Source organism: Mixophyes fleayi, chromosome 6, assembly GCF_038048845.1.
Source record: "Mixophyes fleayi isolate aMixFle1 chromosome 6, aMixFle1.hap1, whole genome shotgun sequence".
In the NCBI taxonomy this organism is placed as follows: Eukaryota; Metazoa; Chordata; class Amphibia; order Anura; family Limnodynastidae; genus Mixophyes; species Mixophyes fleayi.
Window position 1 is genome coordinate 117,507,367 of NC_134407.1, and position 72,089 is coordinate 117,579,455.

The 72,089-nt window shown below is 42.4% G+C and overlaps 1 protein-coding gene across 1 annotated transcript; it reads left to right on the plus strand.

Moving 5' to 3' along the window:
* Positions 1–2,599: 2,599 nt before the first annotated feature.
* On the plus strand, positions 2,600–58,936 carry MTG1 (mitochondrial ribosome associated GTPase 1). Its single transcript, XM_075217181.1, has 11 exons — positions 2,600–2,793; positions 5,893–5,957; positions 6,769–6,873; positions 8,034–8,114; positions 8,954–9,010; positions 9,415–9,505; positions 9,858–9,919; positions 18,473–18,569; positions 25,442–25,523; positions 28,386–28,498; positions 57,814–58,936. Exons 1-11 carry the CDS (start codon positions 2,709–2,711, stop codon positions 57,909–57,911), a joined length of 936 nt encoding a protein of 311 aa, XP_075073282.1. The 5' UTR covers positions 2,600–2,708; the 3' UTR covers positions 57,912–58,936.
* Positions 58,937–72,089: the final 13,153 nt, after the last annotated feature.

A 72,089-nucleotide genomic window follows, 5' to 3' on the forward strand; every position in this document is an offset into this window, starting at 1 on the left:
AAACTGGTATGAGCCAAGGGACTTGAAAATATTTGCCATCAAGATAACCTGGCTACCAGCTCACTGAACAATTTCATATGTTAAGCAAATGGTGACACTTTCCTCAATATCTTCAACAAGTCTTCAGCAACCAGGGCCAGTGCTGACATTTCCAGCTCCCCCTTGATGGCAATTTGTGCACAAGTCTCTTTGGGGGTTTACTGTGCATGTGCCACTTCCCAGCACTGAGTCGCCTCGGAAGTTCAAGAAGGCAAACATGGTGGAAAAAAAATGATGGGCTGGCGGGGTGCCCAGGTAAACACAGCATCCTCCTGCCACTGGCCCTTGCTGCAACATCCAATGTACTAAAAATGGAGCAGCGAATGGAAAATGGGCATCTGCTATCTCTGTCCAGTGAGCCTTGGGTACTAGCCTACTGAGCTATACTTCAAATATGGGGTGATAGTTTTCTCAATGCTATGAAACAGCTTGGTGCAATATTTAAAGTGCTAAAAAAAGGAGATTTAAAATAAGTTCTTTGCTGCTCATGAGTTAGCTCAGTGGGCTAGTGTTCTGGTTTTCTGTGGGAAGTGATAGTGGAGACCGTAGTTCAAATCCCTTTTTAGTTACAGCAACCTAGCTGAAGACATTGAGTAAAGACTTTCCACTTACGCATTGTAGGCCTGATTCATCTTCACATGCAACCTCTACGTATGTAGAATTTTTTTTAAAACGAACAAGGAACTTGAGCATATGTGCGCCCATATTTAAACCCAAGTGGATTATCAAGATACTCTTCCAGTGTTCTCCCCAGCATCATACTATAATCGTTAAAAAAACATTTTAAAGAATATTTTTTTTCTTTTTACATTAAATACATGAATCAGAATGCTCTTAATGCATACTGTACACACAATTCATTTTTTTTATAGGTTTTCTTACTTGCATACAAATGTTCTGTGCTATATAGTGGCACGCATTTTAAAGGAAAAAATGCAGGTGGCCCAGTGACCCAGCCCAAGGTAGCGCACTATGGAACCAGCACAGGGGGCAGATACCCCCATTTCCCCCAGCCCAGCCTGTCCCTGACCTTACTTATGATCAACCACCCCTTTCCAACACCCGTTCGGCTATTTAAGTAGTAGGAAGTAGCAGTGTCATTCACATATGATTTGCATGCAAATCATCTGCGTTCATTGGCGTAATGTACATTTTTGAGCAAGCACCAAGGGCGGATCAAGCACCAGCGGCGATTTAGTCCCCGCCCCCTTTTTGACACTATGTGCAGGTCCGTTTGGCAGAGACAGGCAGGGAGAGTGTGCTGCCCGGCCTCTCTGATTGTGTTTTAAACACATTCACCACTGGCCAGTGCCGTAACTAGACATTTTAGTGCCCTGGGCGAGACAGGGCAGCGGCGCCTCCCATCTAAGTGGGAGTGGCATTTGACAAGTGGGTGTGGCTAGCACTTTACTGAAAAAATTATTTTATATATATATATATATATATATATATATATGCATGCACTTAAGTACATAAACTGTAGTGGGCATGAATTTAAGGGGGGGTTGAAATCCTTTTAATAGTATGAATTTACTTCATATAATGAGAGAGAGAGAGACCGAGACGCCAATACATGGCACACACTAAAAACATTCATTCATATACAGTTCTCCCAACACTTTCTGAAAGAACACAACTTTAAGCATCCAAAATCATATTAACCGCTCAGTCAAAATAGCCAGAGCAAAGCATCTGTTCAGAAATGAGAGAGAGAGAGAGAGAGAGAGACTTACAAAAGTCTGATGCTTCTGCCCATAAGTTCCGCAGTTCCACTGACAGGAAGTTCGGCAGTGGAACGCATCGGAACTTATGGGCAGAAGCATCAGACTTTTGTAAGTTACTATATCTCTCTCTCTCTTCAGCCCTTAAGCGGAACTTAAGGGCTGAAGGTATGGAGGCAGGTAGCGGGCGGCTGCTGCGCCCACTTAGCCTTGCGCCCTGGGCGACGGCACCGCCCACATCACCCTCGTTACGGCCCTGCCACTGGCATGCACAGAGTAATTTCATGCAACATACAGCTCGCAAATGGACTTAAGTGAAGACTCTCTTCAGCTGCTGCAAAAGCCAAAGTACTGAAACAAACAATAAGGGGATTGTAATCAAGAACTCTACTAACACTGCTCATAGGGCACCTGGTTACTTACCCACTGAGGAAACTCGTGCTTTAAGCAAGTGCAGAGACTGTACCCGATGTCAACTATATACAGCACCATCTACAGTATTAAAAAATAATGGAGCCAAGCAGAGGATTTAAATTGGGTCAACCATTACTAGCCCACAGAGGCAGCTTTACGTTAGTGGGGAGACTTTTCTCAATTTCACCTCTGCTGCAACATCCATTCCTCTGCATTCTTGGTTGTGTGTCCATCACCTACAACTTACACACTTGTAATAGAAGGACTAACTATTGGGGTTTTGACTGATTGGCAATGCACCGGGGGCTCGACTGTGAGAATGAGCGGGATCGCGCAGTGTTAGTAAGTGACAAGCAGTGACGCGAACGAGCACGGAGGCAAGTTATTTAACGTAGGAACTGATAGTTTGAGTGTAATGTTTCTAGGGGATGCTATTGTGCATGCATGCAGGTGCCGTCTTGATTTGAGTCCCCCAGTAAAAATAAGTTTGCTGTAACTGAGGTTTATCTTATTTATTACCAGGCACCGCTCAGGATGAGGCTTACGCTTCTCCTTCGCCGGCCATATGATTTTGGAGAGCAGGTGGTGGCGCACTGGTTCCCGGGGCATATGGCTAAGGGTGAGAGATCAGCTTATCTTGTGTTACTGACATGCAAGCCGAAATCCAGCCAAAGACCTTGTCTTTCATGACACATTGATACTATGTTTAGTATCAGGACCGTATTTGCCATTTGTTAAACTTTAGGAAATACTAAAACTAGTGCCCTATAAGAGACGTTTCTAGTGTTGTGGATCCATAGGGGGGCGATCACCTCCCCAACAATCTAAGGGGCCTATTTATGGAACCTTACACCCTGCAGAAACTGCCTTTTCCACGTAGTTTAATCAGTTTTAAGTGAAATCTTTATTCCCAAAAAATTGTAATGCAGGAGATCTATCTCTACTGCATTAAACTGCAGTCTCCATAGTATTAATTTTATCAAGCTTTGAAAAGCTTAGCTTTTCTGTGCTTGTCCTCTATGGTGAATGCTGCGTGAAGATGACATTAGCCATTCAATCCTATGGGAAGAGCATTGCAGAAGAGGGCTCTTTGGATCCCTCTCCAGCAGAGTTGCCGCTCTTCCCTGCACTGTTTACTGCAAATGGAAACCATGCTTGCCCAGTAAAGACTTCTGGGGATATATTTACTAAACTGTGTTTGAAAAAGTGGAGATGTTGCCTATAGCAACCAATCAGATTTTAGCTGTCATTTTGTAGAATGTACAAAATAAATGATAACTAGAATCTGATTGATTTCTATAGGCAATGTCTCCACTTTTTCAAACCTGCAGTTTAGTAAATATACCCTCTGGTCAGAACATGAAGTCTTCATTAGAAATAAAGTCATCGCCGGAACAGCCTCCTATCGGATGTGCTTTCACAGCATGGCTTGTTTATTAAATTGTCCTGAAAATTCATCTATCGTTGTTGCGATAACAGATGATAATTAACAGGGCAAAAACCCAGTTAATATTAAATAGGCTCCTAATTCATTTGTAGGCAACTGGTAGCTTGCAGCTTTGTTATTGTAGCTTCAGAAACATAACTGTATTCAGAATAGTGCTTTTGCGCTGTTTATTGTCGAGCCGGGACTATAGATGTGCTAAGTACACTAAAAGAGACCAGGTGTACAACTATTGGGGAAATCAAATTGTGCACCCATAGAGTTGTGGTCCCAGCAGGAAACACTACAACTGGAGGGCTATAGACATACCTTCCATTTAATATTCTATGGCCAAATTAATCGAGCAGGTCCCTATTGACTAGTACATATACTGTGCTGGTGAGGTAACAATAGGTATGTTTCAGCTACAGAATGCTTGTGAAACTTGATAATATATACACACATCAGCCATATCAGATATGCAGCTCATGTGATACTAGGGGTATTTAAGATAAGCAGTGCTGGTTAAACAATGTATTGGTACCATGCAGTGGCAAATATTCTGTGCGGGGATTCTCTTTAGGATTGTCTGGTAAATGTTATCAAAAGAGTAAGTTCCCTGAAAAATGAAAACAAAAATATAGGTTAAAGGTAATAAATTATATGTTTGGGCAAAAACAAATAATGTAACAAGTGACTGAAATAAGATTGGTACTTGTATGTCCATACACATTTTGACAGTGTTTCTGGCTTCCTTAGTGGGAATAATCAATACCCAAATATATAATGCATATTTTTTTACCCACTTTTCTTTTATCCTTAACTTATGCATACTTTTTCATTGGAATTCCCTTCTTTGAGAACACTCACCAGATAACCCTAAAGAGGATCAGTGCCCCAAGATTAAGTTCAGTAAGCTCAAAGATAATGCTTGTCAGAAACTGGGTGTGTGTACATGTCCATTGCTTACCTCATTTGTTTGAGCCCCATCACAGTTTACCAGACTTTGATGATATATCTTAAATGTGCTTAAGCCATTCAGTTTAATGCCAGTGTGTATGAGACCTTAGTCAGCAGATTCTCCCATGTATATGGATATCGAAAAAACATTCAGGATGAAAGTGTATATTTCATTTTAAAAACTTTTTTTATTGGCAGAATGCCACAACTGCATGTGGAAATGTTTTTTGCTTGGGACCACTTTCATTTTTTATGCCTTTGCGCATATTCTGTACATGAATGCATGGCACTTATGGATAATGCATGATGCAGTGTTTTGCTGGCAAGAAGTCTGGGAAAGGAAAAGACAAAGCATACCTGCAGCTATAAAATCCAGGTTGGATCTATGCTCGAATGTAATCTAGACTTACTCTCTACTCCTATGACTATGTCAGTGTTCAAATCGAAAGCTATGTGTTAAAAAGACAAGGGATAAATGTGTCATAACTTCTAAAAAGGAAAAGTGCAGGTCTTGCCTATAGCAACCAGTCCGATTCTAGCTATCATCTGTAGGTGTGAGGGTTGTTAATATATTTATAGACGCACAGTATGTTTATATGTTTATAGGCTTAAACTATGCTCAAAAAAAATGCAGACTTTGGGATTAGTATGTGTATATGTATATATATATATATATATATATATATATATATATATACACACACAGTTGATAAAGAAAAACACACTTTTAGTTTGTAGCAGGGGTACAAATCATTTTATTTTAGTAATATCTAAATTAATACACACAGAAAGATGAGTGAGGGACAGTGAAATACCTCTGCATTACAATGTTTTTCTGTTTTTTATCTTTTACAAGTGCTCACATTCTGCTTCAGGTTCTTTCCATAGCAGTGGCGTACGCAGGGGGAGTTTCTGAGTCTCCAGAAACCCCCCCCATGGCTAACTAAATGGCCACTATAGCGGCACTGTCCTATACAGCAGCCGCGGCGGTGCTGTAGTGTACACAGCACCACCGCGGACGCTTCTTTGACAGCGCCGCTGCTGCTGTATAGGCCAGCGCTGCCTAAATGGAGCTTATGCGCAGTAGCTCTCGCGCTGGTTGGGATTTTTTGGGTTTTTTTTGGGGTCGGGGGACAATCCTCCGTGCGCCCCTGCATAGTAATTCTTTATTGCATTCTGTAAAAGATATTGTTTTAAGGAGGAACTTTATAATCTTTGGACCATGTTTGAAAACTGGAAATGTATCAAATGATTCAGAAATACATAAAATAAAATAAGTGTAACTTCATTACCATAGGATATATCATCTGACTAATTTTACTGTTTCTCCTACAGGGATCAAACAGATGAGGGCTAATCTTACCAAAGTTGACTGTATTGTGGAAGTACATGATGCCAGAATATCCTTTTTATCTGCAAAATTTAAGCCAATGCACTTGCACATTCAGAGTGTAACGTCTGGGTGTATGCCTATATATGTATCCCTGATGAATGCTGTATATCTCAGAAATTTATTTGGGATCGATTGTTCTTGCATCAAGGATGGCACATACTCATTTAAATCTGTTCAGGTGGATTCTTAATATCCTGTAAATGGAGATGAGTGAAATCTTACAAAATTTCACATGAATCGAGTTTCATGGTGGTACAGGCCATCTCACAGTTGTGTAAAATATCAGTTATACAGTCCTTGAGTTCAGCTATTACATTGCCAGTCCTCATGTACTGTGCCATCAGGCAATGCAATAAAAATAAATATATAAAAGAAGTGGACAGCATGTCACCCCCCCTCCCCCCCAAAAAAAAATAATAATAAAAAAAATGCTGCAGTGCTAGACAGCCTGGGTTGGTTTCATGGTGAAGTGCCAGTTCCAAATGTTTTACTAATCTCTACCTTTTAGCACTGCTGTTTACCTACCAGCCAAATATATCAACATTCATTGAATTGTATAATGTTGTATTGGAATATAGTCTTTTCTTAGCTTGCAAATGGAAACTGCTTTTCTATGAACCATAGAAAAGTGTCATAGTAGAGGTTTAGAACTGAAACAACCAAAAAACAAGTCTCCTGAACATTGTGATTGCATGCAGGTTTATGAGTGTTTAATATTCAAACATAGCTATTTACAGAGTGGTGGCTGCTTTCTCTGGTATTTATGTGTGATAAATATAAACATTTCTAGGTATCTTGACTTTCCTTGACTAGAAAACATCCCTTTATGTGGTCGAAACCCTCTCTTTAAAGAATACCTTGGTATTAAACCTCACCTGCTTATACTCAACAAGATGGACCTGGCAGACCCGTCTCATCAAAATGTAAAAAAATAAATAAAAGTTAACCACAACCTAAGTGGCATATTTACTAATTATCAGGGTTATGCTCAGATAATTTTCAATCTTGATTTCAATTTTTCGGAGCCATTTATTATTATTCTTCAGTCGGGACAGCTTTTACGAAAACAGCAGTCCCAGTTGAAGTGCTCCGCCCCCAACCCTCCAAGGGATGTCTTTAGCCGCAGCAGCAAAAGATATCACTTCGATGTTTGACCGGCTGGCATATACTGCCAAAAGGCAGCGCATGCACAGATGCAAATTACGGAGAGATTACAGTCTCCGGTAAGTTAGAAATGGTTAATTCCAACTGAAGATGGTGGTAGCATTTTGCGCTTTTTCACAGTATTGTAAAAAGTCCCTATAGAGATCTATGATTGCATTCTTGTTTTGATAAATTACACAGATACTTAAAGTTGCCATAATCATGGGAAAACAGCCGTTTCCCCATGATTTTGGGTAAAAATGTTTCATAAATAGGCAGGAAATGAATAAGAAAAGTGTAAACGTATAACACAAGAAAGATGCGTATATAATATAATACACAGCAATCATAATTAACATAGCATTTGTACGTAAAGGCATGTGGGATGAGGTGTGCATTTTGAGACAATTGGATGCCCCTCCTTTGCTCCCCCTGCCTTGGATTCAGGTGTGAATGCTAAAGTATCCCCATGGCTTCCCATGCAATATAACATCTCACTAAAGGAGTGTATAATGCCTTCAGAAAACATAAGTTTTCTTATTGGAAATCCACAGGGTCTTAAAATCCCCATTTACCACTTCCAATAGACTTTTGTCACCAGTGATGCAAAGTAAACAAGTTAATGTTTTTCTATATTCTATTGATTTCAATGTTTTGCAAGTACACTGTATGTAAGATAGTACTCATTAAAGTCATACCTTGCTTCATTCACTTAATTAGCCTTGTGTAAGACCAGAAGTGTGCATCTCCAACTGAGGCCCCACAAAATCTTTTTGTAAGATATGCGGTACAGTCTATTGTGAACTACTTGTTTTGTGGTTTCATTACAACCGCACAATGTCAACAGATTTCATGTATTTGATGCATTGTTGCACAAACTTGCAGGCTGTGCACTTAGTTACATGTACCAAGTTTTACTATTTTGTTTGGTTTCTTCCAGAGGATCATTTCACAGCTAAAGAAACAGGGAGTTGGAAATGTAATTTTTACTGATTGCATTAGGGAAGAAAACATCAGACAGGTTAGTAGAATCCCAACCTCCCTTCATGTTCCGTTGTTCTTTATAATAATGTATACATATCTACAGAGACAAATATTCAGTTTACATAATTCAGGGAACAGTACATTTGTAAATAAACAATATTAAGATTGGTAAAACACCTGGCCCATACCGTATGCATCCAGGTTTGCTGACAGATTTATTTAGTTATAGATAAACCATTTTTGGCAGAAGGCAGATGTGGCCCCACAGTGTAAAAAGTGAGCACAACCAAACCCAGACCGTTGAGCGGTGGGTAAAATATACATGTCACAAATTGAAGCACTGGGTTATGTTGACCAAGAGTGCGTATAAAATCACATTTCCTCTGCTTCATTGCTATTATACATACATGTATTTTAAAAAATGTACCATTTTTGGAATGGATCTTACTCGTATATGGCAAAAAATCCCTTTAATGCCAATAGCTCCAGCATGAGACTCATGAGCTCAAATGTACAGATGAAAGCTGTTTTTGATTCTCATAATCTTTTTTTTTTTTTTTTTTTTACAAACATGTTTTATATCAAATACAAAATTATGTTACTAACGTTAGGCAAAATTTTTCTTTAATGATAGTTTAAAACATGACTTATTAGTCCTGGATGTCTGTACTTGGCTATATTATATCACTCTTTTCTACTTAACCATCATTTAACACATTTGTTGTCCATTTTATGATATGCGTTTTTTGTCTCCACATCTTCAGATGCACTTTGAAAATTGATATTTAGGCTTTAATGTGAATTTCTATTATAAATGAAGCCAAAATTCTCCTAATTTGTGTTTTTGTTTTGTTTTCTTGTTTGTTTTTATTTTAGATTGTTCCAGCCATAACAGAGCGCATTGTATGCAATCCTCGATTTCACAGAGCAGAGGTCAGGCAAAGAAAAAAACTGGATTGCATGTGTTACTTTTCTTTTCATTGTAATATGATGCTCCATGTTTTAAGCATTGGGATTTGTGCAAAAATAAAAAATGCAGTAGTATCTGGTATCCTTACACCCCCTTGCCTTCGTTTTGTATTAAAAATACCCCACTAACACATTCCACTTCTGCGGTACTGTTGGAGGAGAGTGGTGCACCCATCGTCTTAATAAATTTTTGATTGTGTTGCAGTTAATATAGGTGCGTACATGAAAAAAAAAATCTTACAGGGGTTTTTTTTGTCAGCTCCCTTCTTTTTGTAGGGCTGTGGTGTGATCCTCTAAGCTAATCATCTGCAATGTATAAAAAATGTTTTTCTGTGTGATTTATTTTTTATCTTTTAATATACCCGCAGACCCCAGAAACCTGCATTATGGTAACTGGGATTCCCAATGTGGGAAAATCATCTCTGATAAACTCGCTCCGCCGAATACATCTAAAAAAAGGTACATACACTCTATTCTACCCTATTTATTTAACTGTAAAGTGGTTTATTGCTCATTGCAAAACTGGTTGATTTTGAAATTAACCCTAACAAACTCAATGGGGTATTCAATTGTTCCTCCGGCCGCCGGAAAAACGAGCGCGAGATGAAATTCAGCGAGTAATTGCCGTATAAACGGTAATAGTTTTAGAGCGCTCGTTTTTCCGGCAGCCGGAGGAACAATTGAATACGCCCCATGTGCGTGTTTTTTTGTTTTGGTTTTTTTTTGTTTTTTTTGTTTTTTTTGCTAGGCAACAGAAATAGAAGTAGCAAACTTGTGCTTCCCATTTCAATGTGTCTTTTATTCTCTCTAGGGAAAGCCTCTAGAGTTGGGGGAGAACCTGGAATCACCCGCTCAGTGCTTTGTAGAATACAGGTTTGTCTCATTGTGTGCAAGTTATTTCATTGAAGCTCAAACACTACAAAAAAATAAGCCACATGCAACCATTTTCCGGTTTTATATTTACCGAAGATAAAAGTAACGCGGCCTGCACGTTATTACGGTAATGCGCTTAATTATCGTTATTACGGTAGTTTCAACGCTGGCTCAGGGAGCTGCGAACAGAAAGCTGGGTTAAAATTACCGTAATAATTTAGTAGCTTGAACGCCGCGCTAATTCGGGGGGAATTGAATTCCCCCCCCCTAGTTGGTTATTTTTGTTAATGTCCCCAACTTGTTGCTTTCAATTATTAATTGCACTCTCACGGCTTATTTACTAACATTGCATTGAGGTGACAAATTTGCACTGAACCTCAGCAAGTACTCAAAAATTAGCTTTTTATTTTCCTAGTGCAATATTGATGGCCAGCTAGGTTTTTTTTCTTCTAAAAAAAAAATGAATTCACCACTAATCTCAGGCTGTATGGGCTTAAAGAGACGGCATTCAGGAATGGGTCAAGGCTGATGGTAAATGCAATTGGACATTAAACATCTCAATGTTTACATGGTCATCTTATTGTAAGGAGAGGGGTACTGTCAGACGCCGTCCCTGCGCCTCCTCCTCGAGTAGGGACGGACGTCTGTCTTTGGAGCGCCCCGTTGCCAGGCAACGGGGACGCGTCTTCCGGCGACGTGGTGCGCAGGCGCGCCCGTCGCCATAGCAACGGGACGCGTTTCCAAGTTCCTGTCGGCGGTCAGAACAGCTGACCGCCGATCCTCTGCCCACCAATGAGGAGTCATCACTTCCTATTTAAAGTCTGCTCTGACACCATTAGGGTGCCAGAGCAACTGGTTTATCTAGTCTCCAGCGTTCCAGTATAGTGTTATCTTGTCTCCTGTGTTTGACCCGGCTTCCTGACCTCTCTTTCGGATTCTCCCTTTGTTCCATCCTGATATTCTGGTTTGACCTCGGCCTGCTGACCCTTCTCTGTCTCCTGATTTGGTACCTCATCTGCCCGGTTGGTTCCTGACTCTGCCTGTTTGACTACGTGTCTCTCTATTTCTCGCAAGTAGCTACCTGGGAGGGCCGCGACCTGCACGTCATTGCCGCTAAGTCCAAACTTCCTTGCGGGGGTCCCTGGTGAACACCAGCGGCGTGTTAGACTCCGCGCCTCCTGGTGTAGTAGTGCCAATACTTGCAGGTACTAAGGTCACGTCTGTGACAGTTTGCTCTGGCCATGTCAACCGACTCAGCTAATGAACCCTCTGCACGTGACCTTCTACTCCACTTGGCTCATAGGGTGGAGAAGCAAGAAGCGGAGCAGGCACAGTTACTTCACTGTATCCAAGGAGTAGCAACTCGTCTTGAGACCCTCCAGGCCTCCATGGCTTCTGCTCCAAACGTTCCCGTGACTACCGCGGCTGGCGCCGCCACCTCCTCCTCTCCTGCAGTGGTTTCCTCAGCAGCCCTGAGACTCTCTCCACCGGACAAGTTTGACGGAGAGCCTAAAAAATGCAGAGGATTCCTTAATCAGTGTCTTATCCACTTCGAGTGTAATCCTGCATCTTTTTCCTCTGAACGCATTAAGGTGGCATTTATTATGTCCTTATTATCCGGACAGGCCCTTGCTTGGGCCTCCCCCCTGTGGGAGCGAGATTACCCTATGCTGTCCAACGTCACCACCTTCATTGAAACCTCCCGCAAGGTTTTTGATGAGCCCGGACGCATCTCCTCGGCTGCCTCCAGTCTCCTTAACCTCCACCAGGGATCCCTGACCGTCGGGCAGTATGCTATACAATTCCGCACTCTGTCCTCTGAGCTCAGTTGGAATAACGAAGCTTTGGTAGCAACCTTTTGGCAAGGACTCTCAGACCGAGTTAAAGATGAGTTAACTTCCCGTGAGCTTCCCGCTGATTTGGATTCTCTGATTTCTTTATGCAATCGCATTGATCTACGTTTCCGTGAGCGTACTCAGGAACGTGCCACTTCCAGACGGTCCTCTACTCGCCTTGCTCCCATGTTTCAAAACCCGGTTCATCATGAAGAACCGATGCAAATCGGCCGTTCCCGGCTGTCCGCCGAGGAACGTCAACGTCGCTTCAAGCAAAACCTATGTCTGTATTGTGGAGATCCTGGTCATACCATCTCATCTTGTACCAAGAGACCGGGAAACGCCCCCTCCTAATCGGTGGAAGGGAGGCCGATTTAGAAGTTGGAGTTATTACTCCCTACACCATTTCTAGCAATGACTGCCTCATGCCTATCTCCTTGCATACATCTGTCGGCCCCTTTAAGACCTTAGCCTTTGTGGATTCCGGCTCTGCCGGAAATTTCATCTCCGCCACTCTGGCATCGCAACTCCAATTAGCTACTATCAAATTGCCTCAGCCGTTATTCCTCACCGCGGTAGATGGGAATCGGATCTCCAACGGGTCTGTTTCTCACATCTGCGCTCCTGTTCGGCTGACGGTAGGGGTGCTACATTCTGAAGTCATCGAGTTCCTGGTTCTTCCTCGTTCTGTCAACACCGTCATTCTAGGATTACCTTGGCTCAAGCTTCATTCACCCCAATTTGATTGGAATCGTGCGATGGTTACTTCTTGGGGCCCACAATGTTTTAAGTCCTGTTTGTCTGGTTTAAAACCAGGTCAGACCTCTCTTCCTTGTCATCTGATATCCCCACACGTTGAAGTACCACTTTCATATATTGCTTATCAAGATGTGTTTTGCAAAGCTGCAGCCGAGATTCTGCCCCCCCATCGGCCCTGGGACTGCTCCATTGAATTACTACCTGATAAACCACTTCCAAAGGGCAGAATCTATCCTCTATCTCTCCCTGAGAACACTGCTATGACCACCTATATCTCTGAGAATCTTCAACGTGGCTTTATCAGGAAATCTTCCTCTCCCGCAGGCGCAGGATTTTTCTTTGTCAAGAAGAAAGACGGTTCCCTACGGCCGTGTATTGATTACCGGCGATTGAATGCCATCACCATAAAGAACAGATACCCGTTACCTCTCATCTCTGAGCTCTTTGATAGAATCGCTGGATCCAAGGTCTTTACTAAGCTAGACCTGCGGGGGGGTGTATAACCTCATCCGTATACGCTCTGGAGACGAGTGGAAGACCGCATTCTGTACTAAAGAAGGCCACTTCGAATACCTAGTCATGCCCTTCGGGTTGTGCAATGCCCCCGCTGTTTTCCAATCTTTTATTAATGAGATTTTCCAAGACCTTCTCTACATCTCTGTAGTAGCTTATCTGGATGACATCTTAATCTTTTCTTCAGACTTGGCTAGTCATCGTGATCATGTAAAAGAGGTCCTGTCTCGTCTGCGAGCCAATAAGTTGTATTGTAAGCTTGAAAAATGTGTATTTGAGAAGCCACAGATTCCCTTCCTGGGCTACATCGTGTCAGGGTCCGGTCTACAGATGGATCCAGTCAAGCTATCTGCCATCCTCAAATGGCCTAGACCTATGGGTCTGAAAGCTACCCAGAGATTCATTGGCTTCGCCAACTATTACCGGCAGTTCATTCCACGGTTTTCTTCTATCATCGCACCAATTACCGCTCTGACTAAGAAAACTGCTAATTCTCATGTTTGGTCCACAGAGGCCATCGACGCCTTCGAAGCACTCAAGAAAGCCTTTTCTTCCGCCTCTGTGCTTGTTCAACCGGATCAAGATAAACCATTCCTGGTAGAAGTGGATGCCTCTGCAGTAGGAGTCGGGGCAGTTCTTTCACAAGAATCCATTTCAGGGGGACTACTGCCATGTGGGTTCTTTTCTAGGAGATTCACTTCCTCCGAATCTAACTACGGTATAGGTGATAAAGAGTTATTGGCGGTGAAGTCTGCGCTTGAAGAATGGCATCATCTTCTAGAGGGGGCACGTCATCCAATTACTGTATCCACCGACCACAAGAATCTCATCTATCTCTGGGATGCTCGGTGTCTCAATCCCCGGCAAGCCAGATGGTCCTCATTCTTTGCCCGCTTTAATCTCATTCTTACTTATCGTGCTGGTTATCTCAATTCCAAAGCTGATGCCCTCTCCCGCTCTTTTGATGTCTCCGATTCTTCACCCACTACTGTACCTCCACCAGTGTTTGAACCCTCCTGTATTGTAGCCATCACCTGTACTCCTCCAGTGGGTTGTTCTTTCCTAGAACCACATCTATGCTTAAAGGCGTTACGCTGGGCTCATGCCTCTAGGTTTGCCGGTCATGCTGGTACTGAGAAGACTCTCTCGCTGTTATCACGACATTACTGGTGGCCAACTGCCCGTACTGATGTCCAAGAGTTTTTAGCCTCATGCTCTATTTGTGCCCAGAATAAAGTGCCTAGACAATCTCCCGCTGGATTGTTACAGCCTCTTCCGATTTCTGATCGTCCATGGTCCAGCATCTCGATGGATTTTATTACTGATTTGCCACCCAGTAGTGGCTTTGACACCATTTGGGTCACAGTAGACCGGTTCTCTAAAATGGCTCATTTCGTTCCTCTAAAAGGCCTTCCATCTGCATCCAAATTGGCACAAGTTTTCATCAAAGAAATCTTTCGTCTTCACGGGTGTCCTCTGGAAATAATCTCTGACCGAGGCGTCCAGTTCGTGTCTCGCTTCTGGAGAGCCTTCTGCAAAGATATAGGTATTGCTCTCAAGTTCTCCTCTGGATATCATCCCCAGACGAACGGCCAGACGGAGCGAGTAAACCAAGATCTAGAGGCGTTCCTTCACTGTTTCTTATCTCATAACCAGTCTAATTGGAGTCTTCTGCTACCGTAGGCCGAGTTCACACACAACAATCATGTCCATTGTTCTTCTGGGTTTTCTCCTTTCTTCACTGTGTATGGGACTCATCCTACCCTCCCCACGTTCTCTTCTACTTCCTCCACGGTTCCTGCCGCCCATGCCATGACTCAAGATATGGCTAAGTTATGGGTTACCACCAAAGAGAACCTTCTGAAATCCGGACGGCATTATAAATCTTCCGCTGATCATCATAGAAGAGTTGTGCCGGCTCTCCAAGTGGGGGACAAAGTGTGGCTGTCCACCAGGAATCTAAAATTACGGGTTCCTTCCATGAAACTTGCACCTCGTTTCATTGCACCTTTTCCAGTAACTCAAGTAATTAATCCAGTTACGGTTCGACTCCAACTCCCTCCACAGATGAAGATTCATAACACCTTCCATATTTCCCTCCTCAAACCGCTGGTCCTAAACAAATTTGTTCATACCTCTACTGTTCCTCAGGCCATTTCCACTACTATGGGCAATGAATATGAGATTAGCCAAGTTCTTGCTGAACGCAAAGTTCGAGGTCGTTTCCAATACCTAGTACACTGGAAAGGCTTCTGCCTAGAGGAGAGATCTTGGGTCTTTAAAGAAGATTTGCATGCCCCTAGACTACTGGCAGACTTCCTTAAACATCATTCTGTATCTAGTGATACCCCCAATTGTAAGGAGAGGGGTACTGTCAGACGCCGTCCCTGCGCCTCCTCCTCGAGCAGGGACGGACGTCTGTCTTTGGAGCGCCCCGTTGCCAGGCAACGGGGACGCGTCTTACGGCGACGTGGTGCGCAGGCGCGCCCATCGCCATAGCAACGGGACGCGTTTCCAAGTTCCTGTCGGCGGTCAGAACAGCTGACCGCCGATCCTCTGCCCACCAATGAGGAGTCATCACTTCCTATTTAAAGTCTGCTCTGACACCATTAGGGTGCCAGAGCAACTGGTTTATCTAGTCTCCAGCGTTCCAGTATAGTGTTATCTTGTCTCCTGTGTTTGACCTGGCTTCCTGACCTCGCTTTCGGATTCTCCCTTTGTTCCATCCTGATATTCTGGTTTGACCTCAGCCTGCTGACCCTTCTCTGTCTCTTGATTTGGTACCTCATCTGCCTGGTGTGTTCCTGACTCTGCCTGTTTGACTACGTGTCTCTCTATATCTCGCAAGTAGCTACCTGGGAGGGCCGCGACCTGCACGTCGTTGCCGCTAAATCCAAACTTCCTTGCGGGGGTCCCTGGTGAACACCAGCGGCGTGTTAGACTCCGCGCCTCCTGGTGTAGTAGTGCCAATACTTGCAGGTACTAAGGTCACGTCTGTGACACATTTGAACTTCTAAAGAATTGCTATTGGCACTGAAAGTTAGAAACCCAAGTAATATTGAGTAAAAACACAGTTGGGGTGCAGTATGTATACCGTGATCCTAACTATTATAGGTAAATATGTTCATGAAAGCAGAGTTATCATTTTAACACAGATTGTATTGCTCTGTGAATTGTATTATATTGTTCAGGCAGTCTGAATTTTCCAGAAATTCTTTTCCCGCTGATTCAGTTCAGGTATATATATTAATGCAAGCTGTGCACATTATAAACATTGTGCCTGGCCATGGCCAAAGCATATAGCACATGTAAGTAAACTGTGCCTCTTGAAACTTTTATTGAGCAGGGTCTCATGGCCCTTTATGAGAGCTACCCTTTAAGCGATGGGATTTAAAGGTCAATTTTTATGTGGGTTAGTTTCCCTATATTACAACCCCTTGGCCAATGTATGGGCTAGTGGCGCTGCGTCGCCTCCATTTCAAATTACTAACGGCACTCCACAAGGCTGTCCACTTTCCTCTTTGCTGTTTGCTCTAACGATGGAGCCACTGGCATCTCTGGTTCGTAGTAACCCGATGATCACGGTGATCCAGGCAGACAGGCCTGACTACATGATCTCTATGTATGCAGACAATATCCTACTTGCAGTTACCAACCCCCTCACTTCCCTCCCCTCCTTACAGAGTGAATATGGTGCAATGTCTAACTTTAAAATCTATATGGACAAATCCGAAATCCTCCCTCTTAACTTACCTTCCCGCCTCCTGGACTCCCTGAAACATCATTCAAATTTCAGATGGCAACTAGACAAGCTCAAGTACCTGGGAATCTACTTGACAGGTCAACATAGTCCACTATATGCTGCTAACTTTCCTCGACTATTGAACTCACTTAAACGAGACCTTGAGAAATGGGATAGGTTATACAGCTCTTGGCCGTGCCGAATAGCAGCAATAAAAATGAAGTTAGTGCCACTGATTCTTTATTTGTTTCAGACGCTTCCTATCCGAGTACCATCACTCGCACTGAAGACCCTTCAGAAACAAATTGCCCGTTTTGTCTGGGCAGGCAGAGTATAAGCCCCTACACTTCATCGCCAAACCTTAGAGGTAGAGCTGGGTCTTCCAAATATCTGTAAATATTACATTGCTACACATCTAACCCAACTAGTCCTATTTCACTCTCCATCCGACACTAGATTATGGGTCGACATAAAAGCTAATCTCATGCAACTGCTCTCACCCTACACTCTCCTATGGATATTGATCAAGCATCGCCCACCACTCTCCCTGCTCCCACCCACTACTTGTTTCTCGCTCCAGATATGGGACTATAGTACCCGAGCATTCCACTTGGGAGCAAATCCCGAAATTATGTTCCCACTCTGGAATAACCCAGCCCCCCTGGGCAACAGCAATCTTTCTTCCAGCACTGGTACTGTTGTGGGCTCTGGTTCCTGACAGACATAGCTCCTATGCGAATTTACCCTGAATTTGTGGACCTCCAGCGGCGATATGATATTCCCCATAAGCACTTCTATCAGTATCTCTGACTAAGACATTTATATCATTCAATCCCAGCATTTAAAACCTTTTACCAACTCACGCCTTTAGAATATTTTAGTAAGAGTAAATCCCTCACTAGTGGCTTAATCTCTACGTTTTATAGTCTTCTGGTGGCATATCGTCATCCTATGTCCCGTCATATAAACTATTATATAGATGGTATTTATTCCCCACCCATCTAAAAGCCATATATCCTGATTCTTCCAGTCTTTGCTAGAGACCCTGTGGACATAAGGGGTCATTCTATCCTATTTGGTCATGCCCCAAGATGGTCAGATTCTGGCAAAAGGTTCACAATCTAATTCTTAGAGTCACCTTGCTACCAATTCCCCCCCTGTCCTTCCTATTCACTCTTGCACAGACCTCTACCCGACATTGACAAATACACAACAGCACTTGTGAGCCATATACTTAACACTGCCAAATGTGCGGTAGCAACAAAACAACTTCAACCCCATGTGTCACCTGTCCTTCTCCCCTCTTTTCTTTCTCATTCTCCCTTACCCCCCCCCCCTCCTTGTCCCCCTCTTGCTTTTCACTTTTCCTCCATCCTCAAAACTCTGTTGTCTTGCATCATAGCAAGGTTCTTAATAATTTTTGATACTAACTGTTGGATTTGTAACCTAAGCTATATGCTGTTAAAACTTGAAAAACCTTCTAATATAATATGTTTTAAGAAAAAAAATGTTATTGAACGACTAGAATGGCATTTTGAGGCTTAATTATTAATATATAAAAAGCCATAGACTGATTTAGTGAAAGCAGAATGCCTGATATATGGATTATGATTAAAAGACTGATATGTTATGGTATTTCATAGAAAAGCCATATAGTTCTTCCTATACTGTCACTCTGTTAGTTTGACAACTATCTTCTTGCAGGTATCGGAGAATCCTCTCATCTATCTCTTGGACACGCCAGGCGTCCTTCCCCCCCGCATTGAATCTGTTGAGACAGGAATGAAGTTAGCATTGTGTGGTAAGATATTATGGTCATTATGCCAAGTAAAAGGAGTGCTTCCTGTTTTGTTTTTGTTTTTTTTAGGTCTGTCCAGCTTTCTGACGTGATCATTTGGTTGGCTTTCTGGGTCCCCAGTGCTCAGTTCATTGTATTAAACACCTTATCTTTTTACATCTTGTGCATACTAAGCAATGCTCTGCTGGCCCTCTGCTCACTGTCAGGCGCCGACTCCGCACTGACTATGGTGCGAGAGGTGGTCGCCTGTCTCTGCCGCTCGTCCTGTCCCCTTGCTTAGCAACAGGACGCTTCCCCCTATTTCCGGGTTGCCGCGCACGCATTCACGGCCCCCAGCTAGGCACTTCTGCTCGGCAGTCAGCGTCCCTGACCACCGCAACTCTGCCTCCTTTCAGGAATGACCCAGGGGGGTTTAACTAAGCCTGGTGACAGAGTATTGGTCTCCTTGCAGTGAAGCCCAAACTCCCTTGCGGGGGTCCCTGGTGAATACCGGGGGTGCGTTCGCCTCCACACCTCCTCTCACGGTTGCGCCAATACCAGCTAGTAACCAGAACGTGACAGTATACACTGGCCAAGAAGATAAGTGGTCAGGCTGAACCCGCTACTTGAGATCTTCTGCTTCATCTCGCACAGAGTGGATCAGCCCAGCTTTTACAGTGTCTTCAGGGAGCAATATCCCGTCCTTGCCTGTTAACCCAGTGCCCGTGGTGGCTACTGTTTCCTCCTCTGCTCCAGCAGCTACTAGAGGTCTACAAATCCCTCCGCCTGAAAAATTTGACGGTGACCCTAAAAGATGCCAGGGCTTTCTCAACCAATGCCCCATCCAATTTGAATTAGTTCCCGAGAATTTAATCTCAGAAGGTTTCAAGGTGACTTACATAATTTCCCTCCTCACGGGTCAAGCACGAGCCTGCGAAAGAAATGACATTATGCTCCAGAATTCTTTTCGTTTCATTGGAAATTCCCGGAAGGTATTTGATTAGCCAGGCTGGGTTTCATCAGCTGCTTCAGGACTGCTGGCTCTTCACCGAGGTTCCCTTACTGCTGGCCAATATGCAGTACAGTTTGGGACACTTGCTTCGGAGCTGCCTTGGAATAATGAGACACTTGTAGCTACCTTTTGGCAGGGCTTAAATGAACGCATCAAAGACTATCTGGCTTCTCGTGATCTTCCACCCAACCTGGACGATTTGATATCTCTGTGCATCAAGGTGGATATACACCATAGAGAACGTAAACAGGAGAGGGATCACTCTCGCCGAAATTTTCCTCGTCTGGCTCCACAGTTTCAATCTCCGTAGTTTCTTCTGAAGAGCCTATGCAGATATGCCAGTCCTTTCTTTCCCTTGATGAACATGACAGATGCATCAGAAAACATTTTTGTCTTTATTGTGGTGAATCTGGTCATCTACTCTTCTTGTCCCAAGAGGCCGGGAAATGTTCCATCCTAGGCAATGTTAGGGGGGTCGTCCCAGGATCCAGATCCACCACTCCCTACTCCACTAAAGATGCTGAATTACTTATGTCTAGTTCTCCTTGCACCAGACAGTCCCAAGCAATTGTCAGCCTTCGTGGACTCTGGATCCGCTAGGAACTTCATATCTGCCGAGTTGGTGTCCCATCTCCATCTCTTCTCTCACCCATTGCTACAGCGCCTGGTCCTGACTGCGATAGATGGCAACCGCGTCACCAACGGGTCGATCGACCGCATTTCCAGTCCAGTACGGTTGTTGGTAGAAGCCTTCCATTTTGAATGGATAAGTTTCCTAATTCTCCTACAGTCCATCAATCCGGTATTTCTGGAACTAGCCTGGCTCCTGTTACATTCACCCCAATTCGACTGGCACCGTGCTCAGGTTATCTCCTGGGGCTCCACATGCAAGCATCGATGTCTGTCTCCGGTACTTCCTGCCAAGACTTTGATCTCATGTCTAGCCTCTACAGCTCAAATCATCCTCCCTGACGCTTATTCAGACATCTTAGAGATTCCACAGCGGTTTTAATGAAGATATCCACCGCCTCACCGTCCTTGGGATTGTCCTATCAACCTTATTCCTGGCAAAAGGATTCCCAGGGCTAGAGTTTTTCCATTCGCCTTACCTGAGACTCAGACCATGACGGCCTACATTTCTGAAAACCTCGAATGTGGTTTTATCCTTAAATCCACTTCTCCCGCTGGTGCTGGATTCTTCTTTTTTTTTTTTTTTTTTTGTTTAAAAAAAAAAAAAAAAAAAAGATGGATCTCTTAGACCTTGTATTCATTATTGGAAATTGAACACCATAACAGTCAAGAACCGCTATCCTCTTTCTCTCATTTCAGAGCTCTTCAGCTGTATTAGTGGAGCTCAAATATTTACTAAAATCGACCTCAGGGGAGCCTAAAATTTGGTTCGAATTCGCCAAGGTGACGGGCATTGCAAGTACTTGGTCATGCCCTTCGGGCTATGCAATGCCCCAGCAGTCTTCCAGGAATTTATTAACGAAATCTTTATAGACATGTTATGTTCCTCCGTGGTTGTTTACCTTGAAGACATCTTGATCTTTTCTCAAGATCTTACCTGACATCGAGAAGATGTCAAAGTCGTCTTATTTAATCTGCGAGAGAATCATCTGTATTGCAAATTGGAAAAATGCCTATTTGAACAATCTCAAGTACCCTTCCTAGGCTATTTAATCTCTGGTACTGGATTGCAAATGAATCCCAAAAAAGTAGGAGCTATGCTCGATTGGCCTCAACCTTCTGGCCTTAAAGCTACTCAACGTTTCATCGCCTTTTGTAACTACTACCGACAGTTTATCAAAAACTTTTCTTCATTAATTGCACCCATTACCTCCCTCACTCAAAAGGGGGGAGGTGAAAGATTGGCCCCAGGAGGCTATCATCGCCTTTAGATCTCTGAAGGAGGCTTTCTCGGTAACTACCATTCTGAAACAAACGGACCAACACAAACCATTTAATCTGGAGGTAGACGCTTCCTCAGTCGGTGTGAGGGCAGTTCTTTCCCAGTAAGACTTAACTGGCTCCTTTTCCCTTGTGGATTTCTCTCTAAAAAAAATTCACACTGTAAGGCTAACTATGGCATCGGTGATAAAGAGCTACTCGCAATCTAGGTAGTCCTGTAAGAATGGTGGTACCTCCTGGAGGGGGCTGTCCACCCCATCACGATCTTCACAGATCATAAGAATCTCACTTCTCTACAGTCAGTGTAATGTATGAATCCTCGGCAGGTACGTTGGTCACTCTTCTTTTCTAGATTTCAACTAATCCTAACCTTTCGTGCCGGCTCCAAGAATGGCAGGGCTGATGCTCTTTCAAGGTTTTTTGATCCGTGTGCTTCCTGCTCTTCTGTTCCAAGACCCATCATCAGCCCACTCAAGGTTCTAGCCTTAACAAAGTCCTCACTCAAGACACCTCCAGTTGGACATTCCTTCGTGGATGTACATCTTCGTCCTAAGCTATTATGCTGGGCCACGACTCTAAATTTGCCGGTTACGCGTGCATTTAGAAAACCATTGCTCTCCTATCCTATAATTATTGGTGGCCTTCTTTGATGTCCACAAATATATTGCTATCTGTGACGTTTGTCACCGTCACAAGACTCCTAGGCGATCTCCAGCCGGGCTTCTTCTACCACGTCCAGTTCCAGAATCTCCATGGACAAGCATCTCTATGGATTTTGTCACAGATCTTCCCATAGTCGTGGGTTCGATACCATTTGAGTGGTGGTGGATCGTTTTTCAAAATGGGCACACTTTGTTCCTGCGGCCTCTGAACTCGCTCTCATTTTTACCAACAACATTTTTCGCTTCCATGGTTGTCCTCTACAGATCATCTCTGACCAAGGTGTACAATTTAGCTCTAACTTCTGGAGATCATTTTGCAAACATCTTGGCATTCAACTAAAATTCAAGCAGGATTTAGAGACTTTCCTTTGTTGTTATTGTTAAGATCATCATGCATCCTGGAGTGATCATCTTCATTGAGCGGAGTTCTCTCATAACAACCATCAGCACGAATCCACCAATATTTCTCCTTTTTGTAACTATCTTTGGTAGACATCCTGTGTTACCGACCTTTTCTGAGGATACCAGTATCCCTGATTCAGCTGTTGAAGGTACGGTCCGTGACTTTTCCAGAATCTGATCTCAGGTTCAAGACTGATTGTAACAAGCCTCCAATCGACACAAACACTTTGCGGATCGCCATCGCAGAACTCATCCACTTCTTCATGTAGGATACAAGGTGTGGTTATCCACTCGTAACTTCAAACTCAAAGTTCCATCTATGAAGTTCGCACCCCGCTATATTGGGCCCTTCTGCATATCACATATCATCAATGCTGTTACCTACAAACTTCGGCTGCCTCCCTCTCTCCGGGTTCACAACTCCTTTCGTATATCGATATTCAAACCCTTAATTCTTAATGCATTTTCTAGGAATCCTCTTCCTCCTCCTCCCGTCAAGACGGTTATGGGAGATGAATGTGAGGTCAAACGTATCCTAGATTCACGTACTCTTTGGAACTAGACTCAATTCCTGGTTCATTGGAAAGGTTATGGTCCTGAAGAGAGATCTTGGGTGGACTAGAAGTATTTACACGCTCCTTGTCTTCTCTCCAATTTCCTCAGGGGTCAGTCTGTCAAACACCTTGTTCTCTCCTGCTCATTGTGTCCCGTTGCTTAGCTTCCCCCTACTTCTGGGTTGCTGTGCACGCATGCGCTGTCCCTGGCAATGTCCCATTGCTGGGTAACGGAACGCCTAAGCACTTCCGCTCGGCGGTCAGCGTCCCTGACCCCCGCAACTCTGCCTCCTATCTTTGATGACCCAGGGGGATTTAAGAAGCCTCTGGCCAGAGTATTGGTTTCACCCTGCTCCAGCTATTTGCCTGCATCTGTTCCTGATATTGTTCTGACCTGGCTTCCCTCTGACCTTCCGTTTGGATTTTGCCTTGTACCTTGCCTCCAGCTCCAGGTTCCTGATATTTGGCCTGTCTCTGACCATTCTTTGGATTCTCCTTTTGTACCTCGCTGCCTGTTGGTTCTGGTCCGGATTGATTGACTGTGCTTCGTCCACTCTGTTCCTACGCTGGTGGCCGTCTTGGAGAACCGTGACCTGCACATCCCCTTGCAGCGAAGCCTAGACTCCCTTGTGGGGTCCTTGGTGAATACCAGGGGTGCGTTAGGCTCCGCGCCTCCTCGCATGGCTGCTCCAATACCAGCTAGTAACCAGAACATGACACTCCCTTTATCCACTGACAACACACTGAAAAAAAAGTGTCAGGAGTAAGGGAAAGTCTTGCCAAAAGGAAATTGGGCACTTGTAAACCTAGTGACCTCAAGATAAAGAATGATTTATTAGCTGGTACAATAAATTGACAAAAATAGGGTCATAGAGACCCTTTCGACTGCATGGTATCTGTTGTTTTTGGTCCCATGTCATACTCACTTGTTCCATAACTTACTGACCTGTGGGTCCAGTGATTCACGAAGTACAGCTGGTCCCCCAAATTCTGCTGCGGTCAAGGAAGGATGTCCTCTATCCTGCGAGCAGTGTTGTCAGTGGCTAGCACACTGGCCTTATGATGTCTGCCGCAGTTGAGAGATGTGCTATTAACTCTTGCTGAAGTAACCTTTTTTTCCTATAGTGGCAGCATGTTCTCTATCGAAAACACCCTCCTTTGACATAGGGTATAGATAAAGCAAATTGGGTTGTATTAACTTGACAGGGTATATTAGCTGCACCACAAATAGGTATCCAGCCTATAACAAAGTCAAGATATATATAAAAATAGTGGGCGCTTGATATACCATTTATATAACTTATTGGCACAGATAAATAAGTAGATAAAAATAACAATATTAGAATAGATAAAACAAATTCATTGCTAGTTTGATGCAAATTCATTGCATATTTGAGGACCACAAGTGCATCATAAATTCCAATTGCACATATTCTCAAGATGGTACTAATAATGTGCTAGTAAACGAACATGTATTGACGATCATAAAATAAATGAAGTTTCAAAGAGTGATCTTATATATTCTCAGAGAAATCCACCAACACGGAATAAATTAGCAGAAGTACAGTCACTCTCAGCTCCAGCCCGTGGAGCTATGGGGCAAAATCCAAACCCCCTACTTATTTATCTGTGCCAATAAATTATATAAATGGTATATCAAGTGCCCACTATTTTTATATATACCCTCCTTTGACCACTGCAGACATTTGGGATCCCCCGAAACATGTAGATATCCAGTTCAAAGGTGAGTAATATTTTGCATTCATATTTCATTTATGGAGCTTAATTTTTTGATTTGCTGCCTAAGATGAATACCTTGGAGAGTAAAATATTCTTCTTTAAGTCTTCTTTATGTACTGGCATGTTAAAGCCTCTACAATGACAGAACACAGCCAGAAAATGTTTAGAACCCTTATTATACACCTAAACAACAATGGTCCTGTACGAAAGTCAAAATCTCCAGGCTCTCTGAGTAAATGCTGTTTTGTGATGTCACACGCCTATCAAAGTGAATGGATTTGTGGGCCAAGTAGGTGGTATCTATTAGGATGAAAAATGTTTACAACTTTTAGGAAGGAACTGGATAACTTAGGTTATTCCTTGCTGAGTTCGGGCTAGGCTCATGAAAGCACTTATCCGTAGACATAATATACATTATAAAATAATCTCATTAAATGCAGTTTTTTTTTTTTTTTTTTTACATAATACCCAGAGGAACTTAACTGGTAAAAGTGTATTAGTGGTCATAAAATGCGGTAGGCCTATAAAGCAGTTTATACAAGAATTACCTTTTTATATTAAGATCTCTTAATATAAATAGTATGTTTGTTTGTTTTTTTTTGTTTTTTTTCTAAGGAACAATCCTTGATCATTTGGTGGGAGAGGATATAATCGCTGATTATCTCCTTTATACTCTTAACGAACATCAACAGTACAGGTGAGAGTGGTAAGGTTTATTTCATTAACAAAGCTCTACTAAAGGAAGAGCTGTACTATAAACATCACCTAAGACCTGTACCTTACTCAAAACAGACCTGTTTGCATGTGCTATAACTTTTTGTTTTACTACATATTATCCTTTATCTATAAGGCAACACAAGGCTTCTTTTATACCGTATATAGAGGGTTGGAACATAGAACAATATTACATAAATACATATAGATAAGGTTGCAGATAAGCAAGATAATAAATGCATGGATACAATTAAGAGAAGAAATTACAAAGCATACGAAAACAATTCTGCATGAGACAAAGCAAAGACAGTGAAGAGGATGGAAAATTACAGACATGAAACCTAGTGTAGAATACCCTGCCCGTGTGAGCTCGCATTCTAAACGGAGGGAGTAATGAGAAACAAAAGGAGCAAATAAGAACAATAGGCATAATGGGGTTTACTAAGGTGCATTGTCTGCAATGTACTGAAGCCATGATGTAGAGATGCCTAAATTGGGCTATTGTGGTGCAGGGTCCTAAATTGTACAGGGTCCGGCATGTTCCATATGGAGCAGTGACCTATTTGGGCAACATCCATCATAGCAGGGCCATGATGGTGCCTAGGCAGTGTAGATGCCCAGGTGGTGGCAAGGGAAGTATGATAGTGGCAATGTAATCAAAGTGGTAAAACAAATGCAAGGCACTATTTTGGCAAAGCAGCGTAATGGTAGAACAGTTCAATGACAAATGCAATTGGACAAGTTTATTAAGTCTGATCATGGAGGATAAATTGTCCCAATGTAGGAGATTAGTGTAAATCCTGGGCACTGCACTAGTGTTCTTTTAGGCTCAGGTTTCGTTATTTAGTTCACATAATATTGTTTGTTGTAGGTCTGAGGCTAAGATTGTAAGTGACGTAACTAAAAGACCTGCAAATAAATTGATAGCGAAAGTTCTTAACTGTACTGGGTCTTTCTGGGAAGTTTTGCACTAATTGCAGTTCTAATGCGCAGCAGCAGCCACCCCCACACATGGCTGAGATTATTAAATGGGTGAATATAGCTTTAGCAGATACTTTTTCTACTAAAAAAGATTTACAGCAATTAAAATCTAAAAGGTCACAGTCTTTAGTTAGAATTTACTTTGAAGAACATGAGTTAGGTGTTCAGCAAATGGAGTCAAATATATCTGAATTTTCTGATGATAGCTCTGCATCAGCCTCATAGGGATCTAATTTCAATATGGATTTATTCATAAAAAATAGATCAGCCATAATGTCTTATTTAGTCCTGCTCATGTCACTGTGTTCAACTTGTGTATCCAGGACACCTCCAGTTTTAATAATGTTTATTAATGTTTTGACTTGGACACTTTCCCACCTGGGTTGGAACCCAGCCTGTTATTTGATATTGTAGTAACAAGAGGTTGTTTCTGGCATTAGTCACAATTACTAAATTATATATATTTTTTTCCAGCAAAGTGACCTATCCAGTGACCAACAAGTGATCTGATACAAAGTCTCATAACATACATTGGTGAATCAATGCCTTAACAACAAACATCTTAATTACATATTCAAATATTAGCAACCTGACTCCTTGAAAAAGCAGAGTATCATTGAAATATCGAAATGAGAGGTCTGTTTAGACTAGAGTACCTCTGCAGAACTTTGCTAGTGCACACTCTCCTAGGTTTGTGGACATGCGCATAGATTTTGTGGCTAAGCTGGAATAAATCACCTTGTATCCAGTTGCACTTGTATTTTTTTGTTATTTATTTAACATACTCTGACTATGACTGTTTGAGTGAGAGTGCTACAAAGTATAGTCTTTAAATCATATGCCCCTAGATGTCCTTCTCTGAATTCCTTGTGTTACCATTATGCTGATTGTTAACTCATACACATGAAATTTGTATTTAGTTTTTTTTGTTACCTGTAATTTCTTAAACATAACGCATACTTGGCTTTTGCACCACGCGACTACTATTATGCTTAATTGCATTTGTTGTTATACGTAGGTGTATTGTTGTATTTTTATATCTGTGGCACCTTCTAAATAAATGATGATGATTTTACTGTCAAGGACTGTTAACGTATTGATTCACAAATGAATGCTTTTAATACTTTGAAGCTGTTATTAGTATTTAAGTTGTTTCAGTTCTATTTCTAGCATACTGTTACCAGTATGTGATGTTTAATCAGTACCTTGGAATAATTTACATATGTACTGTACAGTGCTATCCCAGGGACCCTGACAAATTGAATTTCCAAGGAAAGTGAAATTCATTATTTTATTTTTCATTTTTTTTACTTTCATTTTTGTTTTGTTTTTTGTTTTTTTTTAACCACCCATATTTCTTTTTAAACATAATGAAGGGGATGTTGGATATTTATTTGGAGTAACAATCAATAATGTATGGCACATTAATACTGACTTTTTTTTCATGTAGCACACAAATACTTGCTAGATTATTTGTACACTGAAATATTTAAAGTTGATATTTGTGTGCCTCATGAAAAAACAGTCAGTATTTAACTTATGTGCAAAACAGAAAACTAATTTGCACCCCTTGCATTGTAACATGGTTTTGTCCAGGAGACTTAAATAAGAAACTTCTTAATTTAAGTTCCTTAATGAATCAGGCACTCTTAGTTTATCTCACTTACTTACAAACATTTTTGCCATTTCGTATTCTTCTTTTTTCCACCTTTTGATAGCTCTTGACAAGCATTCTCAAGAAAGTTAGAATTTCTGACTGCTTAGGTGACTTCATAAACGTTTCAATATGATGTGTAATCTGTGCTGTATCTGTTGTGAATGTGACTTTTGCCTTTTCCATATTGACTGTGTTAATGCTTATCAGATATGTGGAACACTATGAACTGGAGGGTCCCTGCTCAAACATAGAGACCCTTCTCAAAAAGATTGCTATCAAGTTGGGAAAGACACAAACGGTGAAGGCCATAACTGGTGTTGGTAAGTACTCTGGAAACCATAAAAACTATAATGTAGATGACAAGACCCATTTTAATTTTAACTACACATTAGACAGAAATTTGAACATCTGTATAATCAAACACATGCTATATTATCTGTTACTATTGTATAGTATCTTTTTATTATGAAATTTGTCATTTCTGCACAAAGCTTCAGTGATGTGAGCCATCTGAGAAGGTATTTAAATATTGAGTATTAATAAGAGTATGATCATCCCATGCATTCGTTAGGATGTTACAGGGGAAGGGGGACCTAATATTCTGGCAAATGTGGTGAAGGCCTTTAAATAACGTATGAGTATTACCGTCAACCAACTCCTCGCAAAGATAGTTCAGGTTTAACCAACGTAATATACTTCCTAGTCTGCTCTAAATCCATAGGACTAATATTTATCCACACGTATGCTTATATTTTCAAGAAAGACTGCACACAAGATGTAGCTTTATTTAAAATGTTTTGTATTCTCAATTAACATTCTAATTGTACCATTCATTTATATTGTAAAACAGTTTCAGTAAACAAAATATTCAATCTCGGCAGGTTTTGTTTACTCTATTAGTATATATGTTAATATAATACATTACTTTCATTTCCTGTTTTATAAATATATGTTATCGTGTGTGTGTGTGTGTGAGCTATTGTGTGTAAGGGTGTATGTTTAAGCTTGTACTGTATGTTGTGAGGGTGTAGTATGAATCAGTGCCTGTAGTATTAAGGGTATATGTATAATCTTGTATTATGTGATGTGTGGGGGAGGAGGGGGCATGAGAAGGGCAAACAAAGGCCGTCCTTTATTTAGTCTCAAAAAGATGGAGAATCCTAATACAAATTCCAACACACCATAATACTTCCATATGTTTCACAGCACTATAGTCCTCAAATACCATTTATATCCCAGATCACCCAGTCGTTATGCATAAGCCAAGTCATATTTTCTTACAGTTTCAACTCAATGTAGCCTCATGTATATTAATAAACCACATGTCACATTGTTGGCTATCTTAACTGTCATTTCATGAAGTCCATTTCTTCAGCACTAGCAACACTATAAACCTCAGATACCATTTATATCTCATACTACTCACATTCATCCTCTGTATTTATCATCCATAAGTATCACAAACTAAGCAAACTTCATTACATCATATTACAGCTTCATTGCATAACAAGCAATTTCATATTATAACTACCTTCCATTTAATCCATTCAAAATATCATAGAAGCTCCACAAAATCCAGTTTCACTTTCTAGCCACCTGCAAATCAAAGGCAAACCATTCGTATTCCATTCAAACTTCATTAAAAAAAAACCTCTATAAAATCCAGTTTCACATTCTAGCCATCTTGTAAACTCTGTAATTTCAATCATGCATTGGCACAAATTCTGCAATTCTTTAATGTTTCACACTCCATTACAAAATACATAAATACTTGCATGTCCATGAGCTTCTGGTATGTGAAACAGACTTCCAGCCCTGTGTTTCATAATATAAAATCTCTGGGGCGGAGTCACTCTTTCACAGGAAGTTGGCTCACAGCATTTGATATGCAAATGTGAGATGCTTCTCAGGTATGTACAGTTTGTACCAGCCTCATGCTATATGAGGTGGGGGAGGAAACTATTTTTCCTTTCCCTACTCCATGGTAGCCCTTACAATGGGTTAATCCCTAATCAGCTAGTGTAGACAGGAAGAAATTTGTCCCACCTGGCCCCTATATAAGGCAGCTCATCCTCTTCCTCAGTGTCTCAGCAGTGTTAGGACATGATAGTGTAGTGAGTGTTTGTAATTTTTGTTTGTTATGTTATTCGAGAGGGCTTACCTGAGGTTATGTCTTTTTCCTCTGGGCTGGCTGCAGGGCAGTTTCAGCTGGGCACGGGTGTTCTCTTTGATTGAATCTTATGAGACTTCCGGGGTTGTGCACACAGGAGCGCACGGAGGACAGTGCGCGCGCACGCGCTATACGTTGCCAGCAGCACTGATTCTCTGGCATTCTCACCTGTGGAAAGAATCAGGTGATAAGTATGCTAAGACTCACTATGATGATGTCGAGAGCAGGCACCATATTAAGCAGCTGCAGCCCATTATCAATGAGGTTCATTCTTTGCTTGGTGTTGGAAGCTGCAGGACTTGGCAGCTATTAGTGCACTATGGACCAAGAACCCGCCCCAAAAAAGGCGAAGGACACCCCAAGGTAAATCCTTAGTAAGGGGTCCTTTTTATTCCTAAGGATAGGTTACTTACTTTCTTTTCTATGTGTTTACAGTACCTCTGTGGAGCTTGTGCAGGGGAAAAGGAAATGTAAAGTGAATAATCGTGTGTGTGAAGCCTGTGATGGCAGGTTACCGAAGGATTGTACTGACCCATTATGTGTATCATGCACCCCGGAAACTGTAGAGGAGCCTGCCCCCCTGAACAATTCAGGCAGTTCTTTTCATGCATGGCTAAAGCAATGCAGGAGTTTCAGGCCCCAGAACAGAGAGCTACAAGGACCAGGGTCCCTACAATGGAAGATATGGAGGAAATAAGGCCAGGGCTGTCCTCCAAAACATTTAGCTCTACTCAGGAATGAGATTCAGACTCAGATAGTGAGATTGAGGTGAAAGAGGAGCCCAGAATGTTTAATTTGGATACTGTAAATATTATACTGAAGCATTTTAAAGAGCCAGCAGTTCCAATCAAACCATAGGATGCATTGTTTGCAGAGCACTGAGGCAAGTCTAGAGTGTTTCATACGCATAAAGTAGTTAAAGATTTGATTACTAAAGAATGTCAGGCTCTAGACAAAAGTAATCCTAACATAGGGAGGCTAAATCGCATGTACCCTTTTCAGGATGCAGATGCTGAAATGGTGCTGAAATGTTGTTCAGTGCCTAAAGTGGATTCAGCTATAGCTGGTATATCCTCAAGGACCACTCTCCCATGGGATGATGGGGGTCCATTGAAAGATGCTATGGATAGGATAATGGAGACTTCCTTCAGGAAATTATCTCCTCATGCATAAACCCTAAAATCTGGGGTAGCCATGGCTTCGGTATCTAGAGCCCTGAGACTATGGGCCAATACTCTATATATGGATATCGAGGATAAGATAAATAAATATCTTCTCGTATCCCTAGAGATAATGCAAAAAAGTATTGATTTCTTGTGTGAAGCTGCGTTTGATACGATTGTGTTTCTTCCAGGAGCATGACTTCAGCAGTAGTAGCGAGAAGGGTGCTCTGGCTACGTCCGTGGGTGGCAGATCACAATCTAAAAGCCGTCTGACAACGATTCCATATGAAAGCAGTTTTCTGTTTTGGCGAAAAACTGGACAACCTTATGCAGAGGTTAGCAAGTGACAAAGCAAAGTTACCACAGGACAGAAAGGTGAGACGTTTATTTTTTTTATTCTCCAAAACAGCAATTTAAGGAAGCCCGTTCCTACAGGCCAGGAAGACGATATTCTAGACAACAGGATAGTATGGCAAGACAGTCTTTTCGACCCTTCATACTAAGAAGGGGGAAGCAAGGACAGCAAAGACACCAATGACTATCTACAAATCCAGTCCCCACTACCTCCAGTGGGTGGCAGGTGGCTAAAGTTTGGATTCAGACCACACAAGACAAATGGGTCCAGGAGATAGTCACCAAGGGATATGCTATAGAATTCCATACATACCCTGTAGACAACAAATTCATTCAATCAAGAATTCCCTCGTCTTCCCTAGAATGGCAGGCATAGGAGGAAAGTCTCAGAGGCCTGGTAAAAACAAGAGCTATTGTATCAGTACCGTCAGCACGTCAGACTGTTCCTTGTCCAGAAACCATCAGGTGCCTTCAGGACAGTGCTAGATTTAAGGGCTCTCAACTGCTATGTGCGAGCAAAACATTTCAGGATGGAATTTATCAACACAATTCTCAAAGCACAAGAAACAGGAGATTTTCTAACGGCAATAGACTGAAAAGATGCATATTTCCATATTCCGGTCACATCCCATCACCAACAGTTCCTAAGGTTTTGCATTCTAGGGCATCACTTCCAGTTCACTTGTCTTCCGTTTGGCCTTTCCACGTCTCCAAGAACATTCATCAAGGTCCTTGTAGTGCTAATGGCGGCACTCAGGGAAAGAGGAGTGACCTTGCGTCCATATCTGGACGATATTCTAGTTTCGGCAAAATCAGAAGAAACAGCCTGGGAAACTACATCTCATGTGATCCAGTTTCTGCAATAACACGGTTGGTTAGTCAAGGTAGAAAAAAGCCAGTTGATACCATCACAACAGCTTCTACTTCTAGGAGTGCAAATAAATACACGTATGGACAAAGTCTGCCTCTCTCAAGAAAGGGCCGGCAAGATCGAGTCGTTAGCACACCTGATTCAAATCCAACCTCGTGTGTCAGCGAGAGCATGTCTGCGCCTCCTAGGAATGTTTTCCTCAACAATAGAAATACTCCCATGGGCAAGGTGGCATATGAGATTTCTTCAAGCAAACCTCTTTGCGCAGTGGGATCATACAGTGGGGTCCCTAGACTCCAAAATCAATCTCTCAAGGTCAGCCAGGCAGTCTTTACATTGGTGGCAGCTCCCAGGCCTGAGAAAACAAGGTGTGACCCTTTCGGTACCAGACTGGTATATCCTTGCCACAGACGCCAGTGCAATAGGTTGGGGGGCTCACATGCAAAGTATGGTCACGCAGGGCACTTGGCGAGACTAAGAGAGAATTCTTCAGGCGAACGTCTTGGAGATGAGAGCAGTCTGGCGGGCGTTTCAATACTTCCAGCCCTATCTACGAGACAAGCATCTACGAGTCTCCTCCGACAACAGGACTGTGGTTGCCTTCATAAACAAGCAAGGTGGTACCAAGAGCAGAACAATGTTGGCAGACATAACCGCTCTGATGGCGTGGGCAGAGGCGAATCTGAGATCTCTCTCAGCCAGCCCTTCACGTAGCAGGCAAAGACAACGTAGTGGCGGATTACTTCAGCAGATACCAGTTTCACCCAGGGGAGTGGGAGCTGCACAAAGAAGTCTTTCAGCTGGTACAATGGAGATTTGTAACACCAGAAATAGACCTTATGGCCACAGGAAGCAATACCAAGGTACCCCTCTTCTACTACCATCACAGAGACTTCAGAGCCCTAGGGATAGATGCCCTATCAATACAGTGGAACTTCAAACTGGGGTACATGTTTCCTCCCTTTCAACTCGTCCCTCAGATACTCAGAAAAATAAGAAAAGAGAAAGTGGAGGTGATGGCGATCCTCCCGGCAGGGCCCAGGTGTCCCTGGTTCGCTGTAGCACAGAGAATGTTGCTGGAACATCCATGGCGGTTACCGATCAGGTCAGACCCCATACATCAGAGTCCAGTTTTACATCCAAATCCAATTTTGAGTTTGATGGCATGGAGACTGAGAGGCAATTACTAAAATCCAAAGGGGTCTCGGATGAAGTAATAGACATTCTAATTCATGCCAGGAAGAAAATCTCCTCTGTGATTTATTACAGAATCTGGAAAAAAAAATTCTGTTGGGCAGGAGACATGGCGAAGGATCCGATGTCTGCCAGTGTGCCCGGTGTGTTAGAATTTCTCAAAGATGGTTTTGTTAAAGGACTAGCACCTGCTACGCTGAAGGTACAAGTATTGACCCTAAGCATCCTTCTTGATATCAAACTGGCATCTCAGAGTCTTATCTTCCAGTTTTTTCAAGCACTAAAGAGGTTACGCCCAAGACGGAAACCATTCTTAGCCCCATGGGACCTTAATATTGTTTTGGATGCCTTAACAGCCGATCCGTTTGAACCTTTACAAGACATATCTCTTAGATTCCTCACTCTAAAGGTACTCTTTTTGGTGGCTATCACTTAGGCTCGTCGAATAGGGGACATACATGCTTTATGGTGTGAAGAACCCATTCTGAATATCTATGAAGATAGAGTGGTTCTGAAGCCGAATCCGGATTATTTGCCCAAGGTGTTATCTTCATTCCACATCAATCAGGAGCTGATTCTGCCATCTCTCTGTCCTCATCCCGCTAATAGTGACGAAACACGTTTCCACACTCTAGACCTAGTGAGGGCTAAATCTATGTAAATCATCAGTTGCTTTGTTTTCCTCAGACTTTTTGTTCTATATGTGCTTCCGGAAGGTCCTCACAAAGGACAGGCCCCATCCAAACCCACATTGGCAAAGGGAATCAGAGAAGTGATTGCACAGGCCTACAGGCGGAAAGGGAAGTAGGTACCTAGAATACTGAAAGCACATTCAACTAGGGTGGTAGCAACCTCCTGGGCACATAGAACACATGCATCGGCAACTGACATCTGTAAGGCAGCCGGATGGTTGTCAGTGCACACATTTTCTAGCCATTATCTTCTTGACGTTTCAGTCTCTAAAGAATCAGTTTGGGAGAAAGATTCTCCAACAAGGACTGTGAATAAATTTTATGTTTGACTTTACTAAGGTGCTGGTTTTATTGCCCTTCGAATTATTGTACTGCTTTGGTATATCCCATTGTAAGGGCTGCCATGAAGTAGGGAAAGGAAAATTGAGAATTATACTCACTGTTAATTTCCTTTCCTTGAAATACTCCATGGCAGCCCTATATTTTCCCACCCTTATTCTGTAGTTATGTATAGGACGGCTTGGGAAGTTATGAAAGACACTGAGGAAGAGGAGGAGGTGCCTTATATAGGGGCCAGGTGGGACAAATTTCTTCCTGTCTACACTAGCTGATCAGGGATTAACCCATTGTAAGGGCTGCCATGGAGTATTTTAAGGAAAGGAAATTAACGGTGAGTATAATTCTCAATTATTTTGTTTACTAAAACTGATTCAAAGATGACTGAAACGGATGCCATTATATTAGAAAAGTTTCCTATCGTTACCGTTAGTGACTGATAACAGATGGGAATGGATATCTGTGTTTCTAGTGTTTGTATGTAACATTTGTGAGTAAGAACATTTGATCAATAGGGAAGATATCTTTCAGTTTGGCATTAATTCTGGCAATGTAATTTTCAGAGTCCAAAGTGATAGATTAGACAAGGGACAGGCATCTGCCTAAACAGGTACTCACCACAAGGAGATGGAAAAATAAACTATTTTCATTTTGCTTGACAAGGCGAAAGCCTCCAATGGTGGTGAGGCAAGACCCTTCCTAACATCCTAAATTGTCCCTCAATAATCAAATCTTTCACTAAGGTAGGTTGTCTAGCCAGCCTCTATTTCTGTATCTTCTTTGGTGGTTTATATATCCTCTTGTTTGCATAGTAGGGTAGGGGTCTGGTGAAGTACAGTCATCTTTTGGCATCTGGTTCAGGTATCATCTGTGTCCAGGTCCCGCTGTTCTTTGTCATGAGCGACCATCTTAGGATCTCTTTCATCTATCAAGGATATCATTTGCTACAGATGGGCACCCAATTGATTCCAAAGCATCTAGTAGGGAAGTAAAAATTAGTTATTTTGAATTTTTTTCTCCTACCCATTGTGTCCGCTTGTAGAGTTCTGATATTTTGCAGTTGACCACCTCCTGGTTCCTAAAATGGAAAGAAAAAAACAAGAAACTCTTCTGGGAAAACGCCCTTTGCAGCATGTTTAATTATCCCATACTTTCCTCTGTCTGTTTACGATTTCATTCCAGGTGCTGCTACCATTCTGGAATTAAAAAAAACATATTACATTCCAAGGGCAATTAATGGTTCCATGATCGGAGTACATATGTTACATAGTTTCTCAATATTTATAATATTATGTACATTGCTCTCGAAATCCAGTTTTTTTTTTCCGCAGCAATGTAATATATATATCTATACCTCTCCTCTCCTCTCATTTAAACATACCAACATCTGTGGCATCTTGAATAACATAAATATTAATATTTACCTGTGCTTGCTATAGGACTCCTCTCTAACCTGTGATCCGGTCCTCTTAATTACTCCCAGCTTATCAGTACATAACTAGATTATAAGATCTTTAACGGTAATTATTATAAATTTTAGGATATTTAAACAAAAGGTTAAACATACCACCCATAAAATATTTAAGAAATAAAAAAAATCAAAAACTGTGTTAGCGACTTCTGTGCATATCCCCCTGTTTGCTGCGTTGAATTGCTGTCTCTCAATCGTATAGCGATTAGTAAATTTGTCTCGCAGATCTGGTTTGATCCAGCCAGAATAGCTAAAAATTGTTTTACCGGGGATCCATTGTGCATTATCCGCTCATATTTCAAGTGTTGCCAAAGCCGTACCCACGAAACAACTTTCAATGGCGTGTTTCTACAGCAGTTCAGTGGTTTTCATAGTATGCCTAATTTACAAGAAATAAATAAAACTATCCATTTAACATAAAATATTAAATCAACCCAAAGTAACTATTGGCGTATAATACAATTTGCAGCTTTTTCGCTATTTTCGTCAACATCGAAATTACCTAAGAACTTGTGACAGTCTACGTTGTTCTAATGAGGCATCTTTCTATGCAACCTTTAGAACAGTTCCCTTGTACCACTACAACATGGGACACGGTGTCCCAGCTATGACACTAGCACGTTACAACCAAAAATTTGTGAGCACTACTTCTATGATTCTTTTTTTTTTTTTGACTGGGTTTTGTACCACCCAGATATCACACACCCTTGGGGAAAAAATATTAAGAATTCACCATTACCTGTCTCAATCTATTCTGTTGACCAACTAGTGGCTGCATCACAATTTATTGTAGAAATGTATTTGAATTAGTGGTATAGGTGCCAATTTATATCATTGCATATGTACTGATTTAGATACTGTTATATTTCTGTATGAGCAGAAATCCTCCCCTCTCTGTCTTGCCTTACACTGGCTCCCCTTCTCCTACAGAATCCTTTTCAAACTCCTCACCACCACTTACAAAGCTCTCTCCCAGTCTACTGCCCCTTATATCTCTAACCTCCTCTCCATTCACACTCCCGCCCGCTCCCTGCGCTCAGCCAATGATCGCCGCCTCTCCTCTACTCTGATTACCTCTTCCCACTCTAGAATACAAGACTTCTCCCGAGCTGCCCCCCTTCACTGAAACGACCTCCCTCGCTCCATCCGTCTCTCACCCAATCTGTGCTCCTTCAAGCGGGCACTTAAAACTCACCTGTTCCTTAAGGCCTACCAACCATCCACTTAACCTCTCACCCTTCTGTGTTTCTCCCCTGGCTCCTTTTTACTCTCCCCTTTGCTTCACTGGCTCCCTCTTGTGCCTGATTTTGTCTACCCTCCCTTAGGATGTAAGCTCGTATGAGCAGGGCCCCTCTCCCCTCCTGTCTCCACACCTGTTCTTCCGCTCCGTCTTTACAGTATTTGTCTGCCTGGAGTTTCTGAAGTTCTGGTACTTTGTGTTTATTGTTCTGTATTGTTTTACCCTGTATAGTCTACTGTTTGTACCATGTACGGCGCTGCGGATACCTTGTGGCGCCTAACAAATAAACGATAATAATAATAATGACCAATGCACTGATTTCTGAGGCCATGCCAGGGAAGGAAATGTGTTTTATGTGACTGTGTGAAGCAGGTAATCTCATGTTAAATAGACCTTTTCATCTCAGTGTCCAACACATCCCTTAGCCTGAAGAGTGAGGGGCGTAATTAAACTTGTTAGGTTTCCTATGTCACTAAGACAGGATGCAGGAAAGCAAGAGATTGATGTAAATTTAGTTAAAATTTAAATTGCGTTACATCCTAAAATCTAATGTAATATTTCAGCAGTTGCAGAGCCATCTAGGATCAGGGGGTGGTGTTACTCCCTGCCAGGCTGTATCCAAAACTGTGTATAAAAGCGCTGTTTGACCATGTAATGTATCATTATTGTTCCATCTGAACTTCTGATCACTATTACCATACACTAGTGTGAACTGTCCTTATTGAGACACTTGAGCATCAACATTTGCATCAAGAGCCTGCTTTACAACTACTTACCTGCTGTAATTATTGTGACCTGCAAATTAGACCAAACCTAATCCGATATCTGGTTGTTCTGAGGTTGGGATGCAGCATCCAGTACCAGCGCTTTGCCTGATACCTGCAGCTCTGGCTAGTGTGATAGGCTAGGGGGAACCATCCATAGCGTCCCTGATCTGAAAGCATGGGGTCAGGGATAACATCCCTGGTGTACCAGCAAGGGGGTACACTAGCAGTAAGAGTTATCCAGAAGGACGCAGTTCTGGACACCGCAGAGTAGTCTTGTAGTGGCGACAGCAGGAGCTTAAGCCCCTCCTACTGTGGTTAGAGGACGCATTTGGGATAACGAAAAGGGGGCGCCAGCAAGGCAAGCCCAACTGGTCCTCCGCAACACAACTGACATAGGCAGTCCATCCTGTCACACAAGTGTACAGTTATAACATAGTGAAAGTATTGTATTGTGGTAAAGTAAATGTATTGGGAAGAAAATAAATAAATAAAAATAAAGCACATTGAATTAGTATTATTTTGAGATAAAAAATTGAGGGTATAATATAGTCACAGGAGAAGTTATAACTAAATTAAATTACTGCATTTAAAAGGAAGAGGCATATATTGTATTTCCAAAAATAGCAATAATTTTCTCCTGTGCATATTTCTTTTGTTATCTGTTCCTGGACTAATTCACAGTTTCAGATTTGTAATAACAATTGCTATGTGATCACAAGTACATCCCAACTACACTGTATTATTAGTAAAGACAAAGCAATACAAGCATCCTTTCTCTATGTTATCGTGAAAAATCAGATTACTTTGAGATCATACATACCGTACATAGAAATCATTACATATTATAACTATAAATAAAGAATAGTTCAACAGGCAATATATTATATACTCCTGTTATTAAACATCCACTTGCCAAACCGTTATCAACATTTAAAAATCATATTCATAATTGGGTTCGCTGCATTTAGTTATGGATTCTCTAGGCCTTTGAAAATTATAATTAATGCAGTGCTAGTTCAGACCCCATTGTTTGTCCTTGGCTTTCCAGGTGTTAAAGAGATGGAGACCTTCCAGTCATGTGTTTCATGAAATAAAATCTTCCTTCGGGGAGAAGTCACCCTTTCACTGGAAGTTGACATCACATGATATGTAAATGTGAGCTGTTTCTCAGGTATAACTGCTCATACAGTTTGTACCAGCCTCATGCTATATGAGGTGGGGGAGGAAAGTATTTCTTTTGTTTACGAAGACTTATTCAACTATGGCTAAACAGAGGGCAGTATGTATTAGAAAATGGAATATATCAAAATAGCATACTCATTTCATATCTGGTATGCAAACAGTAGGAAGTGTTGACGCATAAACAACCTCTTTACCACACAAGCTCTAAGAGATCAAACTTTAGTTACTGACTGTAACTGAGCATGCACAAGTTTAACATATTCTTCAGCTAACATTACACCTAACGTAATTTTCCTAAAACAAAATACTTTGAAGTACTAGTGGGACAGTGTTTCAGCTACCTTCATCATCATCATCAACATTTATTTATATAGCGCCAGCAAATTCCGTAGCGCTTTACAATTTGGAACAAACATTAATAAGACAATACTGGGTAATACATACAGACAGAGAGGTAAGAGAACCCTGCTCGAAAACTTACACTCTATAGGACAATGGGAGTTAGAAACACAAGAGCATGTGCTACATCATATTGCACAATGGACCAGCCAGACTGCAAAGGTAAAAGTGCTGTGTGTGTTGCAATGTTGGTCAGAAGGTTGTTGTCTTGCGTTAGCAGTGTAGAGGATGGCAATAGGGTAATCTAGGGAAATTAAGATGATGGTTGAGGAATATCATAACCTTGTCTGAAGAGGTGGGTTTTCAGTGAACGCTTGAAAGTTTGAAGACTAGAGGAAAGTCTTACTGTGCGAGGGAGGGAATTCCACAAAGTAGGTGCAGCCCGGAAAAAATCCTGTAACCGAGAATGGGAGGATGTGATGAGAGTGGAGGAGAGACGTAGATCTTGTGCAGAACGGAGGTGTAGAGTAGGGAGATATTTCGAGACAAGTGAGGAAATGTATGTCGGTGCAATTTTGTTGATGGCCTTATAGAAGAATTTTATATTGGATTCGTTGAAATACAGGCAGCCAATGTAGAGACTGACAGAGTGGCTCAGCAGAGGAATAACGGTTTGTAAGGAAAATCAGTCTAGCCGCTGCGTGCAAAATAGATTGTAGGGGTTCAAGTCTGCCTTTGGGAAGACCAGTAAGGAGGGAATTGCAATAGTCGATGCGGGAGATAAGTGCATGAATTAATGTTTTTGCGGTGTCTTGTGTCAGATATGTGCGTATTCTGGAAATGTTCTTTAGGTGTATGTAACATGATTTAGATATAGAATTGATGTGGAGAATAAACGACAGTTGTGAATCAAGGATTACACCTAGGCAACGAGCTTGCGGGGTGGGATTTATGGTCATGTTATCGACAGAAATAGAAATGTCAGGCAGGAAGCTTCTGTTCTTGGGTGGGAATATTATTAATTCAGTTTTTGAAAGATTGAGTTTGAGTTGGCGAGAAGACATCCAAGATGAAATGGCAGAAAGACAGTCAGTAACGCAAGACAACACAGATGGTGAAAGATCAGGAGAGGATAGATAAATTTGTGTATCATCCGCATAGAGATGATACTGAAATCCAAAGGAGCTTATTAGTTTTTCAAGAGAAGTGGTGTAGATAGAGAATAGCAGAGGACCTAGGACTGAGCCTTGTGGAACTCCAACTGATAAAGGAAGCGGAGCAGAGGTGGATCCAGAGAAATTAACACTGAAAGAGCGATTAGATAGGTAGGATGAGAACCAGGATAGGACAGTGCCTTCAAGACCTAGGGATTGTAGCGTTTGTATGAGGATAGAGTGGTCAACAGTGTCAAATGCAGCAGAGAGATCCAGGAGAATTAGAAGAGAGTATTGGTTATTATTTTTTGCTGTGATCAAATCATTGACAACTTTGGTCAGCGCCGTCTCTGTGGAGTGTTGAGAGCGAAGCTGTAAGAAAGTGTGTGAGGCGTGTGTAGGCAATTCTCTCGAGAAGCTTGGAGGGGCATGGGAGATGGGGCGGTAATTTATGAGCGAGTTGGGGTCAGAATTCTGTTTTTTTAAAATGGGAGTAATCACTGCATGCTTGAATATAGATGGAAAAATACCAGTAGAAAGAGAGAGATTACAGATTTTAGTTAGAGGGGGAATGAGCACAGGAGACAGGGACATACCCATTTCTGAGGGAATGGGATCAAGAGGACAGGAGGTAGAGTAGGAAGATGAGAAGAGAGTAGAAACTTCCTCTTCATTTGTGGGATCAAATGAAGAGAGCGTGTCAGAGGGTGCTACAAAGGAATTGAGCAGATTTCTTGTCAAGGGAGATACCATTTCAAGCCTGATCTTATCTATTTTGTCCTTGAAATAGGAAGCAAGATCCTGTGCACAGATGTTAGTTGGAGGATTTGGGGCGGGAGGATTCAGAAGAGAGTTAAATGTGTTAAAGAGGCGTTTGGGGTTAGAAGCCTGAGCATAGATGAGAGATCGGTAGTATGCTTGTTTAGCAGTGTCCAGAGCATTTCTGTAGGAGTGGTAGATATCAGTATATGTGATGAAATCATTAGAGGCACAAGATTTACGCCAGTGACGTTCTGCTTTACGAGAAAGTTTTTGTAGAGTTCGTGTTACTGTAGTGTGCCATGGTTGGCAACGAATTCTACGTGAAGTATGTAGTGTCGCTGGAGCCACTTGATCCAGAGCAGTTGCTAGGGTTTCATGAAAATGGGGTACTGCCCGATCAGTGGAGGAGAATGTAGAAATTGGGGAGAGAAGGTGTTGGAGAGAGGTGGAAACTGTTGAAAATCAATAGCGTTGATATTCCTGCGGGTACGAGGAGGCTTGGAAGAGTTTGACACCAGGGAGGGTAAAGAACTGGGGGTGAGCGCGTAGCTAATAAGCTGATGATCCGAGAGGGGGAAAGGAGTGTTAAGGAAATTAGAAACTGAGCATAGTCTAGAGAAAACAAGATCAAGACAGTGGCCATCCTGATGAGTAGCAGATTCAATCCACTGGGAGAGGTCAAGTGAGGAGGTTAGAGAGAGTAGTTTGGAAGCAGCATTGGAATGTGGATTAGAAATAGGGATGTTGAAATCACCCACGATGATGGTGGGGATATCAGTAGATAAGAAGTGAGGGAGCCATGCAGAGAAGTGTTCAAGAAATTGTTGGTGTGGACCAGGGGGGGCGATAGATGACAACAACACGCATAGAGAATGGGTTAAAAATCCTAACAGCATGTACTTCAAAAGATGTGAACGTGAGTGAAGGGATACTTGGTAGAACTGTGAATGTGCACTGTGGGGAGAGAAGTAGTCCAACCCACCCTCCTTGTCTGCCTCCTGGTCTGGGGGTATGGGTGAAATGGAGATCACCATGTGAAAGGACTGCAGGTGAGGCAGTATCTGAATGCGTGAGCTATGTTTCTGTTATTGCTAGAAGGTTGAGGTTGTATGAGAGGAAGAGATCATGTACGGAGGTAAGTTTGTTAGAAACAGAGCGTGCATTCCAAAGGGCACATCTAAAGGACTTTGGAAGAGAGGGGAGACAGGTGATGTGTTTGAGGTTTGCCAGATTTCTGTAGTGTTCAGATATATGTGTGTGGGAGAAGTGAGGGGGACCTGGATTAGGTGATATATCACCAGCTAATAGAAGCAGGGAGGAAGAAAGGTAGGAAAGATGATTGTAAGATGTCTGTCTTTTTAGTTTCTGGCGGCAGGGTGAGGCTGTTAAAGTTATTGAATTTAAATAGCAAAAGAGTTCATGAGTGTTAACTAGAGGTGAGTGAAGTAATGAAGGGGCAATGTGGACAGAGGTGTGTGTTGCAGGATGGGTGAGGGATGATATAGTCCTAAAGATAATGCCATGAAAAGAGAGAAAGAAAAAAATATTTTGGCAAGCATTGGGACTAGTAGTCAAATAGCAAAAATGAGGAATTAAAGGAATTGCCTAATTGCAATGTCCAGTGTAATCAGATAAGTAGTGTAGAGCTAGGCTGCAGCAAATGTAGTGTATTCTTGGATGTCTGGATAGTATAAAGTAATGATGTGGGGGAGTGGGTGGAAGTGTTGAATGGAGAGTAATAAAGAGCAGGTAATTGAGTAGCTGAGATTTTGCAGACTCATGAGAGAGGAGATTGGTTGAAAGACAGTATAATTTCTTCCTACTTGTAAAGGGAGACAAAGCTTAAATAGAATTGAAGTACAGTGGTGAGATAGGGGACTGAAATAACTGTAGCATGGGTAGGGAGTGGTTGAGCAAGTAGTACAGCAGTCTGATTAAACAGAGTAGATTTTGCATTGAAAACAAACTGACAAATAGAACAAACTTTCATGAGATGAGAGGAAAATGAGATCAGAGTCCAAAACAGTCCTCATGTTGCATGTAGCTTGTAGCCAGGGTGAGTTGAAAACATCAGAGGTAGAATATTGAATTTCAGGTGAATACTGACTGTTGTCCTTGTGAAGCTGTGTTAATAGGCAGAATGTTCTTCTCCTGTTTCCTCCAGTGTAACTTCGGTATAACTCCGAATTATGCTGTTTAAATTTTTTGTTTCACACTTGTATCTATACACTTGTATCTATACACACTAACTAAGCAGCCATCAGTGGCTTTGCAGCCATTCTACTATGAATATATCTGCTTAACAGACACATGTGATCAGAGTACTTCAATCAAGCCCTCAAAAACCCCCCCCCCAACAAACCTTAGCAGTAAAATGTTTAAACAAACAAACAAACAGTGAAAGGACATCTTGCAATAAGGCTGTAGTAGTAATTACCATTAGAAATAAAACTGCATTTTCTTAATTCAGATCAGACTGTTTGCAATAAGGCTGTAGTAGTAATTACCTGTTGATGAAAGAGAGGAAGCAGAGATTAGACACTTCTCATAGCCTGATGTCCGGTATAACTCCGAATTATGCTGTTTAAATTTTTTGTTTCACACTTGAGAGATGGGTCCAAATTTCAGAAACAGCCGGAGAACGGATTAGATTTAAGGTCTAATTTATAGGTCACTGGATTACAGCAATATTGAAGAAGTTGTCAAGCAGGGTCTTGAAGCAAAGAGTGATGTTTTATTTCGCTCAGGTGTCCTGAGAAAGGACAGTTCTAGTGATTAAAAGTATCAGTGGTCGGGTCAGATGGAACATTAGAATGATACATTTCAGTTTACAAGGGCTCCCTTTTTTAATACTATTTTTCGACACAGCCTTAGAGGATATTTTTAGAATCAGGATGTAACCTGTTTACCAAAACATAGATTTACATGCTTTGCAAAGCTAGCAATATTTACACTTATCTGTGATATCTTAAAACCTTGCTGTGATATCCTGCATCTTAATTTGGACACAGTGGACATCTGACAACAAGTCTAATTACATCTTCGTATAACCCTCACACATCAAATACGCATTTCCTCCAAAGAAAAGAATTCCCCAAGAAAAGGTTAATTTCAATCCTATTAGACTAAGGCAGAGCACAGCAAGGACCCACTGAGAGGCACTAATTGAGCGTTAAATAGAGCCTATCATAATGGAAGCACCCATTTTGTGGGCTGAACTAATATTCATAATTAACACATGACTCGTGAATATTATTCTCGTGGTGCCTTAGGGATGTCATTGGTTCATAGAAAATAGATTAGCTGCATACTGGTTAAAGTTAGAGATGTTCACTGACTCCCATGTTTTGGCTTTGGATCTGTATTACTTTCGTGTTTTGGTTTTGGCAAAACCACCCTCGCGTGTTTTGGTTTTGGATCTGTATTTTCTTTAAAAATTGCTCAAATATACTAAAATGAGATAATTTGGATTTTTTTTGTTCCTACATTATTATTAACCTCAATAACACTAATTTCCAGTCAATTTTGAATACCTCGCAGGTCACAATAATAGTTTCATAAATTTTCGGGCAAAGACTGCAGCAAACTGGCTGGACACTAAGCGGCAGGGCCATGACACATGACAAGTCACAGCACATCTAGGAAACATTGCCACACAGAAGTGGCAGAAAAGAAAGAGGTGCAAGATGGAATTGTCCTTGGGCCCTCCCACCCACCCTTATGTTGGATCTTGAAAAGGACATACATACTTAGCAAACCAAGCACTTCAGCGGCAAGGAGTGCCAGTTTTTTTGGGCCCCTACAAAACAAGCTACCAATGGGCTTAAGGCAGCTAAGCTAACAGTGCTGTTAATGAACTCTACAGTGGCAAGTCATGCAACAGTGAAAGCAGTTCTTGCCGATGATAAGAAGAAGGCCATTGTCGTGCCTGGGCATAAGGCCAAATAATCCACCTTTTATGTGTGGAATAATTTTTCCCAAATCCTGTCAACAGTTGTCTAGCCATTTGTAGAATGTTAAAGCCACAGGCAGTAGAGTTAGAGAGTAGAGAGGGACCTTAAACATCTTGGAACTTCATCCATATTACGCCATTTGAAGCGAGTTCATGACGAGCTCTTAGGAAAATCTGAAACTTTATGCTAAAAAAATAACAATCAGCTAGATCCCAGCACCTGTAATCTACACCCCTAACACCGTCATCATAAATATCGTCACTAGTGATCAGAGTTAGTCCTGCATCCAAGTTGCTAAGATTCGCTTTGCCAGGAGCCAAGAGTTAAACAACTTGAAATCGGATCACTACATGTTTGCGACTGTGCTTAATCCTAGGTTTAAAAGCTATGTCTTCTCTTTCTTTCCAAGTGACCCAGAGCTCGAGATGCAATGATCTCCTGGTCAGCATGTTGACATATCAAGTGGTGTACGACATGGCGATTTCTCCTGGTTCAGTTTCTCAAGCAACTGCTGCTAGGAAAAACTAAGCTTCCCCAAGAGACCAAGTGGTGATGCAGATGAGTTAGCACAACATTTTGACAGCTCTGCCGTAAAATGAACTACAAGTTTCACGAGGAAGGCCTTTACGGGCAAATACATCAAAGTGTTAGGAACCCCTCTAGCCGGTACAGCACAACCCGGAATCTACTCTGCCAGTCAGGTGTTCACTGGAGCCCCTAGTGGTGGGGACAGACTGGGCCGCAGACTGACAGAGGGTCGTGAAGTGCGTAACGTCTGGGGAGAGAGAACCCAGGAAAGCGGGGCGAAGTCCAGGCAAGGGTCGAGGGCCGGCAGCAGATAACGAATCCAATAGACAAGCGAAGGTCAAGGGTCACGAGCAAACAGGAAGGTCGGTAAACACGGCAGAGGTCGGGGTCACAAGAAACACAGGCAAGGTCCAAATCCAGGCAAGGGGTCATACACGGGCAATCCAACAGAATATTCAAAGGGCAGGAGCAAGGAGCAGAGCAGGTCAGCAGACTGAAAACAGAAGCTATAACCAGCAGTGAGGCTGCAGACCTCACTGCCTTAAATACATAGTTGGACCAATCAGAGCCTAGCTCTGCAATTATACCCAGGGCCCGGCTAAGTAATAAATTAAAGCTTAATACCCTCCAGGCTATTAAGACCCTCTGCGCACGTGCCCGGCTGTCCCCTGTTGCCGGGACGCGGCGCTACACTGAGAAGCGTCCGACCGTTGCCTTGTCAACGGTCGGGACCCCCAGCGGAAATGACGTCCCGGTCTTCAAGGTGGGCACCAGAAGCGAGCCGCAGCGGCTGTGAGTACCGCCGTCCCTCGTGACAGTACCCTTCCTTGAGGAGGGGTTAAGGAACCACGACACCCAGGTTTCTTAGGGAATTTCTTGAAGAATTCTTTAAGATGTTTAGTGGCATGGAGCTGTCTTCGCGGAACCCAAGACCGCTCTTCCAAACTTCGATTCTTCCATTGAACTAGGAAGTGCACCTGCCCCTGCACTCTTAGATTCGAGAATCTTATGAATGATGTATTTGTTCGTGTTCCGTACAGGAGAACTCAAAGACTGGAACTGATTCGGGTATAACACAGGCTTAAGCAGAGAGCAATGGAATGTGTTGGGGATCCTCAAGGAACCAGGGATTTTCAATCTGAAGGCTACTGAATTAATCTTCTTGATAATTAGGATAATGAGGAAAGGACCGATTAATTTAGGCCCCAGTTTTTTGCAAGGCTGTCCGAGCCTAATATTGCGGGTAGACAGCCACACTTTCTGGCCCACTTTGAGGGAGCAGGTGGTACGGTGGCGGTCCGAAAAAATTTTTGCAAAAAATGAGGCTTGTCTCAATGATGACTGCACTTTTTTCCAGATGACTTTGAGATCCCTGGCGGTGGAGTGAATCTCCGGAATACCAGCGGACTTGAGCGAGTACAAGGAATTAGGAGGTTTTGGTAGACGAGTGACATGAATTATTCTAAGCAAATTCTGCCTAGGGTAACAAGGAGGACCAGTTATCATGAAATTCCGAAGTGTAACATCGTAAGAATTGTTCTAAGGACTGGTTAACCCTTTCAGTTTGCCCATTTGACTGAGGGTGGTATGCAGACGAGAGGCTAATCTTGATCCCAAGAAGAGGTTCAAAAAGATTTCCAGAATTGTGCTACGAATTGTGAACCACAATCGGAAACGATGTCAGTAGGGAGTCCATGGAGCCGGAATATATGCTGGATGAACAGAATGGCCAGATCTCGAGCACCAGGGAGCCTGGGTAGTGGTATGAAGTGTGACATCTTGCTGAAGCGGTCAACTACCACCCAGATGGTGTTGTGTCCTGCAGAGAGTGGCAGGTCGACTATAAAGTCCATAAACAAGTGTGTCCAGGGTTTTGCAGGAATGGGCAATGGAAGCAACTGGCCTACAGGACGACTCCTGGGGACCTTACTCCTGGCACAACCCTTACAAGAGAGGACATAACTCTTGACATCAGCAGACGAAGATGGCCACCAGACAGTATGGGAGAGGATCTCCAAAGTCTTCTGTATTCCAGTATGTTCAGCAATCTTACTATCATGTGCTTCTGCAAGCACCGCCTTCCTTAAATGAACTGGAACGAATAAATATCCCTCCGGAGTATTGTCAGGAGCTAATTTCTGAAACCTTTGCAACGTGCTGCTCAGGTCTTGGGTTAGCCCAGCATGGATCATGGAAGAGGGAACGATAGGCTCAGGACTAGTAACTGGAACATGGTGTGCCAAGAAGCTTCTGGACAGAGCATCTGCTCTGACATTTTTAGAACCTGGACGGTAGGTGATCACAAAGTTAAAACGGGTGAAGAATAATGACCAACGGGCCTGTCTGGGGTTCAGGCATTTGGCCGACTGTATGTATTGTAAATTCTTGTGATCAGTTATAACAGAGATCAGATGTGTAGCGCCTTCTAGCCAATGTCGCCACTACTCAAAGGCCCATTTGATTGCCAATAGTTCCCGGTTACCCACATCATAGTTGGCTTCTGCTGAGGAGAACTGACGGGAAAAGTAGGCACATGGGTGTAGGCGGCGAGTATGGGGATCCTTTTGAGATAAGATGGCACCAGCACCGACGTCGGGGGCATCAACTTCAAGAACAAACGGTACTTCAGGATCTGGGTGTCTAAGGACCTGAGCGGATACAAACGCTTTCTTTAGGGTCTCAAATGTGGTTACTGCCTGGGGAGACCAGTTAGTTGGATCCATTCCTTTGCGAGTCAGGGTGACAATAGGAGCCACAATATTAGCAAAGCCGCAAATGAATCTCCTATAATAATTGGCAAAGCCCAGGAACCTCTGTACCGCCTTTAGATTATTCGGTTAGACCTTGGTTGGATCCATGGAGAATCCCTCAGAAGAGATCACATAACTCAGGAAAGATACCTTCTGCACCTCAAACTCACATTTTTCTAATTTAGCGTAGAGGTGGTGTTCTCGCAATTTCTTTAGAACTTGTCTAACATGACTCCAATGTACAGACAATGATCTAGAATATATTAGGATATTGTCCAAATAGATGACCACGAAATGATCAAGGAACTCCCGTAGCACCTCATAAATCAGATCTTGGAGCACCGCAGGCGCGTCACGAAGACCAAACGGCATGACTAGATACTCGTAGTGGCCAGAATGCATATTGAATGCCGTCTTCCATTCATCTCCTTCTCTGATACGGATGAGGTTATATGCACCACGAAGATCGATTTTGGTGAAGACTGTAGCACCTCTTAATTGATCGAATAATACGGAGATGAGAGGAAGGGGATAGGTGTTCTTGACTGTGATAAGATTTAATCCTCTGTAGTCAATACAGGGTCTTAGTCCTCCGTCTTTTTTGGATACAAAAAGCATCCAGCACACACTGGAGATTTAGATGGCCTGATAAAGCCTTTCTCCAAATTCTCATCAATATATTCCTGTATGGATTTGGTCTCTGGACCAGAGAGAGAGTACAAGTGTCCCTTGGGCAATTTGGAACCAGGAACAAGCTCGATAGCACAGTCAAAGTCTCGATGAGGTGGTAAAGTGTCAGCAGCCTTTTTGGAGAACACATCCCAGTACTCATGATATTGTGAGGGAAGTTGGTCCAGAGTAGACTGAATCACACGCAGAGGCAGAGTCAAGCAAGACTGTGTCCACTGGACAATTTCTCCTTTCGCCCAATCCACGACAGGGTTATGACGGGAAAGCCACGGATGGCCCAGGATCAGCGCGACTGACGGACAGTCGATAAGGAAGAGGGTTATGGCCTCAGAATGGAGAGCTCCTATGTTCAGTTGTAGTGATGAAGTCTCCCAAACAATTTTACCTCCAGGCAAAGGACTGCCATCTAGGCCATAAACTGTAACTGCAGAATGAAGCTTCACCATAGGAATCCCAGCAGAATGGGCAAACCCGATGTCAAGGAAGTTTTCTGCAGCTCCACTATCAATGAAGGCCGACAGGGCCACAGAACTGGCACCAAAAGTGACTTGTGCGGGGTTCAGGACAGCATTCTTTTGGGAAACAATTTGGAAGCCTAAGTGGACCTTTCCTTAGACATGCTCCTTTTTCAGGTTTGTATGGACAAGAGCAGGAGAAGTGGCCTTTATTACCACAATAAAGACATAGCCCTTGTGACCGTCTCTTGTCTCTTTCCTCAGGAGGGAGGCAAAACGCCCCTGAATGCGTAGGCTTCTTAACATCCGTGGAAGCTGGAATAAATGCAGACGAAAAAGATGACTCTGTCCCTGTCCTCCTCTCCTTGATTCTCCTGTCAATTTTAATAGCGAGCTGCATAAGTCTCTCCAACGAGGAGGGGGAAGGATACTGCACAAGTGAATCCTTTATCTCCTCTGACAGTCCTAGGCGAAACTGGCAGCGTGATGCTGGGTCATTCCATTCTCTGTCAGGCGACCATCTGCGGGATTCAGCGCAGTATTCTTCTGCCGGACGCCGGCCTTGCTTTAAGGCCCGTAGATTAGCCTCAGCAGAGGCAACTCGATCTGGATAATCGTAGAGGAGACCTAATGCGTTGAAAAAAGCTTCCAATGATTGCATGATAGGACTCGACTGCGGTAGGGTGAAAGCCCAGGACTGGGGATCACCCTGCAGGAGGGAGATGACAATTCCAACTCTCTGCTGTTCTGAACCAGAAGACCGAGGTTTCAGCCGAAAATAGTGTTTGCAGCTTTCTTTAAAATTCCGGAACAGGGCTCTATTTCCGGAGAACCGGTCAGGCAAATTTAACTTTGGTTCATCAACAGAACCGGAAATGGGCAGTGTAGTCCGGGAGTCGTCCTCTTGAGAGGACAACCGCTGGGACAATCCCCGGACCATTTGGTACAGGGTCTCAACATGACCCGCTAGGGCTTGGAAAGGAGACGATTTGGTTCCGCTTTCTTCCATCCCAACTTCGTCTCCAGAACGTCTGTTTGGGCCGGTTATAATGTTAGGAACCCCTCTAGCCGGTACAGCACAACCTGGAATCTACTCTGCCAGTCAGGTGTTCACTGGAGCCCCTAGTGGTGAGGACAGACTGGGCCGCAGACTGACCAAGGGTCGTGAAGTGCGTACCGTCTGGGGAGAACCCAGGAAAGTGGGGCGAAGTCCAGGCAAGGGTCGAGGGCTGGCAGCAGACAAAGAATCCAATAGACAAGCGAAGGTCAAGGGTCACGAGCAAACAGGAAGGTCGGTAAACACGCCAGAGGTCGGGGTCACAAGAAACACAGGCAGGGTCCAAATCCAGGCAAGGGGTCATACACGGGCAATCCAACAGAATATTCAAAGGGCAGGAGCAATGAGCAGAGCAGGTCAGCAGACTGGAAACAGAAACTATAACCGGCAGTGAGGCTGCAGACCTCACTGCCTTAAATATATAGTTGGACCAATCAGAGCCTAGCTCTGCAATTATATCCAGGGCCCGGCTAAGTATTAAATTAAAGCTTAATACCCTCCAGGCTATTAAGACCCTCTGCGCACGCGCCCGACTGTCCCCTGTTGCCGGGACGCGGCACTACACTGAGAAGCGTCCGACCAAGGCAGCGGTCGGGACCCCGGCGGAAATGACGTCCCGGTCGTCAAGGTAATGGCCGGGACATCAGAGGGCACCATAAGCGAGCGGTGGCGGCTGTGCCTACCGCCGCGGCTCGTGACACAAAGTAAAGAGACTTCTGTAATGGTGGATTCCAGCGGGGATGAATTAATATTGTGTGAGGATGATCTACACACTAATGAGGGTGAGGGTGATGACCATGTATATTGCAGGTGATGGGACCTAGCTGAGAGAAGGGAGCTAGCTGATGCTAGAATGCTTATTAATATTTTGGGTAGAATGGCATGTTGGCAATTTTGTGTTTTTCCACAGTAAATTTTCCCTTTATTAAAGAGGTGATTCTTATTCTTTACCAATGTAAAAGATTATTTTCGGATTTCATTTTCCCATACTTAAATCCATTATGCTCTTTTGCATAGACTTTAGTACACGTAGAAGGACTATTATCATCGTGACCGGTGCCAGCAGCTGGTTGCCATCTCGATGCCAATGAGCTATGCCACTGGAGACTGACAGGAACACTACCATCTGTCCTGTTTCTGTATCAGCTATGGCACAGTACAATGTCACTGGAGACTGTCAAGAACACAGCCACCCCTCCTCTTTCTGTTTTAGCTATGACGCTGACCAACTGCACTAGAGACTGCCAGGAACGCTGCTACTCCTTCTGTGTCTCTCTGTGAAATGGCGCCGGATCTCCGTGGAGGGTGGAACTTATGGAATCCAATACTCGCAAGATCTGACAACGCAACGATAATGTTTCGCCTCCTTTTCAGTTCCAATGGCACATGAAGTTGGCTCGGTACTTGGATCGGCGATGTTCGGGTGGGCTCGGTTTTCTGAAAAGCATCTCTAGTTAAAGCTACAACACTAATCCCTCCAATGTGTTTAGGTAACAGGTCCACTTTTCACCTAGCAACTAAAAGTGCATTTTCAAATTTGACATACAGATGTATCCTCCTAAACTATACTTTCAAGCATGTGTCATAGCTGTATATAGAACAAGCAGTCAGTGTGTATTAAATTTTCCTTATTGGCCAGCTGAGAAATGGTGTTTAGTTTATCTATTGGATACACCTCCAATCTGATTGGAGGTGTATCAAGTTGGCACATTGATGTTCATCTTCTGCTATTAACATCTTTACAGTTCGTCCGGACCCTCTAAAAGATCTTTTTGTCTGCGATCATTTATGCATAAGTCTGGTAGGAGTATTTTGGACTAAATAGTATTTTAAGAGATGATTGAATACATTTTTTTATATTTACTGCTGGGTATTGGCATGAGATAAATATTGTTTTCCCAAAATATGAAAGCATTAATATTCTAACTCTTCTGAAGATACCTTTTTGAGGCTTCCATCCAAGAATATATCTTGTAAGTGAGATACCTAAGGGGACTCTTCTATTTGAAAAGAACTATTATATGTTGAAGATATCTCAATACTAACACATATGAATGTATCATTAACAGAATATTTTGAAAGATACCTTTTGAGGTTTTTATTCAACAATATTTCCTGTAAGTGAAACACCTAAGGGGGCTCCTCTATCAGAAAACGATTTCATTTTACGCTGAAGATGCTTCAACATTAACACACATTTGAAACTACATTTATAAATGAAAAACATATTTCTGTTGTAAAATCAGAAGTATTTTATAGCTTTTTTTTTGAGGAATGAACAGCTTATGAATCTTTACTGCACATTTGAATTGATTGTATGACAGTATCACGCTATGTATATATATTTTTTTTATTATTTGTTTTATTTTTTACTAGCAGAATACCCGGCGTTGCCCGGGATTTAAAGAATGTTTATTTACAAAAATCAATCTAAATATTAAACATACATGTAAATATCATGTTAAAATTGGACCAGTAGAAGGTGAAAAGTGAAAATGTCAAACTGTATTCGAACTGTATATGATGGAACGAACCGATAAACAATTACTTCAAAACAGCTTGATAAACTATATTTCTCGTTTCTTCATTTGGGGCAAATACATACAAATTTCTTGGTGATCCAACTCTTGAGCACACAACGTAAAACTGTCCATAAGAAAAGCAAGGTGATTCCAAGTTGACTCCAGCTACATGTAAAGATTGTCCTTGGGCCTTATTGATAGACATGGCAAAAGCTAAACGAACTGGAAATTGTAGACGCTTAAACTGAAATGGCATATCAGATGGAATGAGAGGTATGCGTGGAATGAAAGCATTGTCACCTTTTGCACAGCCTGTCAAAATAGTTGCTTCAATGACATGAAAATTGAGCTTTTGGACTACTAATCTTGTACCGTTACAAAGTCTTGGAGGATTTAAATTTCTGAGAAGCATATTGTGTGATCCAATCTTCAGTACCAGGTTATGCGGTGGCATTCCGGGAGGTTCTAAAGAGTTTAAAAATTCAGTAGGATAGTGCAAAGCCTCATTTTGTTCAACAACGGTATCTATTGATTTGTAAAATATGGCTTCTCCAGGCAACTCTTCTTGAATCTTTAAGTTGATGTTGTTTACACAATTATTTTAGTTACTTGATGAAGCGGCATTAAACCATTTCCAATATTTAACAAATGATCAGCAAACTGACCGTCTATTGTGTTGCAATGCAGAGAAACTCTCATATTTGTGGTTAGTCGCAAAGTGCGAACATGCTTCCAAAGATGTGATGATTTAAGGCATGCATTAATTTCATCCGCCATTGTTCCTTTTGGAATGACCGGCAATGTTTGTCGAAAATCTCTAGCCAACACAACAGTGACTCCACCCATTAGTAAATCATTGCCTCTTAAAAATTGAAGTGTTTGATTGAGGGCCTGTAAAGCATTTTTGTGTGACATGGTGCATTCATCCCATACAATGACCTGACATTCCTGCAGAATCTGAGCTTTTTCTGTTCGTTTAGTGATATTGCAGACGGGAGTTTCACTTCGGGCCAGATTAAGCGGTAACTTGAAAGCTGAATGTGCTGTTCTTCCACCAGGGAGCAAAGCTGCAGCAATTCCAGAAGAGGCCACAGCAATAGCTATCTTGGAATGTACTCGAATTTTAGCAAGTAACAACTTGATGAGAAACGTCTTACCTGTTCTTCCGGGTGCATCCAGAAAAAATATATTTCCCCTTTTTTTGGAACTTCTTCCAAGACATTGTTCCAGACATTCCAGAGTTATGGTCGTTTTCGATGATTTTTAGGTGTTACCCCCCTCGCCACCCCCACCATTAGGAGTGCTAGGGGTGTCTTGCCCCCACAATATTTGTTGTCAGACTGTAAGTCATATGTGTACCAGGTTTGGTGTAAATTGTTCCAGACATTCCAGAGTTATGGTCGTTTTCGATGATTTTTAGGTGTTACCCCCCTCGCCACCCCCACCCCGTAATGAATTTCAATTTTAAATTTTTTTAGTTGCCTCCGTCATGTTTTAATACACTCGTATGCAAAATTTCATGATCTTCGCTTGAAAAATGTGGATTTGTATAGAAAGACAGACCGAAGGACAGAAGGACAAATTTTCTCTTTTATATATTAGATTTTCATGAGTGAATATTCTATTTTTCAATGTTGGAGGAAAGGCCACAACTGAATATAAGCATCAATATCTAGCTATATTCAATATGCAGCTAGTTATATCTAGCTGTAGTAAATAGTGATGCGCTGGTGGATATTTCAAACACTTTATTTTATATATAGGCATTAGGGTTAGTCAATCAATAGAAAAGTCCAGTAACCGACAAAGGTCAATTAACAGAAGAAGCAGAATCTGTAACAAGACAGGCACCAGGTGGCTGGCATGGTACACTATAACAGACAGTGACCTCTTGCTCCTGCTGTTGTAAAAATGTACAGGAGGCAGCTGAAGTCAAGCCTCTGAGCACCATGAGAGGAGGAAGTGCGGTCCTGTGATCGCATTGCGTCCAAGATGCAAGATCTGATTGACTGCCAACCTCTGAGTGAAGGCAGACAGAACAGCAGAAGTTTGTCCTCCGTTCCTTTTAATTATTGCATGTTTGTAGGTATAATGCTTGGAGATATGGAAGGAGGCTGTCTCGACCAATGGCTTCAGAGATTGCTTTTTTAATTAGAATTACATCAGCTCCTATTCTCTGCATCTTCTTGGAGGTCTTTTAATTCCCCTATATCCTTTTCTTGAGCATTGAGGCGCTTGTTGCAGCATCAGTCCTATCCTTCAATTCAGAAAGCTTTTGTGCTTATTTGAATAATGTGTATCCTAAGTTTCTGAGTAATGATCTAATCTCCTCCAGGAAAGGCTGCTTGAGGTCTTGATGGAGATGTTTCAGCTTGTCTTTAGACGCCCCCATGGATGAATCTGATGGCCGTAGCTTACCCTATCACCAAGCTCTGAGAAAGTACAGTTGTTTCACTTCCCAGAATTTCAACGGAAATGGGTGGTGTATGGAATATTAGGCACAACAGAATACATGCATGAATTATTACTTTTATGCAGGATTTGGAAACTTTCATTTAAAATACAAGTGCTTGAATCCAACACAAACATTCATAAAATTAACTTAAATCTATTCCACAAAAAGGCGCATAACACAATACTGATGCACACATTGTAATGCATGAAATATGATATTACGGCTAGAAAGAAGTAGAAGGGGCACATGGAAACCTGTACCTTCATGCTGTTAACTTGAACTCAGAATTGACAAATGCTGTCTTTAACTCTCAGCGGAATCTTATCTCACCCGTGAGCTGAGTTTGTTTATCTCATGGAAAATAAAATGTCTCCAAAATGGCCAAAAATTTGTTGTTGTTTTTTATTTTGTTTTATTATTGCAATTGAACAAATGTGTGTATTGTTTTTCGAAACCCTACCAAAAAATACTTTGTGGCTATTGCTTTTTCATCATTCCACCTTTCCATCAGCGAAAAGCAGGATTTTACACGTAGGTTTTCGGAATAAAATCTACACTTGAAATGATAATGCATTTTTTGTTGGTTTGCAGTGAAATGCAAAAATTGTACAGGAATAACCTGAGTAGAAAACCTAAGGGTACCCCTGAGTTTATTGAAGCCAGGATGAGGGGGATATCTGATCTTTATAACCCACCATCTCTGAACTTCTTATTGCTTTCTGTAGTGTAGGGTATTAGTATTTATTGTCTGGTGATCACCAAACAATAAGGGGAAACATCATTTGAAACTGAGGCCTTTTAGTGCACTGCCCCATCCCCTGCCCTTCAGATGTCATTGCGTCAGTGCAAGATGACACCCCCCCCCCCTTTTCCCATAAGTCCTTAGTGGCAGGAAATACAAGTGGGTGATGGAAAGTATAATTTTAGCTTCTTTTCAACTGATGTGAGCTAAGGACAAGTAGTACGAGACGTGTATGTACAGGATGAGTCCCACTTGTTCTTAGCACTGAAAGTGTTAAATAATAAACATGATTTATTGCCACTTGCTACATTAAAGAAGAACCATTATTAAATTAATAATATGATAAACAAGCTTCCACCAGTGCCAGTCTTTTTAGAATTATTTATTTTGACAAAAACCCAATTATTATTTTGATGTATTATATATTCTATTAGTAGGGTTTTTATTTTACATTATTTAAAGCATAGTTTTCTTTAAATGCACAGAATAGTCCAATGGCAGGTTCATTTCACTTCCACAGTCCAAGATATAAGGAATCCTGTTTAATACACATCACACTTCAGAACTTTGCGTTTTTTACAGAAATCTTCATTGAGGTTCGAGGAAAAATAAGTAGTAGTAACGGTAAAAATGCGCAGCCGCAATGTTCTGAGGAACATTGCAGCTAGTTGAATTCCCCCCATGACTGTGTACACAGTGTTAATGAAACATTTTAGTCCAATTTAAAAAATTGTAATTTGCCTTTTTAACATGCATCATCCTTGGTTTTACATTTGTGTCTTTTAAAGGGAATGTGAATATCACCGTGCCAAACTACACTGCCGCTGCTTATGACTTCATCCGTACTTTCCGCAAAGGACATCTTGGTAGAGTAACTTTGGACTGATGCTGTGCAAGAGGACTAAAGGAAATCAAAAATCTATGTTTGTGGCAATGAGTACATGGTGAAGATGAAGTACCATTGGATAATGTGAATATTAAACTTGGTGTTGGTTCTTTGCTTTTAGCAATAGTAACACCACTTAAATAAAAAGTAGTTTCATTAATAAGCTCTAAAAGGAAACAACACCAGACAACTTCATCTTGATTTGCCTACATGGAATGTAGTTTTTTTTCTCCTGGCAGTACATGATCTGGGCTATTGGTAATGTACATGATGATCATTTCATGATATCTATCTATATAAACATTTTTTTCTTCTTAAAGAAAAAAAAAAGTAATTTTCTCCTCCTCATGGTGTATTCAGTATACTGGAAAATAAGGTAGTCCTTTTCCACACTTGCATCTTGCATATTCAAACAGAAAGAAAAATGCCCATAGGCATTTATCAGTTTTTGTTTTAGCATTCCACTCAAGTGAATTGAGGACGGCTGTAATGTATCTGAAGCATCAAAGCACTTCTTATAAAGTCCAACAAAAAAAGTCAATGTGGATGTACTCTTAAAAAGCAAGTGAGAAAGGAGGCTGCAGCACACGCGTTCAAGTGCTTTGGGTGTGAATATGTAATACAGAAGAGTATGGGATCTTTTACCCATAATTCTTATGACTGGGATTTGTGGATAGGGGTTTTTCATGCAGTTTGTAGCACTATGGCCAAGATAAGCAAATTTACATGTAAAAATTAACCCCTGTATTTTTCTTACACTGCCCTTGGTGTTTGCTGGATTAAAGGGTTTAGCAGTGTTACACAGTGACCGTATGAAGATTCCTTTGTGATTGTCTGTGTGCCATTATTGCTGAGTAACAGCAGTTTAATCTGCTACTGGAAAAAGGCCCACTTCATTCTCCCACTATAATAGTGGGTAAATTCACACATCTTATTTCAATGTAAAGCATTTTATTTTAATAATATCAATCTACAGTTTTACAATAATACACCAGAATCCAACAACAGAAATGGTTAAAAATGAAGGGATGTGGTCGGAGACCAGATATGTCCTTAACCTCCTCACTTTATCTAAAGTTGTAATCGCTAGGGCATGGATGGCATGTGAGGGACCAGACTTTGGTGCCTGGTTGGTTTTGGTAAATGCTGTTGTGGGGGATGAAAGATTCACATATCGGTCCCTGGGTACCACACCAAAATATTACAAAGAATAGTCACAATGGGTGAAGTTGAGGTATGTGATTTGCTCTTTGGCAGCTGACATGGATCCTCTCTAAAATAAGGATTATACCATTTTTGTTATGTGGCAGTGCTTCACTCGATATTGTTCTCAAATGAGAAATACTTTTATCTACTTTATAGATATTCTCTCCTGAAAGGGTCTAGCCCCCAGTACTTAAATGCCTAAAGGTAAGAAGGAGTTTGGAGACCTACCTGACATATTATAAACTTATGTACCTTGGTGAAGTCATATACATTGATATTAAATAATACCTATTGCATGTCATCAAAATTCTTAACTGTTTGCTATACTAGATTATAATTGAAGTTTTGATTTACAATTGTTACGCGAATTGTACTCTCATGTGGAACTACGTAATCTATTTTGTACTTTAATTTCCTTAATTGTTCTTTTCTTTTTTGTCTGTTTTTCTGTTTTGTTTTGTGTTATAAAAATCAATAAAAACATTTTGATTTAAAATAAAAAATGAAGGGATGTGTTGCATAGTATCACAGCCTAGTTTACTAGTCTCTGCTCTCTTTTTAACTATACTACTAAAAGCAAGGGAACAAAACATAAGGAAAGCATGAGGTAAATGGGGGTCAGAATTCTTCCACCATTCATTAATTTAAAGCCATACTTACTATAACCAACACTAGCCTATTTATAAAACACGGACAATTGATAGCAGAACAATAGGAGATTGACAATGAACCACAATTGCTAGACTATGGTTCTAACATAGGAGTACCGCCATCTGAGGTTCAAGTGATTCTACCTGTAGATAGAAGATTTTGCAGAATTGTAGAGTTCTGTGTAACTCTTTTCTTGTTTTCCCATGAAGGCTATTAAGCAGATGTGGCTGTCAACATTATGAGCAAACCATTTCCCTGGGTAATTTGCTTTTAGCATCACATGGTCAGCTTTCACATTATCACATCTGTTTTGGCAAACTGAAGTACATATGTGTCCACAAGGGAAATTTTAAGCAATTCTGATTACACTTAAGTGAATTAATGGAATCCGTTAAGGCACATGTTTAGTAAATAAACAGATACAAAAGTGGAAGCTGCTCAAATCAATTTATAGGCCATAACAGGTGCTGAAAGGGTGGGGTTATCCTGCAAGGAACATACACACAACATTTTTTCCCCCAGCACACTGCTATAGCCAGCAACAGATCTGCCATTTCTACTGTAGATAAAAATGCAAAAGTCTTTGTTGCACACATTTGCAAATGTATGTTTAAGCCATCCTGCCACGCCAAGGCGCTTTTGCATATAGGATGGTCCTACTCTAAACAATGAGAGTCCCTATATTTGGGCCATACATATGTGTTTTTAAATTGAGAGCTAACTTACCAAAGAGGTACCCCAGAAGCCTCCAAATAGCAATCCAATGTCAGCACTCCCCCTCAGCTACTGACACCAACATGCCTCTCAGACAAATACAAAAGTGGAAGCTGCTCAAATCAATTTATAGGCCATAACAGGTGCTGAAAGGGTGGGGTTATCCTGCAAGGAACATACACACAACATTTTTTCCCCCAGCACACTGCTATAGCCAGCAACAGATCTGCCATTTCTACTGTAGATAAAAATGCAAAAGTCTTTGTTGCACACATTTGCAAATGTATGTTTAAGCCATCCTGCCACGCCAAGGCGCTTTTGCATATAGGATGGTCCTACTCTAAACAATGAGAGTCCCTATATTTGGGCCATACATATGTGTTTTTAAATTGAGAGCTAACTTACCAAAGAGGTACCCCAGAAGCCTCCAAATAGCAATCCAATGTCAGCACTCCCCCTCAGCTACTGACACCAACATGCCTCTCAGACAAATACAAAAGTGGAAGCTGCTCAAATCAATTTATAGGCCATAACAGGTGCTGAAAGGGTGGGGTTATCCTGCAAGGAACATACACACAACATTTTTTCCCCCAGCACACTGCTATAGCCAGCAACAGATCTGCCATTTCTACTGTAGATAAAAATGCAAAAGTCTTTGTTGCACACATTTGCAAATGTATGTTTAAGCCATCCTGCCACGCCAAGGCGCTTTTGCATATAGGATGGTCCTACTCTAAACAATGAGAGTCCCTATATTTGGGCCATACATATGTGTTTTTAAATTGAGAGCTAACTTACCAAAGAGGTACCCCAGAAGCCTCCAAATAGCAATCCAATGTCAGCACTCCCCCTCAGCTACTGACACCAACATGCCTCTCAGACAAATACAAAAGTGGAAGCTGCTCAAATCAATTTATAGGCCATAACAGGTGCTGAAAGGGTGGGGTTATCCTGCAAGGAACATACACACAACATTTTTTCCTCAGCACACTGCTATAGCCAGCAACAGATCTGCCATTTCTACTGTAGATAAAAATGCAAAAGTCTTTGTTGCACACATTTGCAAATGTATGTTTAAGCCATCCTGCCACGCCAAGGCGCTTTTGCATATAGGATGGTCCTACTCTAAACAATGAGAGTCCCTATATTTGGGCCATACATATGTGTTTTTAAATTGAGAGCTAACTTACCAAAGAGGTACCCCAGAAGCCTCCAAATAGCAATCCAATGTCAGCACTCCCCCTCAGCTACTGACACCAACATGCCTCTCAGACAAATACAAAAGTGGAAGCTGCTCAAATCAATTTATAGGCCATAACAGGTGCTGAAAGGGTGGGGTTATCCTGCAAGGAACATACACACAACATTTTTTCCCCCAGCACACTGCTATAGCCAGCAACAGATCTGCCATTTCTACTGTAGATAAAAATGCAAAAGTCTTTGTTGCACACATTTGCAAATGTATGTTTAAGCCATCCTGCCACGCCAAGGCGCTTTTGCATATAGGATGGTCCTACTCTAAACAATGAGAGTCCCTATATTTGGGCCATACATATGTGTTTTTAAATTGAGAGCTAACTTACCAAAGAGGTACCCCAGAAGCCTCCAAATAGCAATCCAATGTCAGCACTCCCCCTCAGCTACTGACACCAACATGCCTCTCAGACAAATACAAAAGTGGAAGCTGCTCAAATCAATTTATAGGCCATAACAGGTGCTGAAAGGGTGGGGTTATCCTGCAAGGAACATACACACAACATTTTTTCCCCCAGCACACTGCTATAGCCAGCAACAGATCTGCCATTTCTACTGTAGATAAAAATGCAAAAGTCTTTGTTGCACACATTTGCAAATGTATGTTTAAGCCATCCTGCCACGCCAAGGCGCTTTTGCATATAGGATGGTCCTACTCTAAACAATGAGAGTCCCTATATTTGGGCCATACATATGTGTTTTTAAATTGAGAGCTAACTTACCAAAGAGGTACCCCAGAAGCCTCCAAATAGCAATCCAATGTCAGCACTCCCCCTCAGCTACTGACACCAACATGCCTCTCAGACAAATACAAAAGTGGAAGCTGCTCAAATCAATTTATAGGCCATAACAGGTGCTGAAAGGGTGGGGTTATCCTGCAAGGAACATACACACAACATTTTTTCCCCCAGCACACTGCTATAGCCAGCAACAGATCTGCCATTTCTACTGTAGATAAAAATGCAAAAGTCTTTGTTGCACACATTTGCAAATGTATGTTTAAGCCATCCTGCCACGCCAAGGCGCTTTTGCATATAGGATGGTCCTACTCTAAACAATGAGAGTCCCTATATTTGGGCCATACATATGTGTTTTTAAATTGAGAGCTAACTTACCAAAGAGGTACCCCAGAAGCCTCCAAATAGCAATCCAATGTCAGCACTCCCCCTCAGCTACTGACACCAACATGCCTCTCAGACAAATACAAAAGTGGAAGCTGCTCAAATCAATTTATAGGCCATAACAGGTGCTGAAAGGGTGGGGTTATCCTGCAAGGAACATACACACAACATTTTTTCCCCCAGCACACTGCTATAGCCAGCAACAGATCTGCCATTTCTACTGTAGATAAAAATGCAAAAGTCTTTGTTGCACACATTTGCAAATGTATGTTTAAGCCATCCTGCCACGCCAAGGCGCTTTTGCATATAGGATGGTCCTACTCTAAACAATGAGAGTCCCTATATTTGGGCCATACATATGTGTTTTTAAATTGAGAGCTAACTTACCAAAGAGGTACCCCAGAAGCCTCCAAATAGCAATCCAATGTCAGCACTCCCCCTCAGCTACTGACACCAACATGCCTCTCAGACAAATACAAAAGTGGAAGCTGCTCAAATCAATTTATAGGCCATAACAGGTGCTGAAAGGGTGGGGTTATCCTGCAAGGAACATACACACAACATTTTTTCCCCCAGCACACTGCTATAGCCAGCAACAGATCTGCCATTTCTACTGTAGATAAAAATGCAAAAGTCTTTGTTGCACACATTTGCAAATGTATGTTTAAGCCATCCTGCCACGCCAAGGCGCTTTTGCATATAGGATGGTCCTACTCTAAACAATGAGAGTCCCTATATTTGGGCCATACATATGTGTTTTTAAATTGAGAGCTAACTTACCAAAGAGGTACCCCAGAAGCCTCCAAATAGCAATAAACAGGTTGCAATCTCTTACAGCAATAGTAACAATACATAAAATGGATGCAAATATAATAAAATAATAATTTCACTCAGCATTTCCAAAAGCAGAATAATAAATAGCTGCGTAATTCCAGAAAAAAATGCAGGTTAAAATCTTTATTGGTTGGTTTCTGCAGTATCATCTAGCAGGTTGGATAATATACAAATTAAAATCATGTGGAGAAATATGTTATTTATTTTAGCTAGTCCAGGTGCCAGACAAAACTACCTAATGGACGGCAGGAACCAGATGCCTGTTGTATGGCAATCCATGGCTTAATCTATTGCTACGTTAACTAATCTCGGTGTGTGTTCCAGGGAGGTGACTTAGTCCAATGTATCCCACCTGAAAGGAAGGAAGCAGGACTCATTTTCTCCATTACAGAAGAATACTATCCAGATCTTAACAGATTCTGCCTCTGTGACCTAGTCTGAAGATCTATTATGGGGTTGCCAAATGTCTCTTCTTCACTGAAGAAACTGGTTCAAGTTCCCACAGTGCAGAGTCCATGTAAACATCGACATGCTGCCCAATTTTGCTTCAGGGAGGATTCAGATTTCTCTCAAGAGAGTGAACTAGAATGGTTGGAGCCATTGTCTGCCTCATGCAATCTAACGACACATTTAACAATGCTTTAAAAACACTTCATGGTATGAGACACTTATACTGGAAGATCTCCCAAGCTTGATAGAAGTAGAGTAATACAAAAAGACAACAAAAAACACCTATTGGATTCCCTGCAATCAGACTTTCGCTCTCAACATTCCACAGAGACTGCACTGACCAAGGTTGTCCATGATCTGAACACAGCTAAAGCTGATTATTCTGTTCTAATTCTCCTGGATCTTTCTGCTGCATTCAACACTGCTGACCAATCTCTCCTCATACAGACGCTACAATCCCTAGGTCTTCAAGACACTTCCTATCCTGGTTCTCATCCTACCTATCTAATCGCTCTTTCAGTGTTAAATTCTCTGGAACAACCTCCACTCTGCTTCGTTTATCAGTTGGAGTACAAGGCTCAGTCCCAGATCCTCTGCTATTCTCAATCTACACCACTTTTCTAGGAAAACTAATAAGATCCTTTTAGATTTCAGTATCCTTTTTATGTGGATGATACACAATTTATCTATCCTCTATTGATCTCTCACCATCTGTGTTGTCTCCCGTTTACTGACTATCTTTCTGCCATTTCATCTTGGAGGTCCTCTCGCCAACTCAAACTCAATCTTTCAAGAACAGAATTAATAATATTCCCACCCAACAATACAAGTGTCACGGTAACTGGAATACAGACCCCTGACCTGCAAAGACCAATACTCACTAGAGGCGCGGAGTCTAACGAAGCGGCTGGCATTCACCAGGAACCGCCACGCAGGTCGCGGTCCTCTGGTAGTGGGGCAGGTTCCACAGAGTTCAGTGAGTTTAGAGAATGGTGGATCCAGGAATGACCGCAGGAATAGCGGAACAGCGTGGAGCTGAGATGGTCTGCGGGTAGCAGGGATGACCGCTGGGATAGCGGAAGCTGTATGGAGCCTGAAGTAGCTGCAGATTGCAGAATGACCGCTGGGATAGCGGGAAGCTGTATGAAGCCTGGAGTGACTGCGGATTGCAGGATGACCGCTGGGATAGCGGAAAGCTGCATGGAGCCTGGAGCAGCTGCGGATTGCAGGATGACCGATGGGATAGCAGGAAGCTGTATGAAGCCTGGAGTGACTGCAGATTGCAGGATGACCGCTGGGATAGTGGGAAGCTGTATGAAGCCTGGAGTGACTGCGGATTGCAGGATGACTCAGACTGGAGGAGACATTCACTAGGAAAATCCCAACTGAACCTAAGAACAGGCTCAGAGGAGAGGAAGAGGCAGGTTTAAATACTGGAGGGAGATTTTCCACCCAATAGGAGGCTGAGAAATCCTTTAAAACAGAAATTGGGTCTGCGCATGCACAGACCCGTCCAAGATGGCGGCCGCCAGCGGTACTCGGTCGGAGCGCCGGAGGAGTAAGTGAGCCTGACATTTCTATTTCTGTTGACATTATGACCTTAAATCCCACCCCACAAGCTCGCTGCCTAGGTGTAATCCTTGACTCGCAACTATCCTTTGTTCCCCACATCAACTCTATATTTGCATCCTGCTGCATATATCTAAAAAACATTTCCAGAATACGTACATATTGTTAGGCTGCTGGTGGCAAGATAACGAACCAGCAGAATAGACTGGCGGAGGTCTTCGCCTATAGCAGCCGCCTTTCCCGTAGAGCTAGACGCGCTCACAGGTACCCGGATGCCCCCAGGACTTAACTCCAAGTAGTGTAGGTTAGTTATACTAAAGCGCAGCTGCAGACCAGGAGACAGTAGAGATGGTAAAGAATGGTCAGACGAAAGCCAAGGTCAGGGGGTAGTCAGGAAACACGCCAAAAGGTCGGGGTCACGGGCAAAACAACACAATCCAGAGTACAAGCCAATGGTCAGGGTCACAGGCAAGAAAGCAAAGTCCAAGATACAGGCAAGGGTCATACATGGTAATCAATCCACTGGCTTTTACTTCACACAATACAGGAGCAGGTTAGCTGGCAGAGAAACTGAATGCTATAACCGGCAGGGAGGCTCAGCCCTCCCTGCCTTAAATACCAATGGCAGCCAATCAGAGCCTAGTTCTGCCAGTGTCACAGCTCAGTATACTAATTAATTACTTAGCCCTGCAAGCTGGAACCTATTTGCGTGCGCGCCCGGCTTTCTACATTGCCGGGACACGGCGCTGCACAAGCAGCGTCCGACCGTTGCGGCAACGGTCGGGTCCTGCCCGGAAGTGACGTCAAGGTGATGGCCGGGACACTGGGGAGCGCTGGGAACGAGTCGTGGCGACTGTGAGTACCGCGGCGGCTTGTAACACATATCTCACACAAGACACTGCAAAAACTTTAATTCACGCATCGACTATTGTAATTCCCTCCTTACTGGTCTTCCCAAAATCAGACTCGAGCCCCTTCAATCTGTTTTGCACGCAGCTGCTAGATTGATTTTCCTTGCAAATCGTTTTTACATCTGCTGAGTCACTCTGTCAGACTCTACGTTGGTTGCCTGTTTTTCAACTAATCCAATATAAAATTCTTCTACTAGCATGCAAGGCCATCAACAAAATTGCACCGACAGACATCTCACTTGTCTCAAAATATCTCCCAACTTGACACTACCGTTCTGCACAAGATCTGCGTCTCTCTTCCACTCTCATCACTTCCTCCCATTCTCGCTTGCAGGACTTTTTTCGGGCTGCACCCACTTTATAGAATTCACTCCCTCGCACATCAAGACATTCCTCTAATCTTCCTCTAATCTTCAAACCTTCAAGCATTCTCTGAGAAACCCACTTCTTCAGACAAGTTTATAATATTAATCTGCCACCCTCTTAACCTCCCTATTACCAGTCTCTACACAGCTAACACAAGACAACAACCCTCTGACCAACATAGTTGTGTGACTGAGCATACAGCTCACTAAATACTTTGTAACCTTTGCATTCTTGCTGGACAAATATCCAATATGATGTTGCACTTACCCTTGTGTATCAAACCATTGTCCCATAGATTGTGTGAAGATACCGGGTATATCTGGCCCAGTGCTACCCAGTACCTTCTAGGATTCGTATGGTCACTCAGGCAAAATGCAGTTATAAAAATACAACAGTATATTTATTGTCATACAAATCACACTAGACTATTATGTACACACAGTAAATAAATGCCAGGCAGATTTACCACATCATCCGTCCCTTACCCCAATAATTTAAGGAGATATTAAATCTGCTGTCCAGACTTCACGACCCATGGATCCCTCTCAGCTGCATATATAGACTCTCGTTAGAAAACGACAATTCAAAACAAAGTCTTGCAGTCTTCATGAATGAAATCCCAGAATGAACACCCTTCCCCCCTGGAGTTGTTCCTTATATATCACAGGTCTAATTTCCACAGTCTTTCCCCTCTCTGGGCAAACCCCTGTGTCTATTCTACTTAACCATTGGTCAGTGCTGGACTGGGGGGGGGGAGGGGGGTTGGACAGGGGAGTGAAGATGAGCTGTCCTTCCAGAGAACCTCCCCTGTTAGATAGCCTCTCTCTGGACTTGCCTGGTGAGAACAATGGACACTAATTAGTTTTTCTACTCCAGCACTTGGCAACCTGATCCCTACCCACAATCCCCCTGGCTTCGGCTTAAGGACAATGAATAGCAACCTTACTTCAAATTATCAATATACAATAAACAATATACATATGTACACTGAACTACAATGTCCCCTTAGCCACATGTTATTGGACAATGCAGTTGTAGCCTGGTGAGCTGGGGAACAAACAGCATGGGCTATAAAAAGTACTATAATCCACATTATGTGAGAAATGGGACATGCTCCCAGGGTTATCAAACTCATTTCGTCACATATACCTCCCCTACTTTTTTAGCCCTTGTTCCCCAGTGGCTCCCTTGCTCCAAGTAAACCTTTCTCCCCCAAGTCCAAAACCTCTGGCCTACTGTGGTTTCTCCTGGGTCTGATGGCAAGGTAGACAGCAGTACACAGTTCCTTAATCTCCCACCAGGGTCCCATGGCTGCAGGCATATCTTCCCACCCAGCTGGAGTTGGGATTTATGCTGCCATGTGTCATAAGATGAGACAACAATAAAACTGGGCCACTCCTGTGCACACATCCGTGGTAGGAGAGTTGTAGTCCAACATCCCTTGTGTGCCTTATCCACCCTTAATTGCCCAACTGCAAATAGTCCCTTGGCCTGTCCTCTGTTTCTGGAGACCATGCTCCCCTCCCCCACATATTCGAGTGATAACTGCCAAGTGGCAGGCAAACTTTCTTGCTCCTTGTCCGTTTGTTTCTGGCAAAGATCCAATCCCTCCTCCCCCAAACACTCAAGGGACAACTGCCCAGTGGCAGGCAAGCGTGGGGGCTCCATTAATTCTTTGCTTATGGGGAATCCTCTGTTCCCCCTCCCAAACCACATGTGGGTGCCCCTGTAAGTATGTTGGTGTGCATCTGCCCTCCCCTGCTACCACATCCAACTGTTGCACTAATTCCCTCGCCTCTGGCGCATCGGGGTAGTTGAATCCTCATTGGACACAGACTTGTCCTCCTGGCAGCAAAAATAAACTGGATGGTCCAATGCAGGCCTCTGGTTTTGAGTCCTGGATTCCCAGATTTGGAGCTGGAGTGCGATGCTTCAAAGCTTGTTGGGCTGGTGAATCTTGCTGTGCTGGAGCCCTCTCAGACAACCACTCCGTTAACATCTCCTCATCTGCCAATTCTGCATAGGGACAGGCATAAGTGTAGTTTTCCCAGGGCCCCATGATAGTGGCCTCTGACATGACAATTATTCTATCCTCTCCCATTAATTCTGTCATACAGTCTGTAATCATGATTTCTGCTGAGACCATATGTTGAGCGAGTTTATGATTATCTTCTGCCACAATTGGGTACAGCTGTACATCACTTGCCCCAGAGAGCACACATGCGGTATCCTGCGTTACTTCATTAAACATTATTTTCAGGCACAATAGGGATGGATAACTGGTCTTTTCTGTAATTCTGTTCTAACTCAGACACAGTCTCAGGTTCCAATAACACTGGCAAATTATCAGAAGATGTTATTACATGGTACTTACTTGGTAGCTCTTTTCCATCCAAGTCACCAAATGGGAGAATTTCTCCTAATCCTTTCTGAGTAGTCAGAGGTACAACATCCTCACCAAGCAGTTCTTCTCCAGTCTCCCCCAAGATAGTAGCTTGGGCAACTGTATTTAATCCACTGGGATGGACCTCCCCCTGATTAACAGACTGAGCAGCCATCTTTTTAGAGTGTGACAAAAGATATTCCAATTGGCATTTTTCAGTATTCACTCGATAACACTGATCCTGCCACATTTCAGTGTCCTTAAATCCTTGCCGCCATACCTCATCCTCTGCTTCTTCAAAACTCTGTTGCAGACATTGCATTTGTTCCCAGAGAGGTATGTGGGGACCTAAAGTGAGCATCCATTTTCTATAAACACTAAAGGCATTGATGGGATTCTCCTGATCTTTTAACAAACGTTTCAGGATATCCATGTGTGTGCAGTACAGTTAAGGTACACCCCGGATCTGGCATTCGACTATCAGCTCCTCCATACTCATTGTCTCTAGTGGATCTGTAGAATCTGCTAATGGGACAGATTCTATTAATACATTTGCAGGTGATTCATCAGGCATGTCCCTGTGCTGTAATAGTCCATTTACGTCTTGTTTGTACTGCTGATTATTGTTGTATCTGGATTCTCCCTTGGCCAGATTCTGCATAGTACAAATAACTTCATGTGTAAAATTATCCCATGCTGGTTCATACCGAAAATTACAGGCACTTGCCTCCTCTTTCAACATTAGGAACACATCCAACAAGTTCTCCAATTTCTCCTGTAGACTGGCTCCTTCCCACATAATAATCTTTGAGCACTCCTCATCCCAATAATCCAAAATGTGCTGCATTGTGGTGGGGTGGTGCAACACATCCATATCCCCATCCTGCAGACACTCCCACAGTCCTTCATCCCAGTACACCTTTCTCCTGGGTGTACTAGACTGCTTCATCCCTTCCTTTGGGAACTTTTTCAACACTGGGCTGTGATCTGCTCTCTTGTTCCTAGAGCTCACACCCATTTTACTTCCAGGGATCACCTCACTGTGATTTCCTCTCTTTGAGACACGGTTCCATCTTCCGCTCTCCTCTGGCGGGGTGCGCTTCCCCTTATCAAATCGGCACTTAGGCGGCATCTTCCCTCGCCTAAAGCCCACAACGCTTTTCGTGACACTTTCTACCTTAAAGCCTTTAGGATTAAGTTCAGGATAATGTGGTAACTGGTTTCTAGTGCTAACTGCTTTGCAGAGCGCTGGAATGTATCACGATACAGTTCCCCTGCAGCTCTACCCAGAGAAGACCTGGGACTGAGTGACCCCACTGCTTGCCACCAAAAATGTGAAGATACCGGGTATATCTGGCCCAGTGCTACCCAGTACCTTCTAGGATTCGTATGGTCACTCAGGCAAAATGCAGTTATAAAAATACAACAGTATATTTATTGTCATACAAATCACACTAGACTATTATGTACACACAGTAAATAAATGCTAGGCAGATTTACCACATCATCCGTCCCTTACCCCAATAATTTAAGGAGATAAAGTCACCTGCTGTCCAGACTTCACGACCCATGGATCCCTCTCAGCTGCATATATAGACTCTCGTTAGAAAACGACAATTCAAAACAAAGTCTTGCAGTCTTCATGAATGAAATCCCAGAATGAACACCCTTCCCCCCTGGAGTTGTTCCTTATATATCACAGGTCTAATTTCCCCAGTCTTTCCCCTCCCTGGGCAAACCCCTGTGTCTATTCTACTTAACCATTGGTCAGTGCTGGACTAGGGGGGGTTGGACAGGGGAGTGAAGATGAGCTGTCCTTCCAGAGAACCTCCCCTGTTAGATAGCCTCTCTCTGGACTTGCCTGGTGAGAACAATGGACACTAATTAGTTTTTCTACTCCAGCACTTGGCAACCTGATCCCTACCCACAATCCCCCTGGCTTTGGCTTAAGGACAATGAATAGCAACCTTACTTCAAATTATCAATATACAATAAACAATATACATATGTACACTGAACTACAATGTCCCCTTAGCCACATGTTATTGGACAATGCAGTTGTAGCCTGGTGAGCTGGGGAACAAACAGCATGGGCTATAAAAAGTACTATAATCCACATTATGTGAGAAATGGGACATGCTCACAGGGTTATCAAACTCATTTCGTCACAGATTGCACTGCAAATACATTACACTGTATAAGGTTACGGTGTTAACAAACTCTATCCACACCTTTAAAGTATTTTGGAAACTGCTCAATCTACAAAAATGTTTACTAATCTGTTATAACCTCTATATCTTTAACCTACTGATATTTTGATCGTAGACAGGGTATTGCTCATCCATTCGTTTTGGACATTATTAGTCAATGCTGTATACTGTACCCAGATACATCATCTACATCATCATCTATTTTTGCATTGATTTTTGTTTGATTTACGTTACTCCAGTAAAAAGGTTAAAAAAAAAAAATGGTGAACTTGTGGGTGATTCTGATTGGGAGGACCCAGCAGAGTTTGAAGTGAGCAGATCAGGGGACAAGGCATTGACAATCTTGTTATCGCTGGTCCCCAAGCCCTTCGTATGTTAGACCTGGAGGATTCTGCTGCCTCTGCTTTATTTAAAAAGGAAAAGAAGCAGGTAGTCTCTTTTTCATTTTTATCCTAGCTATCCCAGCTTGAGGCTTGGGGGTATATTTACTAAACTCGGGGTTTGAAAAA

Bases quoted from the DNA above. Each gene is read 5' to 3' on its own strand.
- MTG1 (XM_075217181.1), top strand. From the start codon at position 2,709: ATGAGGCTTACGCTTCTCCTTCGCCGGCCATATGATTTTGGAGAGCAG. The intron at 9,011-9,414 runs GTCAGGCAAAGA...ATATACCCGCAG, and splicing joins CTCGATTTCACAGAGCAGAG to ACCCCAGAAACCTGCATTAT. The intron at 25,524-28,385 runs GTGAGAGTGGTA...AATGCTTATCAG, and splicing joins AACGAACATCAACAGTACAG to ATATGTGGAACACTATGAAC.